General features: G+C 36.9%; 2 protein-coding genes across 2 annotated transcripts; both read left to right on the top strand.

Annotated features, from left to right (window-relative positions):
* Positions 1–8,865: 8,865 nt before the first annotated feature.
* tmem30ab (transmembrane protein 30Ab) lies at positions 8,866–27,242 on the top strand. Its single transcript, XM_051645187.1, has 7 exons — positions 8,866–9,338; positions 15,036–15,155; positions 15,477–15,584; positions 15,973–16,060; positions 16,145–16,291; positions 17,787–17,993; positions 26,164–27,242. Exons 1-7 carry the CDS (start codon positions 9,093–9,095, stop codon positions 26,355–26,357), a joined length of 1,110 nt encoding a protein of 369 aa, XP_051501147.1. The 5' UTR covers positions 8,866–9,092; the 3' UTR covers positions 26,358–27,242.
* A 16,183-nt stretch (positions 27,243–43,425) lies between these two features.
* On the top strand, positions 43,426–49,816 carry LOC127410116 (potassium channel subfamily K member 13-like). Its single transcript, XM_051645177.1, has 2 exons — positions 43,426–43,916; positions 47,598–49,816. Exons 1-2 carry the CDS (start codon positions 43,577–43,579, stop codon positions 48,494–48,496), a joined length of 1,239 nt encoding a protein of 412 aa, XP_051501137.1. The 5' UTR covers positions 43,426–43,576; the 3' UTR covers positions 48,497–49,816.
* The last annotated feature ends 8,246 nt before the right edge of the window (positions 49,817–58,062 follow it).

Raw genomic sequence — 58,062 nt, 5'->3', positions numbered from 1 at the left:
TGGATAGCTTAGCATGCTTCACTGCAGCTCTGCAGAGGCATGTACGGTTTCAGATCCATTTAGAATAGTGAGATTTCCAGACCTTGTTTAACTGTATAGGCCATGTTTCCTCCTCTGAAACAGGTGAATATTAAACCACTGTCATGGCTCATCCTGCTTTTTTGCCCTTCCATGTATGGATCCATCAAAATGATTTCATTCATCTCTGTCATTATAAATTATTTGTCCCTGTGAGCCAACAGGACACTGTCAAGATTGGATCTGGATGAGCTATAAAGTTTTCATTTGAAGAGTTACCTGATACATTCATTTTAAAAAGAAATATGATTTTGCTCTTTTTGAAAGTTTAAAGAATAGTTCAACCCAAAATGAAAATTCTGTAATTATTTACTTACCGTCATGTCTTTCCAAACCCGTCTGCAGTTGTTTTGTTTTTATTCCATGGAACACAAAAGTCTTTACACAGCTCTTTATTATCGACATAACCCGACACCTTTGTAGCGTAAAGGTCAATTTCAATTCAATATGCAAATATTACGGTTACATCATTTCAGTGATGACAACTCTTGGTGCTAGTGTTTCAATGGATAAAACATGCAGTTGTTGCACAATTAAGGCCAAAGTGTACTAATTTGAATATTCAAATTATGAAATATATAAAATTTTATAGAATCAGTTGTTTCTAAGACAGAGACTGAAGCATTTTATTTGACTTAATTTAAAGGACATTGCTCACAGCATATCCACTCTCTTAGACCTATATCAACATAAACAAGTGTGTCCAGTATTTCGAAAACAAGGCAAGAGTTTTTGCCATAATGGAATTTTACGCTCACATTGAATTCTCAGCTTAGGCAACAAACATCAAGAGCCTCACGGGTGCCATACAACACTTCACTCCACAAGATACACCACCAGAAAACCAAACAGGATTTTCCACAGGAGACCTAAAAGAGATTATTTTAGTATCTTGCTTATTCAGCACTCTCAGAATGTTTCTTAACCCCTCCCTGCGTGGCGTCTTGCTTGCAGATCAATATCTTATAGACCTTCATTTTCAAAGAAAGACCAGATACAGTGGATATAAAAAGTCTACACACCCCTGTTAAAACAGCAGGTTTTTGTGATGTAAATAATTAAACAAAGATAAATCATATCAGACTCGCACCTTTAATGTAAAAATTACAACCTATGCAATGCCACTGAAAAACAAAGTGACACATTTCAGAAAAAAAAAAAAAAAACAACTTAGAATAACTTAACTGCATAAGTGTGCACACCCTTTTATAATTGGGTATGTGGCTGTGTTCAGAATCAACCAGTCATCAAGCTCATGTGAAATAATACACACCTGTCTTCACCTGAAGTGACTCTGATTAACGCCAAATAAATCTCAGCTGTTCCTGTAGTATTTTTCTGACATCTTCTTGGTTGCATGCTACTACAAGAGTCATGGGCCGCAAAGAGCTTACAAAGCATCAATGGGATCTCACTGTTGAAAGGTATCCCTCAGGTGAGGGCTATAAAAACATTTCCAAGGCATTAGATATACCATGGAATACAGTAAAGACAGTCATCAGCAAGAGGAGAAAGTATGGCACAACAGTGACATTATCAAGAACAGGATGTCCCTCCAAAATTGATGAGAAGACAAAGAGAAAACTAGTCAGGGAGGATGTCAAGAGGTCTACAGCAACATTAAACGAGCTGCAGCTCTTTCTGGCAAGTACTGGTTGCTCCCTACATGTGACAGCTATCTCCCGTATTCTTCATCTGTCTGGGCTATGGGGCAGGGTGGCAAGACCAAGCCTTTTCTGAAGAAAAAAAAAAAAACAACAACAACAACAACAACAACAACAACAAAAAACACATCAAGCCTGGCAAAATCCTATATCCAGTCTCCCAAAACCATGTGGAAATATGTGTTCTGGTCTGATGAGACCAAGCTTGAACTTTTTGCCCAAAATTGTAAAAGGTATGTTTGGCGCAAAAACAACTCAGCACATCAGCAAAAGAACACCATACCCACGGTGAAGCATGGTGGTGCCAGCATCATGCTTTGGGGCTGCTTTTCTTCAGCTGGAACTGGGGCTTTAGTGAAGGTGGAGGGAATCATGAATAGCTCCAAGTACCAGTCAGTTTTGGCACAGAATCTTCTGGCATCTGCTAGAAAGCTGAATATGAAGAGATCTTTCACCTTTCAGCATGACAATGATCCAAAGCACACATCCAAATCAACAAAAGAATAGCTTCAGCAAAAAAAGATTAATGTTTTGGAATGGCCCAGCCAGAGCCCAGACCTGAATCCTATAGAAAATCTGTGGGGGGACCTGAAGAGGGCCGTACACTGGAGATGCCCTCACAGTTTGACAGATCTGGAACGTTTTTGCAAAGAAGAGTGGGAAAATATTCCCAAGTCAAGATGTGCCAAGCTAATAGACTCTTATCTAAACAGACTGAGTGCTGTAATAAAATCATAGGGTGCTTCGACTAAGTATTAGTTCAGGGATGTGCATACTTATGCAGTTAGGTTATTCTAAGATTATTTTATTTTTTTCTCTGAAATGTGTCACTTTGGTTTTCAGTGGCATTGCATAGGATGTAATTTTTACATTAAAGGTGCAAAAATTCTGATATGATTTATCTTTGTTTAATTTTTTACATCACAACAACCTGCTGTTTTAACAGGGGAGTGTAGACTTTTTATATCCACTGAATGTATCTGACTGGTTATTTATTGGATTATTATCCTATGTGTGGGTTTAAAACATCTAAAAAATATACACTGGCTGCCAAAAGTTTGGAATAATGTACAGATTTTGCTGTTTTGGAAGGAAATTGGTACTTTAATTCACCAAAGTGGCATTCAGCAGATCACAAAGTATAGTCAGGACATTACTGATGTAAAAAAACAGCACCATCATTATTTGAAAAAAGTAATTTTTGATCAAATCTAGACAGGCCCCATTACCAGCAGCCATCACTCCAACACCTTATCCTTGAGTAATCATGCTAAATTGCTAATTTGGTTCTGGAAAATCACTTGCCATTATATCAAACACAGTTGAAAGCTATTTGGTTTGTTAAATTAATCTTAATATTGTCTTTGTGTTTGTTTTTGAGTTGCCACAGTATGCAATAGACTGGCATGTCTCAATATTTGGTCAAAAATGGCAAAAAATAAACCGCTTTCTCTAGAAGCTCATCAGTCAGATGAGTTTCATACAAAGGTGTACACTACAGTCTTCAAAGACAAAGGACAACTGGCTCTAACAAGGACATAAAGAGATGTGGAAGGCCAGATGTACAACTGAACAAGAGGATAAGTACATCACATCAGAGTCTCTAGTTTGAGAAATAGACACCTCACATGTCCTCAGCTGACAGCTTCATTGAATTCTACCCACTCAACACCAGTTTCATGTTCAACAGTAAAGAGAAGACTCAGGGGTGCAGGCCTTATGGGAAGAATTGCAAAGAAAAAGCCACTTTTGAAACAGAAAAACAAAAAGAAAATGTTAGAGTGGGCAAAGAAATACAGACATTGGACAGCAGATAATGGGAAAAGAGTGTTATGGATCTTAACCCCATTGAGATTTTGTGGGATCAGCTAGACTGTAAGGTGCATGAGAAGTGCCCGACAAGACAGCCACATCTATGGCAAGTGCTACAGGAAGCGTGGGGTGAAATGTCATATGAGTATCTGGACAAACTGACAGCTAGAATGCCAAGGATCTGCAAAGCTGTCCTTGCTGCACGTGGAGGATTTTTTGATGATTGAAGAAGTTCTGAACATTTTTTCAAATTGTAATAGTAATTTTTCATGTTATTAATGTCCTGACAATGTCCTGACATTGTGATCAGTTGAATGCCACTTTGGTGAATAAAAGTACCAATTTCTTTCCATAAGAGCAAAATCTGTACATTATTCCAAACTTTTGGCCACCAGTGTATATAATACAATCTTACTCTACAATGTCTCTTATACCTGAAGAGAGAGCTTTTTGTTAGCATCAGTGTCAGTTGCAACAAGAACTGGAAAAATATATTTTGCAATATGAAATATGGATTAAATATCTGCAATTTTTATATCGCTTGCAACAGAAATTATGCTACTTTTGAATGGCCCTCAATGGAGAAGGATGTTTTTGAATCTATATAGTCTAGTTACAGCATCTAGCAGCAGGTGCTAACTGGGTCATGCTAACCAGACAATTCTTGACCCCTTGAATCGAACAATTCCTGATGTTCAAGGAATCATGAAAGATCATCTGGAATTTGTGCTCTGCTGTTTGTTATTTCTGCTAGACTAAACACACTGTAGGAGAAACCATACAAGAACATGCAGAAGACAACTTGAGAAAGTTCTGGAATAAGGTGACTAGATTTCTGAAATGAAAAACGGGGACATTTCTAGTTTAGTGGTAAATATATCATTGAAATTTCACATTACTTATCTATGATTTAAAAAAAGGGGGACAATTCGGATGTTATGTATTTTGACCATGGTGGATGTAGTAATGTGATGAACTATGGTTTATCATACTCTGTTGAATATGTCTCAGTGAAATTCAGATACGCTGGGTAAAATGTATCTTTTTAATTGTCTTCTGTTACATGAGTTCATTCTTTTCTGCACTGTATACAGTAGATGACATTATGGCATAAAAGTGAATTAAACAAACATTTATAAAGAATGATTGAATATAGGAACTATTGCAGCTGACTCCACAGCACAGGGACACCTATCCTTGGTCACACTTTTTGCATCACTCTTCCTGCTCTCTTCTAAAATTAATTATTTTCTCCTCTCTTCCTTCACTTTTACCTGGCACAATAGTGGATTTTTTCTGTTGGTCTTGGAGCAAATGGGAAAGTGAAAATAATATGTGCTGTGATCTCCCATTCACCGCTGTCGAAGTTTACCCTACAAACTAGGGATGGGTGGATCGATCCTAATGTATCGATACTTCCGATACTGATGTTGTATCAAAAATCTCTATCCTCACACAAAAATATCGATTTTAAATGTTGTTGTTTTTTTTAACTAGGGATATTATTATTTGGTTACCATGAACATGAACAATAATCATAAGCTTCAAGGTCAAATAAAAATGATTAGGCCATATTAGCAAATACTTGTGCAGGATGGGAACTATTTCTACTGCTGTGGCTCAGGTGGTAGAGCAGGTTGGCCTCTAATTGCAAGGTTGGTGGTTCAATTCCTGGCCCACATGACTCTGCATGCCAAAGTGTCCTTGGGCAAGACACTGAACCCCAAGTTGCTCCCAATGTCAGGCTAGCGCCTTGCATGGCAGCTCTGCATTGGTGTGTGCGTGAATGGGTGAACGTGTCAGTGTAACTTTGAAACCATTAAGGTTAAAAAAGCGCTGTATAAGTGCAGACCATTTTACTTCTGCTCATCTTAATATGCACGCTGAAAGACACAAGCAGACAAGTGCTTGCGCCGTCACAAGGCTTGTTCAAACAAGAGGGATCAGTGCCTTGTAGAGGAAATGATAGAAAATCAGAGAAACAGCTTCTGGACATTAGTGTAGTATAGAGCATACACTGTATTATGAAGGTAAAATTGCGCCTAAATGATTTGCATACGCAGAGTAGACTTGTGAAAGAATAAATCAAATTGCAAGTGTAAAAATAAATTGCATATGCACAGAACGTTTGTTAAGGTGTAAACAGGGCCGTATTTAGTGGGGTGAAAAGTGGAAAAGATTCTAGGGGCCCAAAGGTCCAGGGGGCCCCACAACAAATTCAAAACTGTATTTTCTGAATAGGTAAGGGGCCCAGAGCAATATACAGTCAGGGGGCCCAGAATTCCTTACTATGGCCCTGGGTGTAAATCAAGTTGCAAGCATAAGAAAAAATATTAGCAATACTTTAATGCTTTGCATAAGTGTAACTCATGTGTTGTGAATCTGTAATTGTGTATTAACACAAAGTAAAACTGGTGTGTATTTTTCTGACATTCTTTGTTTAAACTTTTCCTAAACATGGCCAAAAACGTTGCAAACCTGCAATCAGCGATATGCAAGCAAAGAAAGGGTGTCATGAACAGCAAAACGGACTGACTGCATAGAATCAGTCTGTATGTGTAAAATAAACTACTGCAAACGTGTAAATGACTTGTGTTAGTGGCATAAATAATTTCCTGAAATAATCCGATATACATTGTTCTGTCTTCCCTTTGTTGCGCTCACACTTTTGGTGCGAATTTCTCACTGAAAAGAGTTTCGCAAGCGCAAAGGGGAAGGTGGGTCTACCTGCTTCTAGTAACCAATCAAATGAGGTTTTCCTTGACCAGTTTACTCTGACCTGATTGGTTTAACAATGTGACAGACAGCTTCTTCTTTATATGGCTCAGCGTCGTTCCTCTGGGTATCTCTCCTCTCTTAAATATTAAAGTGAAATATTAATGCATACACAATTTAATTATATTTACTATTAATTATCACTGGCAAGGCATTTTGGTGAATAGATCCATTTTACTGTTCATGACACCCTTTCTTTGCTTGCATATCGCTGATTGCAGGTTTGCAATGTATTTGGCCATGTTTAGGTGCAAAAACAGTGCCAAAAGTGTAAGTGGAAAAAAAGAGTCAGAAGAATACACAACAAATTTACTTTGTGTTAATACGAAATTACAGATTCACAACACATGAATTACACTTATGCAAAGCATTAAAGTATTGCTAATATGTTTTTCTTACACTTGCAACTTGATTTATACTTTTACAAATGTTCTGTGCGCATGCAATTTATTTTTACGCTTGCAATTTGATTTACGCTTTCACAAATCTTACTTTGTGCATTCAAATCGTTTAGGCACTATTTTACCTTCATACCGTATGCCCACCTCAAAAGGTTAAAGTGGGCAAAGAAACACAGACATGGTCAACAGATAATTGGAAAAAAGTGTTATGGATCTTAACCCCATTGAGCTTTTGTGGGATCAGCTAGACTGTAAGGTGTGTGAGAAATGCCCGACAAGACAGCCACATCTATAGCAAGTGTTACAGTAAGCGTGGGGTGAAATGTCACCCAAGTATCTGGACAAACTGAGAGCTAGAATAATGTAGAAAATGTAGAAAAAAAAAAATGATGACTTGAATTATGACTAAAATTCTATTTTAAATGAGACATTTTATCCAGAGAAATCGCCAAAAAATCAATTTAATAGAAGTATTAGTATTGTATCGTTATTGCCGATATTGGACTTGAAATTATTGGTATCGGATCGAAAAGAAAATAAGTGGTATTGCCCATCCCTACTGCAAACATTTGCTTCCTGGTCCAGCTCTTAATGGCAAAACTGGCTCGAACAAGTAATCAGTGGAGTAAAGGAAGACAAATGACTTAAAGCTGCTATAGCGAGCAGCCCCCTCTGTTGGTAAAAATAAACAGCACACGATTAACCTTGTTGCCGGCTGGCTTCAATAGGGGCTTTCTTGCCATGTATTTTCACTTGGCGGACTGTTTTGGATGCGCAGTAAAAACGGGGACATTTCCAGAGACAGCTCCAGTCAGGGACAGATCTTCAAAAACCAGGACTCTCCCTGGAAAATGGGGATGCCTGGTCACCCTATTTTGGAAGAGATGGTATAGTTGAAATCCTTTGCACATAGCTGATTACAGAGAGGTCCTGGGACCTTAGCAAACAGCTACAAAAGAGAAAGCATGTTTTGAGGCTGTCAACAGCACAGATAAACAAGACAGCAAAATGACCCAAAAGGTTGGAGCTACTTGAAGCCCAGAAAGGGGCCTTTAATAAGAGTGCTTGAAATGAAAGACAACGATGAAATGATGAAGATGCAAGTTTAGTCTCCCACACCTGTTCTGAGAGGACAAAATAATGGTTAAAATCATTGCTTTATTGTCTTGCTCCATCTTGTGGTCCAAATGATGTAGCATATTTGAACCTATAGACCCACATATGCAAAACGAAAATATTTTATTTGCCCCACACTAAATGTGAATGTGTGTTTTTTTTTTATTATTATTATTATTATAGATATGTAGATAAGATTTTTTTCTTTCTTTCTTGTTCCCATGGCAAATACTTGTGTGGAATTTTTTAGGTAAATTAAATAAATAAATAAAAAATCAGATTTATTTCAAGATATTTAAACACAGGTGGTTATTGAACATTGTGTTAAAGTAAATCAAAGGAGAAAAAGAAAATTATTAAATACTGAAAGAAAATAAAAGATTAAATACTGATCAAACACAGAGACATAGCTTGACTTTTGAAAGTACATTTTAATATGCAGATAATCAATGCATATTTGTAACGGCTGGAGACCTGTTATGATTAAATACAAAAATGTAATTCTACTACTAATTCTCTTTCATTCTCTCTAGCACTACTAACATCCCTTTTAGTGCGGAGGTGTCATGTGGTACCGTGGGACACGCCTGGCAGACCGATGCATTTAGCGAATCGGTTCTTTGAACCGGTTCAAAAAACGGATTCACGAAAGGGTTCCCAGAAGTCCGCGGGCGGACTTTACGTTTGTGTAACAAAAATATACATAATACAATGCTAATATTACTATGATTTAAGTAATATAAATTGTTTTTGTTGTATTTCCAGTTTGATGTTCTCACCCCAGTTGTCATCCTAACTCCTGATTATGTTTGGATCAGTTGTACAAACATAGGCAAATAGTTCTTGTACATGCCTTTATATTGTTGTGTTTTAATTATTTATTTATTTTTAACAAATTCCTTACCTTAGTGTTTCCTCCGAAACAAACGTCTCACAGCTACGTGATTTTCAAAGCTTTGCGAATCGATTCGACTGAATAAAACGAACTGGCTCAAAACGAACAATTCTTTCGCGAATCGGAAATCACTAGTGATATGTCCTGTAGTTCCGCCTTAAACAAAACAGACAACTTTACTACCAAAGAGATGAGGCTGTAGAGATCGTTTACTACAGCAGCATCAAAATAAGTTTTATACTCTAATTTCATACGTCGAAGAGAGTTAAGCGTTTATAATCGAGAGATTTGGTCTTTTTGTGTGTGTTGTAACACAGATATTCAGTCTGGGAGCTGCTAGTAACAACAGGTATGATGGCGTCCAGCTACAACGCGAAGGAGGAAGACGGTCATCACTCAGGTTCCGCGGTGCTCGGCAGTACCGCCATCCGGACCAAAAAGCCTGACAATACCGCCTTTAAACAGCAGCGATTACCCGCTTGGCAGCCCATTCTGACCGCGGGGACAGTGCTGCCCGCTTTCTTCGTCATCGGCCTCATCTTCATCCCCATAGGAATCGGCCTCTACGTGACGTCCAACAACATCAAGGAGTTCGAGGTTTGATGTTTCCTTGTGGTTTTAGTGTCGTTTTACTAACAAATGTAATGCAAATAGACGCCCGCTGTTCTCAGACTAGATATGAAAGAATAAAGTGTGTTACGTAACAGTATGGCAAGCCGATTTAGCTTTTAATGCTCCCAGCGTTACTCGTTGTATTAGCATTTTTACTTGTAATATTTCTATTAGAGATCTCTACAATAGATTTTTACTCGTAACAATTTCAGTGAAAGAATGATATAATATGTAAGAATTATAATTACAGAGTTCTCTAATGACATTTTTACTAGTACGAATGCAATTGCTAAACTCTAAATTTGAACTACAGAGCTCTGCGTTTACATTCTTACTAGCAAGAAATATTCTGGGTTCAGTACAAGTTAATCAGTAGCAATTGTGGCATAATGTTGATTTACCAAAAAAAAAAAAAAAAAAAAAAATCGACTCCTTCCTCTTATTAAAAAAAAAGAGCAAAAGTTGAAGTTATAGTTAGACACTTACAATGGAAGTGAATGGGGCCAATTTTTGGAGGGATTAAAGGCAGAAATGTGAAGCTTATAATTTTATAAAAGCACTTACATGAATTCTTCTGATAAAACTCATGTGTTATTTGAGCTGTAAAGTTTAAATCGTTTTTTATTTTTTACAGTCAGTTTTAGGGTTGTTGACTACATTGTCATGCCAATGAATTTGTAAAATTGGGTATAACTTTAAACAGAAAAGGTTTGTGAGTGATTTTTATCACACAAAATCATGTTAATGTATTGTTTGCCTTGTGGCTATTCTTTTGAAACAGTGAGTATTTTAACACTCAAAAATCATCTTTCACTTCCATTGTAAGTGCCTCATTGTAACAGGAGCGAGTCAAAATTAATTTGTTTTTATACAACAAATGCTGTCGGTTGAGCTTAACTTGAATTGAACCCGGAATATTCCTTTAAATAGCTCCAGAATACATTCTCACTTGTAAGAATTCCAATTACAGAGCTTTGCAGTTAAACATATATTTAATGTGAAGTGTTTAAAATAAAAAATAAAAATCAATTGCAGAGCTCTGCAGTTAAACATATATTTAATGTGAAGTGTTTAAAATAAAAAAGAAAAATAAATTATAGAGCTCTGTAATTGGGATTCTTACTAGTAGTGTTGTCACAATAACAAAATTTCAGTAGTCAGTACCAATACCAGTAACATTTCACAATTCTCGATACCAATTTCAGTACCACAGAAAAAAATGGGTAATATGCTTTTGAACACACTCCATAAAATGCCTATTAAAATGTTACATTTCAATATAAATAATAAATTAAAACAATAGCATGTTTCCTTCGAGTGTTTCTCAATTAAGTAAACATTAAGGTTTTTTTTAAGTAGGACGCTACAAAATCAGTTTGATTTTTATTTTATTATTTATTTTTTATTACATTTTTCCCAAATTCCATGTTTTCCATTTTTTTTTTTTTTCTGAATTCCATGTTTTAAAGTTTAATTAAATTTCATCATCAAAATTGTGCCTAATTAAATGAATCCAAATGAAAATAGAACAGTTACTAACAAAACAATTTTTGATTAGGTGCTTTAGTAAAGATCTTCACAACATAATCTTAAACACAAAACTGGTCTTGCAACCCGATCTCATGAAAATTTGTACATAATTTACGAGTTGCTATTTCGTATGGTCTCGCATGATGTTGTTCGCATAAACTCGTACAACTTCATAACGTGCAAATTCATAGATGTCTAATGTGGAAGTAAGCGCGAGTTCCACGCACGAGGCATTAAGGACATTCTTATTAATATTATGCCCTTACCCAAACCCCTTATCTAAACTTAACAAGTTAGTAGAGTGTGTAAACATGATAGGAAGCTGTTGTGTGTGACAGAAGCAAGTAATTGTCGTGTATTAGACGGAAACGATGTCCAGCGATGTCATTGGCTGTAGTGAAAGTTGTAGGAATTCAAACGAGTGCAGTTGCACGATATCATACAAATTGGCCAAAGTTAGAAAAGTCGTACAAATCCTGACGATTTCGCTGTGAGAGTGTGTTGGGTCTTGTTTTATGTCAAATAAAGTGCTGCGCAACAGAGCATCACATTATAAATAAAAACATTGATGAAACTTCTATTCAGTACAACAGTACTCTTGGTTGTTAGATACAGTATAATGCCTACACACTAGTAATATATAGAGCTTTCAGCATTAATGCGTTAGTGCATATGATTAATTAAAAAAGTTGAACGTGTCAAGTTTTCTTTATCGCGATTAACACATTTACCTTTTAATACAGCATAAACACTGGTGTGAAGGGCAGAGTCATTACATTGAGGCATGCCACAGCGCCAGAGCCCTTCTTCCAAGGAGAGACTACAATCTTAGCATAAAACAGCATAACGCGGCGGTCCCATAGACATTCTATGGGCGGTGCTGTCGTAACATGCTTGTTGACTGTTACACTTTCTCCTATGATAGTTGCGGAGGTTATCTCAGTAAATAAAATAATCTCTGACAGCGCTTCCCTGTCATTGATAAAATGATGAAGAAAGGAGCGCTTAGCCCTATTTGATGTACAAAACAAGCCCAGATGGGACTTGTAATAGAAATCAAGTATTTTTCAGCCTGTAAGGTGCATGGTGATTCAAAGCGTTGCCGGCCTGACGCAAATCATGACGTGAACACAGCTTCACGATTGCTGTAGGAAAGCGGATAGCCACAGTCTAACGGCAGATTAATATTGTCTCTAATATTAGAGAGTTTAAGAGATGTAATGCCCATTGCAATGAAAATGCAACTTACGTGGGGACTAGTTCTTTCAATTAGTCAAAATCCCACTTAAACTTTGGGAAACGTTTGATGTGACTTGAATTGATGATATTTTGGTGCATTTCTATGTTTATATTGTGGAAGGCTTTGTTTGGAAAATGTTAATAAAGCATTATATTGCTACATATTGTTTTGTTTTCTTTCTTAAGATGGAAATAAATACATTTTGACAAGAAAATAAGTATATATAGTGTCAAATTTCAGTACTTTTTAAAATATGCAATTAATCGCGATTAAAAATTGTAATCAACTGACAGCACTAGTAATAATATATTTAGGTCACAATTTCTTAAATTTCGCGTGTCAAGATATTATTTTTAATCTAACTTTTAGTCAATTTTAAGTCTGTAGTTTCACTCTTCCAGTAAAGACGTTGGTTATATGACCCAGTGTGACTATAGAAGCGCAAAATGCTGCGATTTAATTGTATAAATATATAGTCTGCAGGCGTGGCACACGTCACAGTAAATGAGCACTCTCTTCTGTCTTCTGCTACATTAAGCACAGCTCGGGATGCTCATAAAATGTGGTGTTTTGATCAGTCTATGTTTTCAGCTTGACATGCAGACTGTTGATTTATTTAAGTAAATCGCATGTATTGACGGTTTAATAATCACACTAGAACAGATTTTTGATTATTTGTCCATTTGAGGATTTTGTCCATTGTCCAGCGTGTGAGCATTGTAAGCAGCCGTCTGTCAGTCATACTACGTGCGGGGACCAAATTAAGTCAGTGTTCTGTACTACTGGTACTGTAGAAACACTGGTATCATTACATCTTTTTAATGTTAGTATTGACCTGGTACTAGGGTTGCAACGGTATGAGATTTTCACGGTATGATAACCGTCTCAGAAAATATCACAGTTTCACTGTATCACGGTATACGATATTACACAATTATTATTATTATTATTATCAGTTACAATGACCCTTAAAGGAGTGAAAACAGAAGGGCTTTCTTTTTGGTTGAACAAATGCTTTATTATAACTGAAACTTGAAACAATTTTTTTTAATGGAAGTGTAAAAAAAGTCTCCCTTTTGAAAATAAATAAAATAAATAGAATAAATAAGAAAACTAACAGAATTATAATAATGAACCGAATTATAAACATGATTAAAAAATAGCATGTAACTATGACATGTTAGTTTACATGTTAGCATAGCATGTTAAATTAACTACTAAAGGAAAAATAACATCAGCTGTGTGAGCTTTAAAGTAATGTCCTATGATTATTAACAATTAACATATACTGTAGGAGCACGACAGCGCAGCCAGACTGCTGCTGTCTGTACCTTTAACTCAGTGGTTCTCAACTGGTTTTGTTTCAGGACAGATTTTGCATTGGAAATCAAGTGGCGACCCACCATAGTAAAAACGTAACCTGCATTTAATGTATCCTGGGTCACATTTCCTTTTATGTTGCATAGTTTTGTTCATGGTTTTCAAGTACAAGGACATGTATCAAGTGACACTGTTTTTTGTTGTTGACATCAACAACAAAAGCGACAGGAAGTTCTCTCAACCCCCTTTTAAAAATTGAAGAGCATATTTACTTATATGAGCCCATTATTATCCCGTTTGTTTCCTAATTTCAAACATAATTCAAACAGAACATGCATATTACACAGGAGGAAAGGCTCCTCATTACCATGGTTAGGTCAGTGTAGCTAGTCTTAAATAATAGTAATAATAAAACAAATTATAGTATTTATTATTTATGAAAAAATTAGCTGAAACTCATCTTGAAACTTTAACTACAACTGCCACTGTTGATGTAAAATGAGGTCTAATAGATTCTACCTTTAGATTATTTCATTTGAAACTATGACATTTTGTCAAAATATAACAGTTACTTTTATTCATGTAAAATCATGAAACCGTTTTGTAAAGGTGATGATGTGGAATGAAAAAAAATATTAGCGCGTAGCACAGTGTTGCTCTTTTCCTCCTCAGTGCTGTTTGGCATGTCAGGGCTGCCTACTGTTTGAGAGGTTCGACTTGACTTCCTCCGTAATGAAAAGTCTCACTAGAATTGAAATTGGTCACATCAGTTTTGAGGTCTGCGTTCCACAATATCGAGGGAAGCCCGGTTGTTGCACGCGCGCATCAGAGAGAAGAGCAGATCATGATCACGAGCTGGTTGCGTTACACTCTTGCGAAAGTGCAGATGAGAAACCTTTAGCTGATTGCGATATTATTATTATTATTATTATTAAATCTGCCTCGGCAGTTCTAAATAGGCTATCACTTGAGTGGCCACCGAAATATCTTCAATAGGAGAACCATGGAATTGTTCTTTCCCTGCTATACGCAATCCAGTCCGAATAGATCTGCGACCCACCAGTTGAAAAACACTGCTTTAACTCACACACACACACACACACACACACACACACACACACACACACACACACTCACTTATGTCAGACCCCCTCGCTTCTCTCTGACATTTTCTCCGCTGCTTGTGTGTGTGTGTGTGTGTGTGTGTGTGTGTGTGTGTGTGTGGCGCAAGTTGACGAGTCTGATAGGCAGTCGAGGAGGAAAGGAGATGCGCACGTGCAGGTGAGATTCTCTGTCCGGTTGCATTTTTTTTTCTCAATACCGTAGATAAGCAAATGCACATGGCATGATAACCGTCAGTTTTCATACCGTGGTATACCGTGAAACCGGTATACTGCTGCAGCCCTACTTGGTACCAAGTACCGGTACTTTTGACATCACTACTTACTAGTGAAAATTTAGTTGGAGAGCTCTCAAATTGCAGTTCTTTCTAGTAAAAATGCAATTATGACAAGCAACACTGGGAGCATTAAAAGATAATTTAGCCTTCCATACAGTGGTGTATAGAACATGAGTGTTTCTGTGATTTGCAGATTGATTATACCGGGACTGACATGTCCAGCCCATGTTTTAACTGCTCTCAAAACTACAGCTGGAACAGCACAACTCCATGCAAATGTGTCCTGGCCTTCTATCTCGACCAGCCCTTCGAGGTGAGTGTTTATGACCTCTTCATTTGTTATGTTGAATTCCTAATAGATAATGGAAAGTTCCGTCTTTAATGCACTAATATTTATTTGATGAAAACGAATAAACTTCAGTTACAATGAACGTCTATGGGACAAGGCATTTGGAGGGTTTAAAAGCAGAAGTGTGAAGCAGATATTTTCTTAAAGAACTTCTTCAGTCTAAAAATGTCTGATATTTGAGCTGTATAGTTTAAATCATCCTTTTAGCAGCGGGTCTACTTTTCTAAGTGGATGAACTTAAAGGTGACAGTACACTTTTTAAGATGCTTAACTTCATTTCCTCAGAGTAATGTCTTCATGTACTACGGCTTGTCGAATTTCTACCAAAACCATCGGCGATATGTGAAGTCCAGAGATGACAGCCAGCTTAATGGAGACGAGCGCTCACTTAAGGTATTGCAAGTTTCATTGCAATGAATATTAACAAGTCTAAACTAAATAGAAACGAAAAAGTTCACCTGATTTTGAGCTCAGCTGTCTGAAGTGTTTGTCAGCAAAGTATACTCCACCTACACTGTATGAAAGCAGGGTTTGGCAACGTGGAATTAGAAAAATCTCAGCACCTATCAGTCACTGACTGTCATTGTCTGTCAGTGAACTTTACACCAAGTCAGATTGCAGCATGCCAGTTTTTTGTCATGTCAGACAACAGTCTAAAAATAGCTTTAATTGCTTCCTGAATACAGGGAGTACTTTTTAAAATAAACTGCTTAATGCTTAATTGAACCCTATTCAATTGTATGTTATTGAGTAAAGCTCAAACCACATCTTCACATTTCAGGAACCAAGCAAAGAATGTGAGCCGTACCGCACTAATGACAACAAGCCTATAGCCCCATGTGGAGCCATCGCTAACAGCATGTTTAATGGTAAGTGCTGGATCATTCTGAATACTTGCCAACATTCTTTTTAAGAGTTTTAATATAATTTACGTCTTTTAATCTTTGCTTTAGACACATTGGACTTGTTTTACATGGATCCCAATGGAACAAAAACCCAAATTCCATTGATCAAAAAAGGAATCGCATGGTGGACCGACAAGCATGTGAAGTTCAGAAACCCTGGTGGCAGTAATCCAAATCTTACTGCTGTTTTTATTGGTAAAATCTACTTCTAAAGAGTTCTGTATACTGTGGCTCCTAAAGTATTTGGACACATTTGGGCACATAAGCCGCACTTAAATGTGCACTTAGTAACTTTTGTGTTTTTGTCATCTTGGACTTACAGTGACACCTAGCGGTGTGGATGCAGCATCATTTAACATCAGTTTTCAGTTACAGTTGCCATTGTAGAAATTCAGTATTCACAGGCAGCCCTGATTAATTTAATCCACAAGTGAACATGTCCAATAGCAGAGCAGTTACTGAGAATAAGCGAGTAGTATTCGGCTGGTCATGTGATCATAACATGGCTGCCCCCATGAGGGGACCCTCTGCATAGAATAAAACATCTTTTATAAGGTTACTGATATGACTGGAGTCTTCATGTCATGTGAGTGCTCATGATTTTATACATATGTTTCAAAGTTACAGTTCATTTCTTTAGGAGAAAAACTTTGTTAAAGGAATAGTTCACCCAAAACTGAAAATTCTCATCATTTACTCACCCTCATGCCATCCCAGATGCGTATGACTTTCTTTCTTTAGCTGAACACAAAATGAAGATTTTCAGAAGAATATCTCAGCTCTGTAGGTCTATACAATGCAAGTGAATGGTGACCGGAACTTTGAAGGTTCAAAAAGCATAAAGGCAGCATAAAAGTAATCCATATGACTTCAGTGGTTAAATCTATGTTTTCAGAAGCAATGTGATAGGTGTGGGTGAGAAACAGATCAATATTTAAGTCATTTTTTTACTATAGATTCTTTACTTTCACTTTCGCATTCTTCTTTTGTTTTTGGCGATTTGCTATTTTTTGGGCATATCACCACCTACTGGGCAAGGAGGAGAATTTATAATAAAAAAAGGACTTCAATATTGATCTGTGCTTTTTGAACCTTCAAATTTCTGGCCACGCTTCACTTGAATTGTATAGACCTTCAGAGCTGAGATATTCTACTAAAAATCTTTGTTTGTGTTCAGCTAAAGAAAGAAAGTCATTCACATCTGGGATGGCATGAGGGTGAGTAAATGATGAGAATTTTCAGTTTTGGGTGAACTATCCCTTTAATGGGGTAAAAAAAATTACTTGGTGCACTTTTAAATGCAAAATAACACTTGGTTTGGTATCTCAACATATGCTATGATTTTATCACTTCTCAGAACTAACTTCATTTACTGAATATTTTTTTGCAATTACTCTTTACCAACTGGTCCCAATGTCATATTAGTGGATGTACTAGCAGAGTTACCACAGTTGTATTTGATCACATAAAGTATGGACCTGTTCCACAAAGTTTGACAACCAGAAAGTCTCCAAATGCTTGGTCATAATTTTGAAAAAACTTGGTTTGAGATCTTGATAAAATGTCCTTGCATTAAATAAGTGTGGCTTAAGTGTTGTAGTACTTTTTTGGACCACTATATTATGATTAAAAGGCATGGCATGTTTTGCCCTTAATAATCCTCAGCCCTAAAATAATCCTTTTCTTCCAGACACAGCAAAACCAATCAACTGGCACATCCCTGTTTATGAACTCGACACAGACCCAGAAAACAATGGCTTCATTAATGAGGATTTCATTGTGTGGATGCGCACGGCTGCCCTCCCTACCTTCAGAAAGCTCTACCGCATCATTCAGAAGAAGAACAATGTAACACCCACGCTGCCCAGAGGCAGCTACACCTTGGAGATAACCTACAGTATCCTTGCATTGCATACCTTTAGGTCTACATATATATATATATATATATATATACACACACACACACACACACACACTGGCAGCCAAAAGTTTGGAATAATGTACAGATTTTGTTGTTTTGGAAGGAAATTGGTACTTTAATTCACCAAAGTGGTATTCAACTGATCACAAAGTATAGTCAGGACATTACTGATGTAAAAAAACAGCACCATCATCACCATTTGAAAAAAGTCATTTTTGATCAAATCTTGACAGGCCCCATTTCCAGCAGCCATCACTCCAACACTTGAGTAATCATGCTAAATTGCTAATTTGGTTCTAGAAAATTACTTGCTATTATATCAAACACAGTTTGTTGTGTTTGTTTTTGAGTTGCCACAGTATGCAATAGACTGTCATGTCTTAAGGTCAAAATTAGGTCAAAAATGGCAACAAAAAAAAGAAACGGCTTTCTCTAGAAACTCGTCAGTTAATCGTTTACTCATCAGTCAATCATTGTTTTGAGGAATGAAGGCTATACAATGCTTGAAATTGCCAAAAAACTTAAGATTTCACACAAAGATCTACACTACAGTCTTCAAAGACAAAGGACAACTGGCTCTAACAAGGACAGAAAGAGATGTGGAATGCCCAGATACAACTAAACAAGAGGATAAGTACATCAGAGTCTCTAGTTTGAGAAATAGACACCTCACACGTCCTCAGATGACAGCTTCATTGAATTCTACCCGCTCGACACCAGTTTCATGTTCAACAGTAAAGAGAAGACTCAGGGGTGCAGGCCTTATGGGAAGAATTGCAAAGAAAAAGCCACTTTTGAAACAGAAAAACAAAAAGAAAAGGTTAGAGTGGGCAAAAAAACACAGACATTGGACAACATATAATTGGAGAAGAGTGTTATGGATCTTAACCCCATTGAGCTTTTGTGGGATCAGCTAGACTGTAAGGTGCATGAGAAGTGCCCGACATGACAGCCACATCTATGGCAAGTGCTACAGGAAGCGTGGGGTGAAATGTCACCTGAGTATCTGGACAAACTGACAGCTAGAATGCCAAGGTTCTGCAAAGCTGTCATTGCTGCACGTGGAAGATGTTTTGATGAGAACTCTTTGAAGTAGTTTAAGAAGTTCTGAACATTTTACATTCATCCGAAAAGATGAATACTCTATGGAGCATTTAAACCTTTATGGAGCATTTTAACTTTTTTCGGAATAACGTCTTAACCAAATAATTACCTTATTTGCTGTTGTGGAGATAAATGTGGTCCACTTTATGAGAGGGATAGACAAGCTCCGATGTTAAATCATCTCTTCAGATCAGGAATTTAACATCACGCTCAGGTTTAGGCAATACATGAATACATGGGAATCATTACATGTGAATCGTGTGATTCATTAACATAGACATTTTAAGAAATGGAACTTGAATATGATGTTGTATCTTAATTAATGTTACACTTGACAAGCTCCAGACACACACAATTAAGGGAGACTGCAAACTGAGTCGAAACTGCTCCCATCAGATCTGAAATCACGCAGTGTGCATTTTCATTCATAAGGTTTACACTTTAGAAATATTGGCTATATAGATTCATAAATTTGTTGTAATTTTGGTTATGTTTAATTTATCCAAATTTTTAATTTAATGTCACTTTATCCTTGTGCTTCTTGGATAATCAGTCAAACAAATATGTTTTCTATTGGGATGAATCCAACCCAGTGCGATGTTTTAAATTTCAAAAATATGGACATGGGTCAAACAGTTGTAAAAACAAAAGCATCTGTTGCAAGTGTGGCGAAGAAGACCACAACATGGAGAGCTGCCAAAAGCCACCCAAATGCTGTAATTGTACAGGAGATCATTCGGCTGCATGAAAAGAATGTCCTACATGGATTAAGGAGGAGGAGATACAGAGAATCAGATGCACAAAGAAGATCAGTTACCCCGAGGCAGGGAAAATGGTAGATGCTGCCTCTCCTTTTACACAGAGTAAAACATATGCCTCTGTTGTCAAGAAATCTGTGAAGACCACGGAATGCCTGACAGACCTCTCCTGGATGCACAAAGATAAACCCCAAAATGTTAACAGCAATAAATCTCTCCAAAGGACCAAGAACACAGGAACCCAATGTGAATTTACCTCGACCAATATTCAGTCTAGTCAGAACTCAAAAGAAAATCAAACTACAAATAGAAATACAAGAAGATTGAGTTGTTTGCAAGTAAAAGACAAAATAGCAAAGACAAAACAAACCAAAGATGTAAAAATGAAAGAAAGGAATAGTCGGAGTAGAAGTCCATCCCCAAAAGGAAAAATCATGGGAAATATTCCTATCTTTCTTACATGAGAATGGAAAATATTTGTATCCAATGGAACTGTCGTGGACTCGGGGCAAACCTTGCAGAGTTGCAAAGCTTACAGTTCTCAACCCCCTTGGTTTTTGTCTCCAGGAGACAAAACTACCAACAGATTTTACCTTCTCTTTTAAAAAGTGCACAATTTTAAATACTTTTGGTCTTACTAATAGACAGACCTTTGGTGGTACAGCCATTTTAATCAGAAACTATGTGATTCATAGTCGCATCAATGTGAGCGGTAATTTACAGGTAGCAGCAGTGAGTCTGAATCTGCAGAGAACCATTACAGTATGCTCCATATACATTCCACCTAATCTTACTGGAACACACAAGGACCTGGATGGCCTAGTAGCCCAACTTCCCTCTCCATATATACTCATGGGAGACTTCAATAGTCACAACACCTTATGGGGAGATACCCATTGTGACACCAAGGGAAAGAGGATAGAAGAATTCCTAGACAATCACGCCTTATGTCTCCTAAATGACGGATCCAGCACTTACCTACACCCAGGGTACGGAACATACTCGGCAACTGACCTAACAATTTGTGAACCTGAGTTACTTACACCTTTCATGGAAAGCATGGCATGACCTATGTGGTAGTGACCACTTTCCATTAAAATTAACCCTAAAAGAAGAGAAGAAAAGCTAAGAACACCAAGATGGCAGTTTAAGAAAGTTACCTGGTACCTTTTTCAAACGCTTTGCTATGAAAGGTTTAATGGAGCCTCTGAAGATGATCCAGATGTTATTAAACACTTCACCAGCACACTCATCTCCATAGCAAATGATACCATCCCGAAAACATCATTAAACATCAAATGCAAACGGTTGCCATGGTTTGATGATAAATGCAAGACAGCTATAAAAGAACAGAAAAATGCTGAAAGATTATTCTTCAGAAGGCCAACAAATGAAAATCTTGTTAAGGTTAAAATAAGTAGGGCACAAGCGCAAAGAATAATAAATGAAGCTAAAAGGAAAAGTTGGAGACAATGTGTATCTGGTCTGACATCAAGCACCTCAACAAAAAAGGACTGGAACTTGATCCGAAGGATGAAGGGCAGGAATAATGGAGCTCAAATTCAGCATATCAAACACCAAGACTCTAGCCTAACCTCAAAACAAGAGATTGCAAATACCTTAGCAGAAACTTTTGAAAAGAACTCCTCCATTGAAAATTGCCTCAATGCCTTCCAAGTGTTCTTAGCACAGGACGAAAAGGAAGGTATCAATTTTTCATCTAATAATAAGGAACCCTATAATCAACTGTTCACAATGGAAGAATTGACACAAGCTATAAACAGAGCACATGATATGGCAGTGGGACCAGATTATATTCACTATCAGTTTAAAAAAAATCTGCCTCACATTATCCTGTTTCTACTGTTAAAATTTTTTAACTCTATTTGGTTATCAGGGAATATTCCACTCTCTTGGAAAGACGCAATAATCATTCCCATCCCAAAAGCAGGAAAAGATCATATTGACCCCAACAACTACCGCCAAATAGCCCTGACAATTTGCTTATGCAAAACCATGGAGAGAATGGTTAACGAACGTCTAGTATGGATCCTTGAATCACAACATCTCATAAGTAAAGTTCATTGTGGCATCAGAAAAGGAAGTACTATAGATCACCTCGTCAGCCTTGAAAGCTACGTACGAGATGCTTTCATCAGAAAAGAACATGTAGTGGCCGTCTTTTTTGACTTGGAGAACGCATATGACACCACTTGGAAGTTCGGCATTTTAAAGGATTTATTTCAACTAGGTTTTAGAGGACACTTACCCATTTTTATTGCAAATTTTTTAATCAAACAGACATTTTAAAGTCAGAGTAGGTAATACCCTATCTGACCCAAATAAACAAGAGCTAGGAATACCACAAGGGAGTATTTTATTAGTTACCCTTTATAGTATCAAAATTAACGGCATCGCAAAAGCCATTGGGTCGGATATACATTGCAGTCTTTATGTGGATGACATTGGTATTTGCTACAGAGGCAAATCCATGAATAACATTGAATAGAAAATCCAGCTGACAATTAACAGGATGCAGACCTGGTCAGTATCAAATGGTTTTAAGTTTTCAAAGACCAAAACTGTTTATGCGTTTTTGCCAGCTACGCTCGCTCTCTCCATCTTGACCCAGAGATATTCATGGATGGTGTACTCATCAGAGTTGTTAAGGAAACCATATTCCTTGGAATAACTCTTGACTGTAAACTGAGTTTTATCCCTCACATATAGATTTTAAAAGATAAAGCCATAAACATTTTAAAGGTTTTAGCTAAAACAAAATGGGGTGCAGAAAGTCCAGTTCTCTTAAATCTCTATAGAACTCTAATTCGATCACGCCTGGATTATGGAAGTATAGTGTATGGATCAGCCAGGAAATCATATATCCGACTCTTGGACACTGTACATCACCAAGGCATACGTCTGGCATTAGGGGCCTTTAGAACATCACCAACTCAAAGTTTGTATGTAGAAGCAAATTAACTTTCTTTGGAGAACAGACGACTCAAACTAGCCCTACAATATACAACAAAGCTGAAGACCAACAAAGAAAACCCAGCTTACCACCCCGTTTTCTCAACCCCTTCTTCAAGATTATACGAACAAAAACCAAGACATATCCGACCTTTTGGACTACGGATCAAACCACATTTACAAAATCTCAAAATAGATCTGAGCATACTGGAACAGATACACTTCTGTAAAAACCAAAAATAATCTTAGATCTAACAAGAAACAAAAAATCCAAAACCCACCCAAATGACTTTCAACAACAACTCCTCTACATTAGAGAAATATTTTCATCATATACCCCTATATATACAGATGGATCAAAATCTGAGGACCATGTATCATCTGCATTTGTGATCAGCCACCAAAAAAAAAGGAATATCCATCCACAATCACAGCTCAATTTTTACAGCAGAGACAAACACTATCATCTTAGCACTGGACTTCATAAATACTATGCAACAGAGAAACTTTCTGATAATTACAGACTCAAAATCATGTCTTCAAACAATGTCATCTCAAAAAAATGATCACCCAACGCTTGTAGAGATTCTATGCAAACTACTGGATCTGGAGGCCCAATATCTTAATATCTGCTTCTGCTGGGTACCTGGTCACTGTGGAATCCCAGGAAATGAGGAAGCAGACACTGTTGCAAAAGAGACATTATCAGCCGATCTCAAAAAGTGTCCAAAACCTCCCACTGACCTAAAACCCATAATAAATTTGTATATTAACAAAAAATGGCAAACTGAGTGGGATCAATGCACCATGAACAAACTCCATGACAACAGCCCTATTGTTGGAGAAAGAAGCTTCTTTCTGTTTTCAAATCGCTGGGACCAGGTCATCTAAACCTGCTGTCGAATAGGTCACTCCAGGATGACACAAGTTTTTAATATTAGGCGAAGATTCACCAACATGTACCTTTTGCCAGAACCCACTATCCTTTAAACATATTTTATTAGATTGTACTGGTCTTAACCCCATGAGAAACCCTTTTTATTCAGTAAACACTCTGGAAGAAATTTTTAACAAAGTCAAACCTAACGCAATTTTAGAGTTTTTAGGAAAAATAGATTTTAAAAACCTTATATAGAGTTCCTTACACTTTTCTCACCATAAAAATAGCCATAGAAGCTGGCATGGCGTTAAAGCCTATTAGCTTCTGATAGGAGGTGTACTGAATTGGAGGTGTACCTGTGGATGTATTTTAAGACCTACCTTCAAACGCAGTGCCTCTTTGCTTGACATCATGGGAAAATCAAAAGAAATCAGCCAAGACCTCAGAAAAAAAAATTGTGGACCTCCACAATTCTGGTTCATCCTTGGGAGCAATTTCCAAATGCCTGAAGGTACAACGTTTATCTGTACAAACAATAGTACGCAAGTATAAACACCATGGGACTACGCAGCATCATACCGCTCTGGAAGGAGATGCATTCTGTCTCCTAGAGATGAACATAGTTTGGTGCGAAAAGTGCAAATCAATGCCAGAAGAACAACAAAGGACCTTGTGAAGATGCTGGAGGAAACAGGTAGACAAGTATCTATATCCACAGTTAAACAAGTCTATATCGACATAACCTGAAAGGCTGCTCAGCAAGGAAGAAGCCACTGCTTCAAAACTGCCATAAAAAAGCCAGACTATAATTTGCAAGTGCACATGGGGACAAAGATCTTACTTTTTGGATAAATTTCCTCTGGTCTGATGAAACCAAAATATTTTGGGCCATAATGACCATCGTTTTGTGTGAAGGAAAAAGAATGAGGCTTGCAAGCCAAAGAATACCATCCCAAACATGAAGCATGAGGGTGGCAGCATCATGTTGTGGGGGTGCTTTGCTGCAGGAGGGACTGGTGCACTTTACAAAATAGATAGCATCATGAGGAAGGAAAATTATGTGGATATATTGAAGCAACATCTCAAGACATCAGCCAGGAAGTTAAAGCTCGGTCACAAATGGGTCTTCCAAATGGACAATAACCCCAAGCATACTTCCAAAGTTGTGGCAAAATGGCTTATGGACAACAAAGTCAAGGTATTGGATTGGCCATCACAATGCCCTGACCTCAATCCGATAGAAAATTTGTGGGCAGAACTGAAAAAGCATGTGCGAGCAAAGAGGCCTACAAACGTGACCCAGTTACACCAGTTCTGTCTGGAGGAATGGGCCAAAATTCCAGCAACTTATTGTGAGAAGCTTGTGGAAGGCTACCCAAAATGTTTGACTCAAGTTAAACAATTTAAAGGCAATGCTACCAAATACTAACAAAGTGTATGTAAACTTATGACCCACTGGGAATGTGATGAAAGGAATAAAAGCTGAAATAAATAATTTATTCTGATATTTCCCATTCTTAAAATAAAGTAGTAATCCTAACTGACCTAAGATGGGGAATGTTTTCTGCGATTAAATGTCAGAAATTGTGAAAAACTGAGCTTAAATGTATTTGGCTAAGGTGTATGTAAACTTCTGACTTCAACTGTGTGTGTGTGTGTGTGTGTGAATATATATATATATATATATATAGATTGGTTGGTACTGTTTTGGTGGGTCAAGGGGGACCTACACAATATTAGGCAGGTGGTTTTAATGTTGTGGCTGATCGCATTAAAACCACCTGCCTAATATTGCGTAGGTCCCCCTCATGCCGCCAAAATAGCGCCAACCCGCATCTCAGAATAGCATTCTGATATGATATTCTTCTCACCACAATTGTACAGAGCGGTTATCTGAGTTACCGTAGACTTGGTCAGTTTGAACCAATCTGGCCATTCTCTGTTGATCTCTCTCATCAACGAGGCATTTCCGTCCATAGAACTGCCGCTCACTGGATGTTTTTTGTTTCTGGCACCATTCTGAGCAAACTCTAGAGACTGTTGTATGTGAAAATCCCAGAGGATCAGCAGTTACAGAAATACTCAAACCAGCCTGTCTGGCAAACAACAATCAAGCCATGGTTGAAATCACTGAGAACACATTGGCTGATTAGATAATCGTATGAATAAGTAGGTGAACAGGTCTTCCTAATAAAGTGGTTAGTGGGTGCATATCAATATTTGCTGAAAAAGGTGATACTTCAAGCTTGAATTGCTCTTTTGGTAGGAAAATTCCTTATTACGGAATTTACATTCAGTCCGGGGGCATTTTTTACATATAAGTAATCACACTGATTAATGTGTTTTGTGATTAACTCAGAAAAACCTTTTACACTGGTCAATTTTGTCTTTCATTCTGTTTTTGCTCATTTCCTTAACCACTTGCCCTCAGACTACCCAGTCCGCAGCTTTGAAGGCAGGAAACGTATGATCCTCAGCACCATCTCCTGGATGGGAGGGAAAAATCCCTTCCTGGGCATCGCCTACATGACCGTGGGCTCTATCTGCTTCTTCCTCGGCATGGTGCTCCTCTTCATACATCACAAATATGGAAACCGTAACAACAACTCTGATATTCCTAATTAAGCTTCTTGAGTGCATGCGGTCTGTCGAACACACTGTGGGGACCCAATGTTCAAGCTCCTGTGTTTGTGTCTGTGTGTTTGAATAGCCTGCTTGGATTTATCAATGTGTAATGCTTTAAAAGTGCAAAAAAGCATTTGACCACTGGATTTTCTGTTTATTTATTTCTCAAGATAATGATGCTGTGTCTACTAAGTTCAAGGTTTTTATTTTGACCACTTTTGAGTGGGTATTAAAACTAACTGCCCTTTCATTTATGGTTAATTTCAGGCATGCAGATCTGAGAACTTATGCTGTTTTGATCGTTGATATGTACATTGGTATGTCTCTTTATGGTCAGTGTGATATTACAAGACAAAGACTTTGTATAAACTATAAATTAATGTGTATTTGTATTTTAAAGAGATGGTTTTACATTTGGATGAAGTAAGGTTAAAAACAAGGCAACGTAATATGTGGCTAAATTTTTAACAGTTGAATATAAAACCTAAAAGCAAAAATGTTTATTAATTTCACTTATATCTTCTACTGTAGCTCTGTTTAGTTTGAACCTTCTAGTGCCAGGTTATGGTAGTTTCAGTGATAACTGCCACTAAATTTGAGGTCTGTTACTATTTTTGTTTTTTGAAAATGCTTGTGATCTTTAAAGATGCTTGGTTGTGTGTGCTTGGTCGCTTGCAAGAAAGAAATGTTTTTTTTTTTTTTATTGAAACTGTCTTGGGCTCATTTTTGCTGTCTTGTCCTTTTTTATCAAGTGTTATTATTTAAGCATGTCTGTTGTGCATTTAACAAATAAGCACTTTAGAATGTGACATGCCATCAACTTTGCTAAATTTTTAGGAAATGTGCGTTTTGTTGTTGGACGAATAAAATAGCTAAATCCTAAAACTCCCTGAGAATTTCTCCATTGCTGCTTATTAAAATAGCCTAGTCTTGAAGAGCAGAGGGCGAACCCAAACAATGAACATTTTAAGCTGGTTTTGGCCAGAATTTCTTGTTTTTGTCAGATGACACTTTTAGTTTAAAGTGTGAAAATAGTAAACTAACTGCAATTTCCTACTAAATGGTGCAATAGTGACAGAAAAACTTGAAAATTTGTTCTGTTCCTCACATAGAACTGTTGAGTATGGCTTGGAAAAATCTGCATGAAGATTCTTCAGAATTCTCCTTTTGAGTTCAATGTAAGAAAAAAAGATGTAACACTTAAGGTTCCATTTGTTAACATTACTTAACATGAACTAATGAACAATACATTTACAGCATTTTTAATCTTGGTTAATTTTAATTTCAACATATATTTATACATTTTTAAAATTAAAAGTTGCATATGTTAACATTAGACTAACATTAACAAAGATTTATAAATGCTGTAAAAAAATATATATATATATATATAGTTCATTGTTAGTTCATGATACCTAATGCATTTACTAATGTTAACGAATGGAAACTTATTGTAAAGTGTTACCAATAAAGATAGAATTAAGGAATATTCCAGGTTCAATTCTTAACACACACACAGACAAAATTGAGGTTGCAGTGAGGCACTTAAAATGAAAGTGAATGGGGCCATTTTTTGAGTTTAAAGAGTTTAAAGGCAGAAATGTGAAAATTATGATTTAAAAAAAGCACACATTCATTCTTCTGTTGTGTATTACAGTATTTGATATGCAAAGTTGTTTAAATCATTTTTACAGCCGTTTTAGGGTTTACGACTGCGTATTCATGGCAACAAAGTTGTAAACTTGAATATACTGTTACTTTACACAGAAAAGGTTAGTACATGCACATTGTTTACGTCTTGCGCCTATTCTTTTGAAATAGTGAGTATTTTTACATTTACGGATTGGCCCCATTCACTACCATTGAAAGTGCCTCACTGGAACCCAGATTTTTGCTTTCTTTAAAGAAAAGGAGGGACAAGTAGAAATTAAATTCGTGGTAATCAACATTCCATAAATGCTGTTGATTGAGCTTAAATTTATTGAACCCAGAATATTCCTTTAAAGAGATAGTTCGCCCAAAAATAACAATTCTCTCATCATTTACTCACCCTCATGCCATCCCAGATGTGTATGACTTTCTGTCTAATGCAGAACACAAATTAAGATTTTTAGAAGAAAATTTCAGCAATATTTCATTCTCTGTAGGTCCATACAATGCTAGTGAATGGTTCCCAAAATGTTGATGCTCCAAAGAGCACATACAGGCAGCATAAAAGTAATCCATATGACTCCAGTGATATCATAGGTGTGGGGGAGAAACAGGTCAATATTTTAAGTCAATTTTTGCTAGAAATTCCTCTCCCTTCCCTGTAGGGGACGTATGCAGGAAGAATGTGAATCACCAAAAACACAAGAAGAATGTGAAAGTTAAAGTGGAGATTGACCGGGCAGGGAGGAGAATTTATAGTAAAACTTTACCTATTTCTCACCAACACCTATCTAATTGCTTCTGAAGATACAGATTAAACCACTGGAGTCATATAATAATTCCTTACATTTATATAGCACTTTTTTAGGCACTCAAAGCACTTTACATACTATAGGGGGAATTTGGCCAGGACACCAGGGTTACACCCCTACTCTTTACAAGAAGTGCCCAGGACCTCAGTTTAATATTTCATCCAACGCATAGTGCCTTTTTACAGTATAGTGTCCCCATCACTACATTGTGGCATTAGGACTCACACAGACTGCACCTCGCTAACACCTCTTCCAGCAGCAACCTTAGTTTTCCCCAGGAGATCTCCCATACAGGTACTTGCCAGGCTAAGCCCTGCTTAGCTTTAGTGGGCAACCAGTCTAGAGCTACAGGGTGATATGGCTGCTGATATGGATATATAGATTAATTTTATGCTGAATTATGTGATTTGTGGAGATTTACAGTTTTGGCACCCATTCTCTTGCATTGTATGGACCAACAGAGCTGAGAAATTCTTTTAAAAATTCTGAGCGGAATCAACTTTCAAATCCTGACGCATTGGAATCGAAGAATCAATTATTTTTTAAATCAACTCCCAGTTCCATCCCTACCAATTTGTATTCATTACCATTACATTTTAAACAGTTTAAAGTATATTAAAAAAATGTTTTAAAAAGATTTTACTGTTATCAGAAAAATGTGTTTTCATTGCGTATGACACATTTCCCTTAAAATAATGGTTTGAGCATTCTGACATTTAAGCAAGTGACATAATTGTTTTTTCAAACCATATGGTTCAAACAGATGTTTCTCAAGAAGATGTTTCTTCTTCTTTTTAGTTATTTTTGCCTTATAAAGCTCAATTAAAAACCCTGTTATGTGTAACCAAGTTTTTATTTTTTTATTTACATAAAAATATAGTTCTTGATACAAAGCACATGAATACTGACTTCACATATTGTGAAGTGATTATATCTGCTTACTAAGTCTGTGGTCAGACATTTTTGCACTCTTCAACCTTGTAACTGTGAATCCTAAAACATTTTGAATGTAACAGGGTTGGCACAAAAACATACTGTATATTCAAAGAGAAATGTCATCTTTTTATTATAATGTATTATAATTTATGAATTCCAAAAGTATTGTGAAAGGGTTCAAATAATGTTGCGCTTTAAGGTTAGACTTAGGGTTAGTAACATTAAATAACAATTGGTACTTTGCAAGGCTGTTACCACATATTTTAAATTAGGGGTAATAGTTTAAGATTTGACATTGAAAAACCCATATTTGTTGACCGCTTATCCAAAAAATGGGAGGGACATGTCCCCCTTTGCAATGGTAGTGTATGGTAGTTACAGCCCTGTAACTTTGGTCCTTAGGTGGCAAAGTTTTGCATGACACTTTCCATCCATGCATGTGTCTATATTTATCCATCTGTAGCCCATTACAGAGCTGCTGTTTAACCTGTCTAACCTCCCTTCAATTAGACATTTTTCTGTATTTCTCTTTTGACACCTGTGATGTTTGTCAAATTTTGTTATCATGGTCTAAGAACACTGTCATTTCTAATTTAAACAGGTGTAAAACTGGAATTAAAAGCAAGAAATTAAAGTGCAGTTTTTTTTGTGTGTGTGTTTAAATCAAGAAAAGTGCAATATTATGAGCGTGCAAGTTTGAAGTGGCTCAGATGCTCATCAAAGTGTGGAACTAGTGCATGTATATGGAGTTCTAAAATGTTACATGGGGCGAATGTATGCTGGCCAATGATTTCTGAAGGAAGCAGGAAACACACTGCAGGGAAACACTACTCACTTGACTGGGATTATGTTGCTCCTTTTGTCATGTAAATAGGTTTAATTGTCAGTAGGTTCTGTTAGCTTTTCTTTGCTCATCCACATGTCTGCAATCAGTGTTGCCCACAGCAATGCTGAAAGGTTGTAAGACAGCTTACCCCTTAAAGGGGTTATCCTCTGTTACAGTGTGTGCACATATGTGTATGATAGCTAAGACTAGATTCAGGCCATTATTGTAAAGTGTTATATAAGGAGAAATCTTTTTTTTTTTTTTTTTTTATTATTTTTTTTTTTAATCGTTTGATACAAAATACTTCAATGTACCATGAAAACATACAAACTTCCTCTCCACTCTTAAACCCATGGGCAGGGCCAGGCGTGTGTAATAAGTTACTTTTAAAAAGTCCCTGATACATAAATAGTAATTCATGGTATCATTTGAAAGCTTAAAATCTGACCTTTTCACAGAACTCCATCACATTTGCATTTGTTACATAAAAAAACCTGAAAACATCTGCATTGCAAATACCACCCTGTGGTAATGATGTAGAAATATGAATATAAATAACACTTAAATAGATAAGTCATTTAGCAAATGAAAGCTCAGATCTGTATATTGTGATGGAAGGTGATATTTACTGCCAGCTAATGTCCCCTCAATCATATTCCCTCCCATCTCCTCCAGGCCATTTTTCCTTCTCCCCTATCTGCACTCACACACATTATTAACACATCTCTTCTCACTGGGTACGTTTCCCACAACATTTAAGCAGACTCTAGTAACCCCATTGCTTAAAAAACCCACACTATACCCTGAACTCTTTGAAAATTACAGACCAGTGTCTCTCCACCCCTCCGTAGCAAAAACACTTGAATGAGTCGTGTTCAACCAGGTCTCCTCTCTTCTTTCCCAGGACAACCTGCTAGATAGCAACCAGTCTGGCTTCAAAAGCGGACACTTAACTGAAACTGCCTTGCTGTCCGTCACCAAAGCACTGAGGCTGGCAAGAGCAGCATCCAAATCATCTGTTCTCTTTCTGCTGTATCTGTCTGCTGCTTTCGATACTGTTAACCACCAGATCACCTTTCCAATGGGCATCACGGGAGCAACCTTCCACTGGTTTGAGTCTTACCTCACAGGTAAATTCTTCAGGGTCACTTGGAGGGGAGCCATCTCCAAGTCAAACAGACTAGCTACCGGGGTGCCTCAGGGTTCAGTGCTTGGGCCCCTCCTCTTTTCCATAAACATGACATCACTGGTATCTGTCATTCTGGCACATGGCTTTTCCTTTCATTGCTATGGCGATGACACACAACTCTACCTCTCATTCCAGCCTGATGATTCTTTGGTAGCAGCACAGATCTTAGATTGCCTGATAGACATCGTATGCTGAGTGAAAAAAAACACCACCTCCAACTCAACCTAGCAAAGAAGGAGCTTCTCGTTGTTATGGCGAGTCTAACAGTTCATCATAACTTTACCATTCAGTTAGACTCATCAACGATTACACCATCCAGGACAGCCAGAAATCTTGGGGTCGTGTTTGACCATTAGTTGAATTTCAGGGACCACATCACAAGAACAGACGGAACATGCAGATTTGCTGTGGAGAACATTAGGTAGTTCACACCCTTCCTATCTGAGCATGCTATACAACTTCTTGTCCAAGCTCTTGTCATAACTTGACTAGACTACTGCAATGCTCTTCTGGCATGATTTCCTTCATGTACAATTAAACCTCTGCAATTGACCCAGAACACTGTGGCACATTGATGGCATTGATGGAATTGATGATCACTCACAGAACAGCCACCGGTTCCGTGCCCCCTACCTACACTCACTACTTCAAGTCTATGTGCCTTCCAGAAGCTTATGATAAGCAGGTGAGCAGCGCCTCATGGTGCCATCTCACAGAGGCACAAAATTGCTTTCTCAGACTTTCACTTCAACCATTTCTCTCTGGTATAACAACCTTCTGACCCGAGCAGCTGATTCTCTAACTACTTTCAAGAAACATCTAAAGATGCATCTCTTTTGTGAGCACTTGACAACTGTCTTTTTTCTTCATTAAAAAAATAAAATAAAATCTCACTCCATTCTTTTACCACTGTAAAATGAGACCAATATTTAACAATTAGTCCACTGTATATGTATGTGTAAGGTGAGTTTTAAAAAGACCATTTATTGAAACTTATCAAACAGATGAATAACATTAGCACGGAAAATTCACTTCCGAAAATAAATGAAATCCATGTTTCCCTGTCCACCAAATCAATTGTTCTCCCATTAGCTCTCTTTGTTTTCTAATGAAGAGGAAACAGATTGTGACTGGTGTGAATCGTCTGCTCTGTTAATGAGAGAGGCATTAGAATTCAGCTCCACTGGGGCTAGAATTTCCGCATATATATACAGACAATCTGATACACCCTCAAGTCTAATGTTATCTCTCTTGTGATACCTTCCTCTTTCAGTTGGATTTGCTGTTACATTATTTCTGATATTGTGCCAGTAAGCAGTGCCTCAGTATTATGTCTCATTTTCTGATACAAGACATGAGCACCTGGATAATGACAGAATTTAAATTTTTGGGAAAACTATGTCTTTAAATCTTATTATCTGTTTAGAAATGTGGACATTTAAAAGCTTTGTACCAATTTCTGAAGAAAATATTGTATACAAGCAAATTGTCCCTTTTTGATCTTTAGAATGCATAGTGTTAAACTGATCCAAATGGCCTTTTGAGCTTACTGTTATGACTTCAAGATTGTGATGTTTGCAATGTTGTTTACATCATGACCTTGTAGGTTTAATGGTCAGTGCTGCCCCGCTGAATGAGAGACCACAACAAGAAAAATGAACAGGAACTACTGACCCTGTTTGGTTTTAAGAACAAAGTCTGTCTTTAGGCCTGTAATCACAGCACCCTGCCATTTGATCTGTCTTCAGAGAAAAGATAGACGGTCAGCCTTCCACTGTACTGTAATTGTACAAAAATTCTCCTGCCAGTAAGACCTGTTCTAGAAGCTTATTTATAACTGCACTGCACCACTGATACTCATTACACAAAGCTGTGTTTTCAAGATTTCATGCATACTGTATTTGTGAGTTTGGGAAAATTTAGAGTAATTTGTTCATCCTTAGATCTTTAATCTTTAATCCAATTAACTCCATCTCTCTGCATTTCAAAAGCTTCATTTTTTCATGCTTTTAATTTATCGGTAACACTTTACAAAAAGGTTGAATTTGTTAACAATAGTTAACTGTATAACTACAGTGAACAATACTTTTACACCACTTATTAATCAAGGTTAATGTTAATTGCAACACACACTAATACATTTTTACAATTATTACAATACATTTTTAAAAGGTTGTACTTGTTAACAGTTAATGCATTATGAACTAATCAACTAACAATGAGAAAAAAATAACCAAAATGCTGTAAAAAGTTTACTGTTCATTAGTTACCTAATACATTTCCTCATGTTAAGAAGTAGATCCTTATTGTAAAGAGTTTTCAGTTCATCTTTATTAAGAATCTTATGCAAAGCGACTCACAAATGAGAATAAAACAAGTAGAAGCAATTAATCCAAAGGAAAGTCTTGTTTTCCAATAAATGTATCTAAACATCTTTAAACAATATATAGTTACTTTTAGAAGCAAACTTACATAGAGTATATTAAGTCTTGTTTTCAGAGAAATCTAACAAAATATAGAGAGGTTTATGCTTAAAACAAGAAAAAGTTGAGTTGTACATGTGTTTTGCCACTGAATTAAGGTAATCATCTTACCTCATATAGTTTTTTCTTGTGGTAAGCATAAACCTGGCTAAACTGGGTCAGATTTCTTAATAAGACTTAATATTAAAAAAATTAAATAATAAAAAAAAAGATTTTATTTTTAATTTTTTTTTGCAGTGTACAGTACATGAAGTGCCACTATATCTCATTTTAATTACAGCTAGAGTACTAAAAAATGCAAGTTAACATTTTATGTTAATTTACAATTACTGTATATTAGCTAACAATCTTATATTTATTTACACATTTACACTGGCCTAACAAACACCATCTTCAAACATTGGGTAACCGTGTTCAGAGCCGGCCTTTAGGCTATGAGGGGTATCTCTGTGAAACCATAGTGATATTTATTTTAAAATATGTGGCCCGGTTTCTTTGGGTCACAAGCTAAAAAGGCTTCAGACTTTCATGGAAAATGTGGAACAGGATCTTCCACTTTCAGCTGTGACCCACATCCCACTCAACATGTATGTTGATTAATACTGAAAGACCAAAATAATGAAACCTCAACTAGGTGATGTATTTGAGAAAATGTGAAGTTTTTAATATTCTGTCATTTGAATTAAAAGCTTTTTCTCAGAAATACTCCCAAAAACATCGTCTTTTTTGTGATATATATAAAACCCCTGTAAAGCCATGGCAAAACAATCTTGTCCCTGCAGAGTTACCACAGCACATCCTTATTGTTACAGGAACAGAAATCTTGACATGAGGAGTTTCTTGAAAAAGCATTTATTGATTTCAGAGTCATCTGTTCCGATCATAAGATGGTTTCCATTCTACATTATCTTAAGTTTAAGTATGTAATTTATGTGCCACTAGAATCAATATTTAAGTCCTTTTTGTTTTGTTTTCTCCACTTTCACTTTCACTTCCACTTTCACATTCTTCTTCTTTTGGCAAATTGCATTCTTCGTGCATATCACCACCTACTGGTCAGGGTGGAGGATTAATAGTAAAAAAGGACTTAAATATTGATCTGTTTCTGACCCTCACCTATCATATCACTTCTGAAGATATGGATTTAACCACTGGAGTCTTATGGATTACTTTTATGCTGTATTTATGTGCTTTTTGGACCTTCAAATTTCTGGCCACCATTCATTTGCATTGAGTGGACCTACAGATCTGAGATATTTTCTAAAAACCCTTTGTTACTGTTCAGCAGAACAAAGAAGTCATACACATGGGATAGCTTGAGAATGAGTAAATGATGGGAGATTTGTTATTTTTGGGTGAACTAACCCTATAAGCAGTCACAATAGCAACATTTGGAGAAGTCTAATAAGGTTGTTTCTTCTTCAGTGGGCTGATCATTTTAACTTAATTTTCTCCACAGTAAGCTCAGCACCTTTTCTGAATGGCCCTTATGGCTCAAACTTAACTCCAGGATTTTTTTTTTTTTTTTCTGTATGCATGTAAGAATGTTAGGGCTGCCAGTTTAACATGTTGATTTAGTGCAATTAATTATATAGATTAAAAAAACATAATCATGCTCCCCGACCCAAAATTCCATAAAAAATAATTTTCCTACCAACAGAGCAATTCAAAAATGTACTGATTGCCCTAATGAATGTATATTTAATCACATCACATCATTTTCACCATCTGTCTGTCACTTACAGTTCATGTGGGGCATTTTTTTAGGCCACCCCCCCTCCTACCCTACGCAGTTGGTTTTGATGTCTCTCCTACCAGAGCCATCGCCCACCTGGTAGTTTTGAGGACTCAGACATCTGATGGAATTCTACAGTGCTGCAGGCCAAATGACAGACCCATACACTTTCAAATGTTACACATGTAGTTAACATGGTTCTATGAGATCAGGTTGTATTCATGTGTATGAATGCTTCCACGGGTTCCTGCTCTGGTTGGATTAGAAGCTGTATACATTCACAAGAAGCAAACAGAAGGCACCACCATAGCTAGCTTTATGGATGAGTAGTTTCCTCTAATTATTTTCCACCATGTTCTCTGTTGCACATTTAACTCAGTTGAAGCTTTTTCCAGTTCTTGTTACCATGGACACAAGATTTCCTTCACAGCTTGGGACAACTAAATAGTTCGGTTGATATTGTAGCTTACAGCTGTTGCAGGCGAAAACAAGTGTTTAACACTAATGATTGTTACACCCAGTACATGAACCATACAGTAAATGACTTCGACAGTACGTGACGGCTCAGTCCTTTATTTTGATTACCATGAAACATGCAATGTTGTCATCTCTATAGTACTATTTTTTTGTGCTTGCAGCTTGTGTGATTAGTTAATTACTCATAGATTTACATAATCTAAACACACTTAATGACAACAATCTTATGGACAGAAAATAAAACATTATTTTAAATATACTTGCACTGTTTCTAGCCAGCACTTGGATATGTCATCTACACCGAAGTTACAGTTGCATTTTGTCAAACTGAAATGAATAAACGATATGAGCAGATGTCTATGCTTTCACTCTAAAAAATGTTGGGTTGTTTATTTATTTATTTACACCCATGTTGGAGAAGGATTTAGTTGCAGGCAGTGCTCCAAAAAGGGGCGAGAGCTCCAAACCACTATTAAAGATATAGGAAGCCCCTAACCTAACCCTTTCCCTAACCTTAACCATAAGTAGAAGTGACACCCCCTTTTGGAGTAACCCCACCCTCTTTTGGAGATTCCGCCCCCATATGGAGGTCTCTGGCCTGCAGCTATACCTACTTGAGATGCTGGGTTTAGCCCGTTAAGCCATTTTCACAGTGCTGGACAACTTTGCTGTTGTTAGCTCCATAAAATTAACTTCCTGATTTAATCACATCTGCAGATTTAACCTCATTTTTGCAACAACAACAAAAAAATGTAACAGATATGTACAAACTGAACCTAAAACGTCTTTGATAGGATCAGATGTGCAAGCACAAATAAAGGAGCAAGTGGTAGAGAACACTTCTGAATATATTTTTTGAATCTGCATTCAAGGATTATTTTGATCTCTCCAACTTTCATTGTGGAGCCTTTTATATTTACTCAAATGAGTTCACATGTAAGATAAAATAGATTTAAAGTGAACCTTTGTATGAATTCAAGTTTGCACCCTCATATAAAGTTTAAATTGTAAACACATTAAAGGGATTGTTCACCCAAAACTGAAAATTCTCCCATCATTATTTTCCACCTCATGCCATCCCAAATGTGTATGACTTTCTTCTGCTGAACACACACAAAAAAAATATATTTTTAGAAGAAAATCTCAGCTCTGTAGGTCCATACAATGCAAGTGAATGGTGACCAGACCATTGACGCTCCAAAAATCACATACAGTTGAAGTCAGAAGTTTACATACACTTAGGTTGAAGTCATTAAAACTAATTTTTTAACCACTCCACAGATTTCATATTAGCAAACTATAGTTTTGGCAAGTCGTTTAGGACATCTACTTTGTGCATGGCACAAATAATTTTTCCAACAATTATTTACAGACAGATTGTTTCACTTTTAATTGACTATATCTCAATTCCAGTGGGTCAGAACTTTACATACACTAAGTTAACTATGCCATTAAGCAGCTTGGAAAATTCCAGAAAATGATGACAAGCCTTTAGGCAATTAGCCAATTAGCTACTGATAGGCTAATTGGCTAATTGGAGTCAACTTGATGTGTGCCTGTGGATGTATTTTAAGGCCTAACTTTAAACTCAGTGCCTCTTTGCTTGACATTATGTGAAAATCAAAAGAAATCAGCCAAGACCTCAGAAAAAAAAAAATTGTGGACCTCCACAAGTCTGGTTCATCCTTGGGAGCAATTTCCAAATGCCTGAAGCTACCACGTTCATCTGTACAAACAATAGTACGCAAGTATAAACACCATGGAAACACCATGAGATGCATTCTGTCTCCTAGAGATGAAGGAAGTTGTGAAAATGCTGGAGGAAACAGGTAGACAAGTATCTATATCCACAGTAAAACGAGTCCTATATCGACATAACGTGAAATTCTGCACAGCAAGGAAGAAGCCACTGTTTCAAAACCACCATAAAAAAGACAGACTACAGTTTGCAAGTGTACATGCAGACAAAGATCTTACTTTTTAGAGAAATGTCATCTGGTCTGATGAAACAAAAATTGAACTGTTTGGCCATAATGACCATCGTTATATTTGGAGGAAAAAGGGTGAGGCTTGCAAGCCGAAGAACACCATCCCAACTGTGAAGCATGGGGGTGGCAGCATCATGTTGTGGGGGTGCTTTGCTGCAGGAGGGACTGGTGCACTTCACAAAATAGATGGCATAATGAGGAAGGACAATTATGTGGATATATTGAAGCAACATCTCAAGACATCAGCCAGAAAGTTAAAGCTTGGTCGAAAATGGGACTTCCAAATGGACAATGACCCCAAGCATACCTCCAAAGTTGTGGCAAAATGGCTTAAGGACAACAAAGTCAAGGTATTGGTGTGGCCATCACAAAGCCCTGACCTCAATCCAATTTGTGGGCAGAACTTAAAAAGCATGTGCAAGCAAGGAGGCCTACAAACCTGACTCAGTTACACCAGTTCTGTCTGGAGGAATGGGCCAAAATTCCAGCAGCTTATTGTGAGAAGCTTGTGGAAGGCTACCCAAAATATTTGACCCAAGTTAAACAATTTAAAGACAATGCTACCAAATACTAAGTGTATGTAAACTTCTGACCCACTGGGAATGTGATAAAAAAAATAATATCTGAAATAAATCATTCTCTCTACTATTATTCTGACATTTCACATTCTTAAAATAAAATAGTGATCCTAACTGACCTAAGACAGGGAATGTTTTCTATGATTAAATGTCAGGAATTGTGAAAAACTGAGTTTAAATGTATTAGGCTAAGGTGTATGTAAACTTCTGACTTCAAATGCAAAGGCAGCTCTGTATCATGATGCTCCCTCCACTGTACTTCACCGTTGGGATGATGTTTTTATGTTGGTATGCGGTGCCCGTTTTTACGCCATACATAGTGCTGCGTATTCTTTCCAAACAATCCAACCTTAGTTTCATCAGTCCACAAAACATTTTCCCAGTAGTGTTGTGTAGTGTCAAGGTGGTCTTTGGCAAAATTTAGGAGCATAGCAATGTTTTTGTTGGAAAGCACCATGACTGTTTAATGTTTTCTGTATAGTACACTCACGAACAGAGATGTTATGCAGTTCCTTCCAGTCTTTTGCTGTCACTCTAGGGCTCTTTTTTATCTCATTGAGCATTCTGTGGTGTGCACTTTGAGTTATCTTGGATGGACGGCCACTTCTAGGGATAGTAGCCATAGTACTAAATCATATCCATTTATAGAAAATCTGTTTAACTTTGGGCAGATGAATATCTAATCTTTGTAACCCTTTCCAGCTTTATGCAAAACAACCATTCTTGATCATAGGGTGTAACAAGGTTCGTTGTTGGGTGGAAAGGAGGAAGCTGGGACCTGATTGAACAATAAACGTAAACATTTATTGCTGCACTCTTCCGTGACACACAATAAGACACTGCTTCACACTGACACTCAGACACTCAGACACACACACACACACACACACACACTGCTGCATGCGTCTCTCTCTCTCTCTCTCTCTCTCTCTCTCTCTCTCTCTCTCTCTCTCTCTCTCTCTCTCTCTCTCACTGGCATCCCCAGCTCCTCCTTATCTCTCTCTCTCCCGCTGATTGGGGTAACTCAGAGCCAGGCGTGCATCCTCACAGCCCGGCCACGCCCTCCTCCTCGTCACATAGGTCTTCTGAAATCTCTTTTATGCGAGGCATGATCCACGTCAGCAGATCCTTCTTGTGAATAGCAAACACAAAATATTTGAGTGCTTTCTATAAATCAGAGTAGCTCTAGCCCACACCTCCCATTTTGTTTCAATAATTGGATGCCAGGTTTGCCAACTCCTGACTCTATTTAAATTTTTTTGTTTTCTTTAGCCTAGGGATTCCCTTACATTTTCCACAGCACTGTGAATGTTTAATGGGATGTGTTCAATAAAGACATGAACAATTATAATTGTTTGTTTGTTGCTAGCTTAAGCACATTGTGCTTTGTCTATACTTGTGACTTTAATGAAGATGAGATCACATTTTATGAGCAATTAATGCAGAAAACCAGCTAATTCTAAAGGGTTCACATACTTTTACTTGCCACTGTATGTCTTCTGAAGCAATGCAAAAATGTGAAAGTGAAAGCTTTATTGAGAGGAGATTTATAATAAAAAAAATTGACTTATATTGCTTCAAAAGATATGGATTTGACCACTGGAGTCATATTAATTACTTTTATGCTGCCTTTATGTGATTTTTGGAGCTTAAAATTTCTGGTCACCATTCACTAGCAGAAATTCACTTGCAAGACCTACAGAGCTGAAAGATTCTTCTAAAAATCTTCATTTGTGTTCTGCAGAAGAAAGAAAGTCATACACATCTGGGATGGTATGAGGGTGAGTAAATGATGAGAGAATTTTCAGTTTTGGGTGAACAATTCCCTTAATGGTGTACAGAAAGTGCCATATCATAGAAAACAAGATTGCTTACAGGGGAACGTTGCACAAAATTTGGCTGATGAAACAGATCCATAGTTAAACTCCCAAAACCGAGTCTGTTTACCCACTAAAACTAAATTAAACCTTGGACTATTCAATACCAAAATATTGTTTACATTTTAAATGAATGGTAAAAATATACAGGCATCAACTCAATACTGCACCATTAAAACTCATTTGCCCTTGAGCTTGATTTTAGCTAGATGCACTATTTTTGGCAGCTGTTTAAGGAAAATATTGAATTTGTTTTTTCGTACAATGTATAAATAAGCATGCAACAGACAACCGAGCATGGGGGACATGCAAATGAGCTCTCCGAGGTCCTGAAAACCAGTGCTGGGTAGTAACGGATTACATGTCATATGATTACGTAATCAGATTACAAAAATAAAGTACTTGTAATTGGATTACATTTTAAAATACTCGTAATCTGGCTACAGTTCCTTTTAATAGATTACATGATTACATATTAACAAGGCAACAGCAGTAATTTGTTAATAATTTATTGATTATTTTCATATCAATATCATCATATTCTTACCCCGAAGCACAATCGTTTTACAGATGAACATTTTGAGCTTGTGCTCCTTTTACGTTACAACAGAAAAGATGTGCACCTCAGCTAAGCAATAGGTGATGGACTATTACTAAGTAGTAGGGGTTAAAAGTAAGTGTGTCAGAGTTTTGAGCTGTTAGCTTTGACCTAGCAATGTCATTGCTGTTGATTTCAGGTTCATTACTGTTTGTTCATGTAATGTGTCTATGCTTTATGCACTTAAAATGAACTAGATATGTTTTTTTTTTTTAAAATGTATTATTTCTTACACATTTAACTTAATTGCTTCAAAGGATCAAGTGGATGCCATCTAAGGGTCTTGCCCGCAGGGTACACAATAGTTCAACTGCAAAATGTGCAACAATATGGAACAAAGCCCATCACTCTACTGTTGCTGCTAATGCAGTGTAGTCCACTGCATGAAACTTGACATAAAACTTGACACAACTGTTCCTTGTGTGACTCGGTGGAACTCTGCTGTTTTAAAATATTCTGCTCTTTCAGAATATTCTGTTCAAAAGATAATATCTTGCACCTCAGCTTTGGAATAGGCGATGGACTGTCAGTAAGCAGTAAGGGTTAAAAGTGTTTCAGTGTTTTTAGATGAAAGCTTTGACCTTCGTCATTGCTGTTAGATTTAATGTTTATTTAATTAATGTAATGTTTAATGCACTTTTTAAAAATGTCCTGAGCTCTTTTTGTGAGGCTCATTTTGTTACTAATAAAGAATGGAAAACATTTTCTTCCTCTTTGTACTTTTATGGAGGTTTTTTTCCCCCCTTTTCTCCCCAATTTGGAATGCCCAATTCCCAATGTGCTCTAAGTCCTAGTGGTGGCGTAGTGACTCGCCTAAATCCGGGTGGTGGAGGACGAATCTCAGTTGCCTCCGCGTCTGAGACCATCAATCCGTGCATCTTATCACGTGGCTTGTCGAGTGCATTACTGCGGAGATGTAGCGCATGTGGAGGCCCACAGTACTCTCCGCAGCATCCACGCACAACTCACCACGCGCCCCACCGAGAGCGAGAACCACACATTATAGCGACCACGAGGAGGTTACCCCATATGACTCTACCCTCCCTTGCAACTGGGCCAATTTGGTTGCTTAGGAGACCTGGCTGGAGTCACTCAGCACGCCATGGATTTGAACTCACGACTCCAGGGGTGGTAGTCAGCGTCAGTAATCGTTGAGCTACCCAGGCCCCTTATGTTAAAATGATTATACTACTCAAATGCATGTGATGTAAAATAAAATAGAATTAGGCTGAAAGAAATCCAAAAGTAATCCAAAAGTAATCAGATTAGATTACCCACAAAAATGTAATCTATCAGATTATGCTACTGATTGCATTTTTTGTCATGGAATTTGTAATCAGTACCTGATTACAATTCACAAGTAATCCACCCAGCACTGCTGAAAACTTTCTAAAGAAGAGCATGTTTTGAGCGCTAAAAATAACCCGGTACATCAGACTTCAAATAGCTGTGCAATGTCAAAACCGATCGATTGGACAGTTTAGGCTCGGATCTATAAATACGTGCTGTCTGTCTGTCTCAAATGCATAATGCATTTTCGTTTCCCTCTTCAGATTGTGACATTTACAGAGAGCCCTTCTGGACGTCCCAGAACAAATGCTGAAGATTTCCCAACCAGATCGAAAAGGTCATACACTATTGATCGCAGTGATGTGTTCCCACAGCGCAATCGGTTCAAATATTGCAAATATGCCTAACGCCCCTGCCAACATGACAATCTACAACACTTTGGTGTATGTGTGTAGACCCCGCCTGGGATCTGTTCTGATGCCAACTCAATCACGCGCTGAGCTTCATCCACGCGCGCTCTTGGAGAGGTTGGGGTCAGTCAGCCCACCGCTGCACTGGAGAGAAAAAGCATCATGTTGGGAGATGTTTTCCAGGAAAAAACTGGACATTTCGAGAAGAATATCGCGTCGTTTGTATCACCTTCTGAGATTAGAATGCATTAAAATATCCGGACACAGAGTTCTGTTTTCACAACTGAACAGAAAGATGATTCATCCACGATAACCTGGAGACAATGTGGTGGTTTACGCGCATCTGTTGCTATAATATTCCGGTTAAATAATGGCTTGCCGGGGTGGTTGCTGCTGCCACGGCATCGGTCCCCTGAATGAAGATAATGCTAGATTTCTCATGCTGGCTTTGTTGATCATCATCTACCTGTTATGTGGGGCAGCGGTGTTTTCAGCCCTTGAGCATCCGAAGGAGAAGCTCGCCAAAGAGAGATGGGCTCAGAGGATCGAGCAGTTCGCCCAGAAGTACAACCTGAGTCAAGACGACCTGAAGAACTTTCTGAGGAACTATGAGGAGGCCAATGTGGCCGGGATTCGTGTGGACGCAACCAGACCTCGATGGGATTTTACGGGGGCTTTTTATTTCGTCGGAACGGTGGTTTCAACCATAGGTGAGACGCATGAAACAGATGTCGTTGTCAAGATATCATTTCAAACCCAACTGCAACAGTCTTACTAAGACAAAAACGCCACATTACAATCTGTGTTAGTCTGTTTTTGTGTTTTAGTCAGCAGAAGCACCATGTAAAATGTGCAACAGGCTCATATAGTGCTAAGTGTGTTATTAACAGAGAACAAAACCATACAATTTTGTTTTAGTTGCACAAGTCATATAAGATTGAGATTTCATCGGTGCGGCGGTTTCGTGAACATCTTTCGTTTAATATCGGACGATATTTTCAGCATTTTAGTTCTGCCTGAAAATCATCTTGTTCTTTTGGTAAGTGAAACCTTTTTAAACACACACACATGGAGAACACTGAGAAGTTTATTTTAGCTTAATTAATCCGGTAACACTTTACATTCATTTTCCCTTTGTTAAGCGTTTATAAAGGGGTTATATAATGACTAATAAGTCATTTACAAATGCATTATAAATCATTAATATATGGTTATAACAACATGAATAAAAATGTAGACCTTCATGCAATAGGTCTACTTGCCAAATAGTGAATATTTTAACTTTCATGTTATAAATGCTTAATACATACACTTATTCATACTTAAATTAATCAAATACATAAAATGCCCTTATTCATGCTTTATGGCACAATGCAGAAATGTTTTTTAATATTGAGATTAAAAGGAGGGATTATGTTATTTGCTACAGTCCGTTTTGTGTTTATTCATTACTGTAATGTCAATACTGAACTTTATGTGTATATAGTATTCTAATGTTTGTAATTTCTTTATAAATTCTTCATGTGTCCACTTTACATTAAGGTACATTTTCGTATGTTACTAATGTTGATTAAGTGTTATTAAGCATATAACATGTGAGGTAAAATGGCTCACTTTTTTGGCAATTATTGCATGAAAGTCTCCATTTTTATTCATGTTGTTATAACCACATATCAGTGATTTATAATGCATTTGTAAATGGCTTATTAGTCATTGATAAACCTTTTTATAAACCCTTAACAAATTGAACATTACGGTAAAGTGTTACCATTAATCTCTATTCTGTTTTCCTCTTTTCCAGTGATTTTAAATCAGTCTTGTAATATAAAGTTTAGAAAATTCTTGTAAAATAAAGTAGAAACTTAGGTAAGGGGACCTAGTGTAATGGTGAGTGCATTAAGTCCTAGATAGTTTTAGCTTATTTAATCCATGCATCTAATTTCTAGTTTCATATAGTGGACCTAATAATAAACAGAATAGTGTTGTTGTTTTTGTTGTTGTTGTTTGTGTGTGTGTTCTTTTTTTTTTTTTTTTTTTTAAATCAAGATTCTAAATTCAGGTAATTAGCTTCATGGCAAAATATAGATTATGAATATCCACAGAGTGGGAAAAGATTTTCATAAATGTGCCAGTAGATGTTACTGTACTCTCGCTTTTTAGAGTTCATTAAAATACAAATCTCTATTAAAACAAAGTGAATCCCTTCTCAAAAAGTCTGCTGAGCCCTAGATAATGCCATATACATGCCTGAAGTGTCAGAACATGTATTGATAGGTATGTCAAATAGGGCAAACCATTTGTTGTTGAATAATGTATCTTTTAATCTCCTTTCTGTTCTCTACAGTCAGTTATTTATCAGAAACAACAAAAGAAAAATTGAATTCTAATCACACAAAGCATGAATGCTGTAAAGAAGCCATTCGACCAAACAAACACTACTGTCAAAGTCCCTGCCACAGGTTTTAAAGAGACAATACCATTTTAGCACTTGTTCTACATATTGAAATAAAAACAATACACATGTAATAATATACTGTACATATGCAATATATTATATGCAATTTCAATACATCATGTTTATTGATGTAATACATGAACTATATACCAAAAAAAGCTGATGAACCAAACTAAACAGTCTGTCACCAAACTGATGAAAAATGAATGATGTTGATGATAAAATGTATATGTCCATAATTTAACAAGTTAGAAGATCCCCTGTATAAAGAATAGCAGCATTAGCTGAAAGAGAATTTCTTTCAAACTGCATACAAGCAAAATGGATATTATAACTGAACTATACCCAAAGTAATTGAAATTAAAAGCAAAACTGAGCCATGATATCGTGATGTATCACGATATATCGAATCGTGACGTATCGCAGTACGTATACTGGCAATACCCAGCAGTAATGTCAAATGGGTAAAATTAATAATACACATACACACACAAAACATAAGAGTTAGCTGGCCGTCACCAATAGCAACCTATTTTCAGTGGATTTTCAGGAGAGGGGAAAGTGGGGTTATCTGAAAGGTGGAGGTTCACGTGGGATTTGGTGCACATGCTGCTCCTTAAAGGGACAATCAAGGCTCAGTTTCTAATTAGTCCCAACCCAGCTTCCTGCAGCAATATGACATGGCACAGCAGCTGGAGGTACTAATCCATTTGTAGTTCTGCAACAGACTGAAGGTCTGAATTAGTATAGCAAAACACAATGTACATATTGCTTAAAAAGGAGGTATGTTGAGTAAATTGAGATCCAACTAGTATTGAATGTGACAAGCATTTAAAATATTACATTAATTAATATTACATTGAGCAATTGAAGTACAAAACTAATTGGTAGTTGATGCATAAGTTGTCAATGGGCATTTTTCTAATTATTACCATCAATATTTTAGGTTAAAACTTTATATGAATATATAAAGGAAAGTGTGTATATCTTAGGTCATGTCACCATTTCAATCACCTTTTTGCCATCACTAGTTCATTATTATTGGTCCTGCAGTGACAAAATACACACACTACTTTTCATGCAATTATCTAATCAGCCAGTTGTGTGGCAGCAGTGCAATGCATAAAATCAGGCAGATACGAGCTTCAGTTAATGTTCACATCAACCATCAGAATGGGGAAAAAAATTTGATCTCAGTGATTTCGACCGTGGTATGATTGTTGGTGCCAGACGGGCTGGTTTGAGTATTTCTGTAACTGCTGATCTCCTGCGATTTTCACACGAAACAGTCTCTAGAGTGTATAGAGAATGGTGCCAAAAACTAAAAACATCCAGTGAGCAGCAGTTCTGCGGATGGAAACGCCTTGATGATGAGCGAGGTCAACAGAGAATGGCCAGATTGGTTCGAGCTGACAGAAAGGCTACAGTAACTCAGATAACCCCTCTGTACAATTGTAGTGAGCAGAATAACATCTCAGAATGCACATCACGTCGGACCTTGAGGAGGTTGGGCAACTACATCAGAAGAAGACGTCGGGCACTTTATTAAAACCCTTGTGTTCCTAATAATGTGCTCAGTGAGTGTATGACTACAAATGTTCCATGTAGTCTTTTAATTAAAATGAGGTCATAAAAGCAGCATACATAATTATTTTCAAAATTAGAAAAATACTTTTTAAAATAGTGTTTAGCATCATATCAGACAACATTTAATGTCAACTACCCAAATACAAAGATGACAAATCTGATGTATGGCACTGTAAATTGGCAATATGGTAAAATTCAAATAGGACATTTTGGTATTGTAGCCAGTATTTTATATTGTGCTTCTGGTAATGAAAAAAAACAACGCTTATTGCTTGCTGTAATAGGCTTGGTAATTGGTAGAAATGTGTAGAAATGTAACATCCTCAATGTTTCTGTGTGTTTGGCGCAGGTTTTGGGATGACAACACCTGTTACTATCACAGGCAAGATATTCCTGATCTTTTATGGGCTCATTGGTTGTGCTGCCACCATTTTGTTCTTTAACCTCTTCCTGGAACGCGTTATCACCGTGATTGCATTCGTTCTGAAGTTCTGCCATGAGCATAGAGAACAGCGTATAGCCGCGCCACCTCAAAACCACCACCGCCCCTCTACCAGCTGCAGAGAGTGCCGCACAGACAGCTTGGCAGGCTGGAAGCCTTCAGTGTACTGCGTGATGTTCATCCTAGGAGTCGCCGCCATCTTGGTCTCTTGCTGCGCATCTGCATTGTATTCCGCAGCAGAGGGTTGGGACTACCTGGACTCCCTCTATTTCTGTTTCGTGGCTTTCAGCACCATCGGCTTTGGGGATATGGTGAGCAACCAGCGTGAGATGTATGAGGCTCAGGCGGCCTATAGGGTGGGAAACTTCCTTTTCATCCTAACAGGGGTGTGTTGCATCTACTCGCTGTTCAACGTAATTTCCATCGTTATCAAGCAAGTTCTCAACTGGCTTCTGCATACACTAGAGACTCCTTGCCGTTGCCCAGGCCAAGGGAACCGCCATCCGCGGAGGAATGTGGTGGCGCCTGGACACTTGAGAACCCGTCGGGACAGTTCCATTGAGACCGATGCAGTCAATGATAGCGAGGCGGATGGACGCCGAATGTCTGGAGAGATGATCTCAATGAAGGACTTTCTAGCCGCTAATAAAGTTAATCTAGCCATGATGCAGAAGCAGCTGTCAGAGATGGCCAATGGGCATCCTCGCCAATTAGGGTCCAGCTCACGGCACAATGAGTTCTCTGAAGGGGTTGGTGCGTTGGGAATAATGAACAACCGATTGGCAGAGACAAGTGTGGATAGATAAGTCTACCATTTAGAAATGTGAAATTACATTAAATGACTAGTTCACCCAAAAATGTAAATTCAGTCTTTATTTACTCACTCATGCCGTATGCTGTTATTTTTCTGTGGAACACAAAAGAAGAAATTTAGGACAACAAACACCATGAGTGAAAAATACCATAAAAGTAGTACGATTTATGTGCTATATTCCAAGTCTTCTGAAGCCATTTGATGGCTTTGTGTTAGGAACAGGCTAAAATGTAAGTCACTATTCACTGATAAACTTAACCTCTTCTGAAGCTTATGTCTAGCCACATTCAGATTTTAAAAATGGTACATCAACGTCATTGACAGCAAAACAACAATAGTTTTTGTGTGTAGTAACTGAACACAATGTACAATTCAAAAAATAAAAAAGTCTGGACACAATGAGAGCTTCAGTGGAGATGAAAGTCTATACAACAGACCAAAATTTGGGTCTGTTCCTCACAGAAAGACAACATATAGCTTCAGAGGACTTGTAAATTAGTGCACAATTCATATGGACTATTTTAATGATACTTTTATTGTGCTTTTTGGAGCTTGACAGCTTGGTTACAATGAAATGTCATTAAATGGCAAGAGCTGTGTAAAGTCTAGTCAATTTGACAATCTGGATCTGGCTGGCTCTGGTAACCTCAGAAGATTTATCCTGAGGTTGAGACAGAGAAACAGATAGAAATATAGCCGCAAGCGACTATTGTCGGGGGCCAAGCACATATGGCGAGGTGACCAAAACAAACAAATCTGACAGAAAAGATCCTGTGAATGCTGTGGACAGCTATTTTGGTGTGACATTTCACCTGCTTTGAGCACAGTTGCAAAAATAGAATTGTCTTAAGTTGTAGCACCCCCTAACATCAAAAATGAAAGAAACTCGTTATGTTACCTCAAAGTGTTCGCTTGTCCATGTGTAAAAATTTTAAGTTTGAAAATTGCACTCACAAGATAGAGGCTAATTAGTCATTATAGGCCACACCCAAAACATATTTGCTTATATCTTTGGAACGATTCGATGCATCAAAATTCTTTTGACAAATTTTGTCAAGAGGGTCTGTAGATGATATATATCAAGTTTTGTAAGAATCGGGCAAACGGCCTAGGACGAGTTTGAAAAGTAGTTTTTTCGTATAAATTGAAATTGTAAAAAAAACGTTTCTTACGGGAATGGAAATTTCGTAAAAAATTCAAAATGCAGGAAAAAAATTATAGATGGAAATGAAATTGGAGATATACATCTTGACTCAGTGTATGAGCAGATAAAAGAAATTCGATTCTAGCCCTTACAGTTGCAGACATATGAGCCAAAACATAAAAGTGTTTATTATAGCACCACCTAGGGTTAGATGGGTGTGCGTTTGTGCGCCTGAGTGTGGGGGGGGGGGGGGGGGGGGGGGATTTGTGATCATGCTGCCAAGTTTGGTGTCTCTACGACTTACGGTCTCTGATGCCCAGACACTTTTAGGGCAGAAAAAAAAAGAAGAAGAAAAAGAAGAAAATCAGTACAATTACAATTGGGTACCAGCAGCTTCACTGCTTGGCCCCTAAATAAGATGCCATTTACTTTAATGCAGAGTTATAGAATATGAGAAGAGTTTCCTGTTCCGGTGGACCTGACTAATGCTGCATAACTATGTGTTGAGGGATAAATTAGGTGTATCCCTTGCTGAAGAGATGAGTCTTTCGTCTAAACTTAAACTGAGAGAGTGTCTGAGTGCCGAACAATGTTAGGAAGACTATTCCATAGTTTATGAGCCAAACAAGAAAAGGATCTCCCTCCTTTTGTGGATTTTGATATTCTAGGTTTTATTAACAGGCCAGAATTTTGCAACTGTAGCGAACGTGATGGATTATAGCATGATAGAAGGTGGCTTAAATACTGTGGAGCTAGGCCATTCAAAGCTTTGTATGTAATCAACAGATTTTAAAAATTACTGCGGAATTTAACAAGTATGTAGCGACGATAAAATGCGGCTGATATGATTATATTTCATGGTTCTAGTCAGCACTCTAGCTGCTGCATTTTGAACCAATTGAAGTTTATTTATTGAACCTGTAGTATATCAAGTCAATTCAAGTCATTTTTATTTGTATAGCACCTTTCACAACACACATCGTTTCAAAGCAGCTTTACAGAAAATCATGCATTAACAGAAAATGAAACCGTAATATCAATAAAGTCTTAGAGTCATCATTGTGTTGTTTGATTAAATAAAATTGTGAAGTGTGTATAAAAATAAGTAATTAAATAATAATTGTGTTTAGAAACCCAGTGAGCAAGCCGAAGGCGACTGTGGCAAGGAACACAAAACTCCATAAGATGTTGGTTAATGGAGAAACATAACCTTGGGAGAAACCAGGCTCACTGTGGGGGCCAGTTCCTTTCTGGCTAACAGCATGAATATAATGCCAATATTACTTATTTATGTGCAGTGCAAGTCATGGTTTAAAATTATTAAACTAAGTAAGTGTTAAGGGCCAGTGTTTAAACAAAGATTTTGTAAGAACTGTAAGATTAATGACTAATGTCTTTGAAGTTCATCCTGGATTAACTGCAGAAGTTCCTATAGATGCATTGTCCTTTGTTAGTTGGCTGATAAAGGCTTTTGTTGGCAATGTATTGATAGTCTTTGTATTCCATTTTAAGAGTGTAGTCCATCATTAGACCAAGGTGATGCAGGCCGAGATCAGTGAAGCACTTCGCAGTTCAACTGGCTGGTAATTTCGGTGAGGTCTATCCTAAATCCAAGGTTCAGGCAGTGGCATATGAAGTATCCCATGTCTTATGGTTGGAGTTGCCATCAGTTCATCCACTGAGGTCCATCATAATAGACTGAAGTGATGTCTGGCTGGCACCGGCTGCATTTTGTCATCATCACTCAGAGACACGTAGCAGTGGAGTCTGATACCAAGCAGGAATGGAGCTGGATCCGGCCAGTTCTGGTGACCTCGGGATAGGAGTCCCGAGGTTGAGACATGGAAACAAATAGACTAATATTAGCATAGATGCCATTCAGTTTTTTTTTTTGCTGAGTTAGAGATCATGATCAATGTTTCAGGTTCTGGCAGACCTAACTAAAGCAGCCTAATTGTGTGGTGAAGAATAAATTAGGTGTATGCCTGGCTAAATAGACAAGTCTTTAGTCTAGACTTAAACTCAGTGAGTGTGTCTGCATCCTGAACAGTGTTAGGGAGACTATTCCATAGTTTAGGAGCCAAATAGGAATAAATAGTATATCCTCCTAGTGATGCATTACAATAACCTAGTCTTGAGGCCATGAAGCATTAATTAGTTTTTTGGCATCAGAAACAGAGAGCATGTTCCATAACTTAGCAATATTTCTGAGGTGGAAGAATCCTGTTCTACAAACACTGGAAAAATTATTTTCAAAGGACAGATTGGTATCAGATATAACACCCAAGTTCTCCAGTACATACATTGAGAGTCAAATTATATATTAGCGGCTTATTTTTAGAGGTTTTTGGTCCAATAATTAGTACCTCTGTTTTGCCAGAATTGGGTAGAAGGAAATTTCTAGCCATCCAATCTTTGATATCCTTGATACAGTCCGCTAACTTGGAAAATTGGAAGATTTTGTTGGGTTTCAAAGAAATCTAAAGTTGGGTATCAAAAATTTGCGTAACAGTAAAAAAAAAAAAAAAAAAAAAAAAAAAAAATTTATTCCACGGTTCCTGATAATCTCTCCCATATATAAGCATATATAATGAGAAAAGCAGAGGCCCTAAAACTGATCCCTGTGGCACTCCATTCTTAACTTTAGTTCTGACAATCTGACAGTTCCTCATTTACACAGACAAAGTATAGATTCTACAAAACATCTCCTTTTTTGTTCCACACAAAAAACAGCATATGGGTTTAGAATAACATAAGGGTGAGTAAATGATTAGATAATTATTTAATTTGGGGTAACAATACCTTTAAATTAAGCCAACACTTAACACTAACTATAGGACAGACCTTCATTGCATAGACTATATATGATCACTTTTGGAAAAGGACAAGGAAATAATATACCAACACTCTTATTATATAGGTAAACAGTTTCATACTGAGAAAAATCATCTATTGCTATTTATTTTGGACTTGACATTTGAGCTACTATATTTATCATTTTAGAGATTTTAATATCCTTAACTAAGCCACTGGAAATGTATAGTCCATTAATCTGCAAACAAACAGATGTACAATTCATTATTAACAATTATGTTGTAATCCATGTCCTTAGTTTCCTCAGGTGTTTCAACTTTGTCATAGTATGCTAATCTGTTAATTAATTATGCCGTTGATAGGGCAGTGTTACATTAATGCTCTGGTAAAAGAATGGATTATTGTAATAAGAGGGCAATTAGAGAACAAACAAATTGCTCACTTACTGCATCAAACTTACTGAGAAAATGTCTCTATGCTCTATGGGAACAACAGCCAACAAGAAATTATTGTTGTATTTGCACTGCACGAATAATGCCGTTAATGTGCTGTTAGCGATTTCTGTGAATAGGCTACCACATATAAAATGTCTCCACTACTTGACAGATATCACTGAAATAGGTGTCCTGAGAAATCAAACCTGTCTCTGTGACAGACTTTGGCTCTCTAGCCAACAAGGAACGTTCTCTGTCTGTGAATCATTTTGCGCAAACAGGATAGCGGAGAGAGGGTTGAAATTACAAAAAAACGGCTGAAGTCGCAGCAGCTTTAATTCATTGAAGCAAAGAAGTCTTGAACTTTCTGTCTTCCCCATTCCTCTACAGGACATTGACACAAATCAAAGTAAAGTTGTGTTATAATGACTGTTCTAACATTATGTTTTACTTTGCAGAAGGAACATATTGTGAAAGTGTATACTGTAGACAGGGTTGGGAGGGTACACTACAGATTACAGAATACATGCTGTAAAATGTCATTTGTAACGTATTCCGTTAGATTACTCAAGGTCAGTAATGTATTCTAAATACTTTGGATTACTTCTTCAGCACTGGTAGATTTTTTTTCACTTGTTTTGACTATAAAAACTCAGTACAGTAAGACAAAATACACATGTTAAAAATACATTCTCTGAAAAACCTAAATATCTTATGCAGTGTTGTTTCTAAAACAAGATTAATCAAACTGATCTTGTTTTAAGGATTTTTAGATATTTGTACAGGAAAACAATACAAAAATGATTAACAAGAATATAATTTTTGCCCTAATATCAAAGGTCTTACTAGAAAAAAAGAAATTATGATCCAACGTGAATTTTCTTGATAAAAAATATGATCATGTCTGGTAACATGTGCATGTAAAATGGCTAGAAATAGCATTTTAGCTTAGCGTAAAGCTGACAATTTACACAAGGTTTATTTCTATTTCTTCTGCTCCAAACTTACTTCAAACTTACTTCTCTGTCTGCTCGTATGAATGTAACACATCATAAGAAAGTGTTTCACCGCTGTTCAAATGCACTTTAGATCGCATCATTTATATGTATACATTTTTCCATTTGAAAGGACTAAATATTAAATGAAACAAATGACAATAAAATGCAAAGTAATCTCTTCAGTAATCAAAATACTTTTTGAATGTAACTGTATTCTAATTACCAATGATTTAAATTGTAACTGTAGTGGAATACAGTTACTTATATTTTGTATTTTAAATACGTATTCCTGTTACATGTATTCCGTTACTCCCCAACCCTGACTGTAGATAATGATCCACACAATGAACACCATTAATGAATGAACTCATTACAGTTTGAAACCATTATAGCTTGTTATGCTTTGACAAAATAAATAAATATGAATATCCAAACAGTCATGTCTTTAATGAATTATGGTCTTTGTTATTGTTTGTGAGTGTGTTTATTCCTGGGGTTGTCAGACACAACATACTCATAATAGCTAATGGTTTTTATCACTTTGTGGCAGCACTCAGACACAAAGATGGAGTGGAACATCTTTAGATCAAATTACCGGAGCTATTGTGTTCCAACACAAACAGGCAAGCTTAACAACATGATGTTAGGAGGTTGCTATGGAAACTATGATACTTACGGTGCAAGAAGGATATCTTATATTCCCCAGACTCGGATGGTAAAATACTGATAGCAGGAATCCTGTTAGTTAAACAGTATGTGCTGTAAGGTTGGGATACCTTGGCTAGTACTGCTCAGAGGACCTCTGTGAAGAGCCTATGAATATTCACGACTGTCTTTGTTTCTGCCTCTCCAGTGATGTCTCTGAGAGGTCAAACATCTGCAACTGCAAAACATCTCAAAGAGGGAATCAGATTAAACAGGGTGGAATGAAAAAGATGCCGGTGAATATAGCCCATGACCTATATTCACTAAATAACACTTGACCTACAATAATAGTTGCCAACACTCTGCTGTCACAGAGACGTAGGTGCAAAGATACTGACAAAGCTTACAAAACTGCCATAATAAAATCAGTGATTGATGTTAGTGATGTCACCAATTTTCAAGTCAGATTCAAAATGTAAAATCCAAAAGCATACAGTAATCAATAAGATTTATTTATTCATTAATTATTTAACTATTTGTGTTTTTTTGGATGGTAGGGATGGGCAGATTGATAAATTATCTATACTTCCGATACAAATATTTTAACGAGAATATTAATCCTCACATAAAATTATTGATTCTTAAAGGGTTTTTTTAACTAGTGATTTTATTTTTTAGTTACTATGGAAATTAATGCATATAATGAGATTATTAGATACAATGCATTAATACAAATTTGATGCTGCCTTTTAACTGAAAACCAGACCTTAATTAGGCTTTACTTTGTGTTCGGTTTCAGATGGATTATTACAGATAAAGAGCCAAGAGCATGTGAGTATGTGCTCCCTTTTGTTTTAACCCAATATTTGTCATTAAAGCAGTATGAAGTTGATTTAAGAAGACTTTAGTAGCTTCAGAAGAGCATGTATGTGTGGGTATACACAAAGGTCTAACAAAATAAATATACTTCTCCTGTGCCAGCTCCTCCACTGTACCAATGATACGTAATCAGTGTGTACGCATCAGACAGATTTATTCATTGATTTTAGATGACCAGATGTATATGTAAAATATTTTTAGAAATATACTGAAGTATTAAGGGTAGCCTATATGTATTGTATAGACATTATTTGATGTACTTTACAATATGTTTTTTATGCTTTTTATGCTAATTAATGAAATTACCAATGCAATTAAGCCAGTTCATAAAACGCTGATCGTGTTCAACCTAATGGTATCGCCCTAATACCACCTAATGGATAGTATTCCTTGGCAAATCATTTTGGAACTTAAGAAGGTTACAATATCATTTTTTATGAGAAATAAAATAAATAAAATAAAAACACTAGTCATCACCTTGTGTGTGAGTTTTGCCTACATTTTGTGGGGACCAAATGTGGTAAGGGAAAAGAAAATATTATTAGCTCAGTAAAAACAATAGAAGTCAATGGAAAGAAAGTCCAACGTGTGTGTACAGGTTTGGCTATACTTGTAAGGACAAAGTATATATATATATACACACACTACCGATCAAAAGTTTTGAAACACTTGACCGAAATGTTTCACATGATCTTAAAAATCTTTTGATCTGAAGGCGTATGCTTAAATGTTTGAAATTAGTTTTGTAGACAAAAATATAATTGTGCCACCATAATTTAAAAAAAAAAAGTTTTTGAAATTGATGACTTGGACCAAATAATAAAGAAAAGCAGCCAATAAGTGCCCAACATAGATGGGAACTCCTTCAATACTGTTTAAAAAGCATCCCACGGTGATACCTCAAGAAGTTGGTTGAGAAAATGTCAAGAGTACATGTCTGCAAATTCTAGGCAAAGGGTGACTACTTTGAAGATGCTAAAATATAACACAGTTTTGATTCATTTTAGATTTTGTTTAGTCACAACATAATTCCCATAGTTCCATTTACGTTATTCCATAGTTTTGATGACTTTACTATTATTCTAAAATGTGAAGAAAAACAATTATAATAAAGAATAAGTGTTTCAAAACTTTTGATATATATATATATATATATATATATATATATATATATATATATATATATATATATATATATATATATATACATACACTTTTTAAGACAAAATTCCAAATTCCGCCATCTCATTAAAATTTTAAACACGTAAAATTTGCATTCACAGACAATTACAGTTTCTCATACTTGCCAAGTTCAGCCAGAAGTCAGAGAAATAATTCACCATCATCTCCCAAAGCTAAAATAAGCCACATTGCTAAAAGGGTTGATAAACTGTTGCGAAAATGAGCAGGGGTGTTTCTAGACCCTTTTGTCTGGGGGGGGGCCAGTGTGGGGCCAGGTGTGCTTAGAGGGGCAACTCTATAATAACTTAAATGTCCCCTGTACACATATAAAACATAATTTGCTGTTTTAATATTTGCGGACATGCTATTATTTAAAGACAACCAAAGATTCACCAAATTTGAGTAAAAATTCAATACACACTAACATTCTGGTTTTACCCACAAACTTTAAGCCATGTTGCCTTGCTGTTCTTTAGAAAGACTAATGCAGTAAAATTCTTGGGTAAAATGAATGACAGGCTACATCAATATTTAAGGTTAGAATGTAAGCTGTAGGCTATAATATACATGTACAGGTCTTGTAAATGGTCACCATTTCCTTTAAGATTCTTTTAAGAATTTTTAAGCACATTTTTAAATTCACTAGTTCATTTTAAATGGTCCAGTGTAACGTGAATTTTTAATGCATGTATGTATATATCTCAGTTACTATGAATTAAAAAAAAAGTAATAGTACATAGTAATTATATGTGACTAAAAAGATGGCTTTAATGTGTTTTTTATTTTTATTTTTATTTTATTTTTTTATCGTTATTATGTCTGTCAGTGTCTGTGCATTCCTTGGCTACATTCCACTTCACTTTTAAAATCCACTCACTAACTCCCCTAAGCACTTCCCCTCAGGGGAATCCCCACCACCATTTTGGAAGTCCATTCCACTTAGTTAAGTGAGCGAGGGAAGTTTCTGTTGACAGACCCTCAACCCCTTGATTTTGAGTGAGGGAGCGAGCCTACTCTGATGTACGCTTCAGGCAGCTCCATATCCCACAATTGTGATGTAACAGCAGATTGCACTTCATAAACCCCACCCCCACACAACTCTAATGTATGATGGAAGTGAAATTAGGTAAATTAAGCAGTTTAGAAAAGTTATATTGAGATTTAACAGCATAATACTTGTAGCTACCTTAATCTGTTTATCACACAGATATAGCCTATGTGTTAACTGTTATGTTAACATTTTCGTTTGTGTAAATCTTGATTAATCCTTTCTAACAATTCATTCTAATGAAAAAAAAATTAAACATACGAGATTTATACATAAGCCTCTGAAATCAATCTCTGAAAACATTGTTTTCTCATGAGCAAAATTCACTAAATAATTCCACAAATTGACATCAGCCTTCAACATGCTCCAAGTGATCGAGGGTTAAGTGTGTTCCAGTTAAACCCACTGCATGTC

This window comes from Myxocyprinus asiaticus, chromosome 19, assembly GCF_019703515.2.
Source record: "Myxocyprinus asiaticus isolate MX2 ecotype Aquarium Trade chromosome 19, UBuf_Myxa_2, whole genome shotgun sequence".
Lineage (NCBI taxonomy): Eukaryota > Metazoa > Chordata > Actinopteri > Cypriniformes > Catostomidae > Myxocyprinus > Myxocyprinus asiaticus.
This window is presented reverse-complemented; position numbering and strand designations above follow the sequence as displayed.

Coding starts and splice junctions, on each gene's coding strand:
- LOC127410116 (XM_051645177.1), top strand. CDS start 43,577: ATGGCTTGCCGGGGTGGTTGCTGCTGCCACGGCATCGGTCCCCTGAAT. Junction 43,917..47,597: donor AACGGTGGTTTCAACCATAG/GTGAGACGCATG, acceptor TGTTTGGCGCAG/GTTTTGGGATGACAACACCT.
- tmem30ab (XM_051645187.1), top strand. CDS start 9,093: ATGATGGCGTCCAGCTACAACGCGAAGGAGGAAGACGGTCATCACTCA. Junction 15,156..15,476: donor ATCTCGACCAGCCCTTCGAG/GTGAGTGTTTAT, acceptor TCATTTCCTCAG/AGTAATGTCTTCATGTACTA. Junction 17,994..26,163: donor CACCTTGGAGATAACCTACA/GTATCCTTGCAT, acceptor ACTTGCCCTCAG/ACTACCCAGTCCGCAGCTTT.